Genomic DNA, 72089 nt, shown 5'->3' with positions numbered 1-72089 from the left:
ATTGCATTAAAGGTAAAATACTAAGCAAATTAATTTAACAAATGTAGAAATTGTGGAAAAATACCAACTGATGCTAATGCATGATTTTAAAGATATATATGTATTTTAAATGAAATAGCTTGGCTTGCAAAATAAGATTGTACCTGCAACCCCGGTGCTGAATGGTTTCAACATGGCAAGTGAAACAACAAAGGGAGAAATTATTTTGCCAGTAAACGTAGTCGGGACCATACAAGACACCAGGTTCTATGCCATCGAAGGTGACATGAGGTATAACACACTCATTGGAAGGGCATGGATACACAACATGAGGGCAATGCCATCGACCCTCCATCAGATGATGAAGTTCCCGACAAAGGAAGGAGTGAAAATAGTCCGGAGAACAGCATGCTGCAAAAGAGATGTTTGCAATCGAGGAAGTGGTGCCGATGTTGGAACCCTTGACCTCGGAGAAGTCGAGCTCCAAAGATAAACATGCGGCTAAGTAGCAATCACAGCTCCAAGTCTAAACGGAAGCAGGATAAACGGGTAACCGAAGGTGAAGAAGGGAACTCCCTAGCTCCTCGAGCATTCGTTTTCCCCGAGAAGCCCGATGCCACCAATTCAACCGCTCAAAGAAAGGTACACCTGAGAATGGTATCAACCCCCGAACTCAGGAAAAAACTCATTTAGTTTATTATTGATAATATGGATTGCATTGCTTGGCCCCGTTCAGATATGACAGGGATTCAGCCTTAAATCACCCTACATAGACTAAGCAACAGTCCTAGGTTTAAACCAGTAAAACAAAAAAGGAGGCCTCCAGTTCGAAAAACTTCGTATCAACATACAGGATGTACGAAGAACAAACAGGTAAAATAACGAAAGCCTATATTGATGATACGAATAGTTAGGTCCCTGTGCGCAGAGGACCATTATAATTCATTTGCAGGAAACAGTCAACGTTTTGGGGTGATGCATCATGAAGCTCAACCTAGAGAAACGTGCCTTCGGAGTTGGCACAAGTGAGTTTCTCGGCTTCATGGTGTCAAATCGAGGCATTAGAATCATCCCCAACTAGGTCGAGGCTCTCGAAGATACCATGATCACGGATAGCATGACCTCGAAGTCGTTGGTAAAGGATCTTTCAAGCTCGGCAAGATAGAAGCTTTCAAAGGCTCGCAATCTCGAAGACACCTCTTCCTACACGAAGGCCGTAGGTTTTAAAGCATGTGTTGCACTCTATTTCCCTTTGCTCGGATTTTGTCCCAAATGGGTTTTACCTGCAAGGTTTTTAACGAGGCAACAACTATGCGCTGCCTAATGAAAACTCAACAGTATCCAGGGTTTCTTTTTAATCAACCCCAAAAACTGGGGGACATCACCCTCGAAGGTCATATTTTCAAGGAAAATACTTCATGCCTAAGAGAATCTCGATAGGAAAACTTTATAATGGGCCAAACGGTCAGATGAACCGTGTCCATATAGTAGTCAAGCCCCGACAACAAATCATGTACATATGTACCAATTTTGTTAATATAAAAAACAGTTTGTATTTTAAAGAAGTCTACCACTACACGAACTCTACATCCTATGGGAACGACTTAAGAGCCAAAGCATAGAAGCACCCCAAATACTCGGGGACTATCATCGAAAATTCGGATTAATAAGACCTCAAAGAGGCACCCCCTCGAAACAAAGGCCAAAAGGCCAATATTTTCAGGGACTAACTTCTCAAAAAAGTTCGGAAATTTATCGGGAAACAAGTCCAAGTGACATACCCGAAGGCTACGACCATAGTAAAGACTACGGTCATATAAAGGCTACAGCCAGATAACGCGGCTCGGAGACATCCGACTTCCGCTATAAATTAAAGGCCTTCAAACACTTTGTAAAAATCGATTAAATCAGACTACCCTCGGCAAAAGCAAAATATAAAGGGCTTCGATAAATTCAGCTCTCAAAAAATCCAAGGGCTTCGATAACATCAGCCTTCGGAAATACCTCAAGAGGTATTCGATTATGTTTACACAAACAAATTATCAATAAGGCTCTGATATGTCAAATCTTCGAAAAACCTACGGGTACAAAAAATACATGCTAAAGCATAATTAAATTTTCACTAAGTCTTTTAAGCCGAAATGAGGGAAAAATTATGTAGCCATTATAAGAGCCCACGGGCCAACTTAAAGAGCCTAAGGGCCGATATATGAGAGCCTAAGGGCCGATATATAAGAGCCTAAGGGCCAACCTCAAAAGGCTTAAGGGCCAAACGTATTATACGAGACTCCATTCTCACTCGACCCGGACTCAAGAGTCACGGTATCTCGAGCTTGAGTTAGATTGATTTAAACTTGGCTCAAGGATTTCTATAAGCATCTAAGGGTTTACTATATCCCGAACTCAAGCCAATTCCAGAACTAATCATTCAAACAAAGTCTTCCATAAACAAAGGCAATGTTAAATCCAACGCAAACCAAAGACAAGATAAAAAGTTCTCCTCATATTTCCAAAAGATGATTACAGGAGATCTATACCCAAAGAAGGCTTACAAAGAAACAAAATAAAGTAACCTAAAACTACTTCGGAGTCACATCTTTGGCAGCCGCATCTTTAGTAGACGCATCTTCGAGAGCCTCATCCTCGGGGGCTTCATCCTTGTCACATCCACTCTCGAAGCCACTGGCTGAATCATCCTCATTGGAAAACAGAGTGGCAGCCTCTTTTTCCAAAATCTTTGCCGCTTCGATATAACTTAGCCTCCACCGCAGTAGAGATCTCCCTTGCCCGAGCATTAGCTGCTTCGGCATCGGCTCGATACGAAGTCATAATTGCCGCAACATCAGATTTGGCCTTGGCCAGTTCGGCAGCATATCTGACTTTAAGCTCCTCAATCTCAAGGCCCCGAGCTAGGCTCTCCTCCTTCATATCACGAAGCTAGAGTTCGAGTGAAGCTATCTGCTCTCTCAGAGTTTCCTTCTCATAAGCGAGATTGTCCATACCTTTTCTCCACCCTATAGTTTCGACCTCTTTCATCTTAAGCTCCTCCCGAAGCTGCGCCTCCAAGTCAGCCTTCTGATGAAACTGTGAAATTAAAAGTGTCAGTCGCAGTATAAATTAGTGCATAACCAACCCTCGAGAGCTGTGTAACCTTTTAAACATACTCGGCTCGACCTTGGCATACCTGCGTCAACTCAACTCGTACATCGTAGATCTCCATCTCTGTCTTAGCATATAGGGTTTTGATAACTGTCACACTTCCTTTTTCCGCCCCCGCGAGGGTACGTAGGGAGTTTTTTTCCAATTAAAGGACAATCGAAACGGGATTTGTTTATTTATTTCAGAGTCGCCACTTGGGAGATTTAGGGTGTCCCAAGTCACCAATTTTAATCCCGAATCGAGGAAAAGAATGACTCCATATTACAGTCTGCGTACCAGAAATCCGGATAAGGAATTCTGTTAACCCGGGAGAAGGTGTTAGGCATTCCCGAGTTCCGTGGTTCTAGCACGGTCGCTCAACTGTCATATTCGGCTTATTTATCTGATTTTAATACAAATATGAACTTATGTGCAAATTTTATCTTTTTACCGCTTTTATTATTTTTTAATTATTTTTACAAGAATGTGAACATTGTTTAAAAACATGTCTTTGGATTGCGTCACATAAAATGCACCCGCGAGCCGGAACGTATTTTTATTCAATTTTTTGGGATTTGGATTTGGGTCGCATAAATGCGCACCCGTGTTTAAGAATGTATTATTATTAAAATCATGCCTAAAGCGATTAGCGTGTTATTATTTATGGGTAAGACTGTGGAATTCACTAAACAATCCATCCCGAATTCTAAATACTCAATTAAACATTTATTGAGGGCCCCGCAGTTAGTGCATTTTATTGGGCGAGGCTCATCTCATTTTTATTTTTAAAAGGACAGTCCTAAAATGCCTACATTTTTTATTGAAATTTGTCTCTACAAAATAAAGAAGAAATATCTTAATTTATTTACATGTTATTACCTAGTTACATTATACTAGGCATGTTCTCAGTTTGTCAAATTAAAAAAAAACATAGCAATTCTAATTTTAATCCTAGACCATTTACATGCTGAAATTAACCAATATTATTTAACTAAACAATATTTCTACCAACTTCCTACTAGATGGCCTATTCGTTTGATTTTTGACTCGACGGAATTACTACACCATTTATTTATTTTTAGGCAATAGATGTAGATAGTTCATTTGTTAAGCTATCGTCGAATGTTCCACTATATGTATTAAATATCTACATGATTCTGATTTTTGCAAGCTAAATAATTTATACATACAAATAAAATTCAGAATATAATTAAATATAATTCAGAATTTCAACTCTTCATTTTTCGTATATTCATGCTTCATATTTCGGATTACAATAACCAGCGTGTCAGTTGTGTACCTGATATTGGAAGCAAAAGAAAATGAAGATGAGAATCAACAGCAGTAATAACAATACAGCACAGCAGCAACAATCCAGCAACAGTAACAACCCAGGAACAGAATTTGCAAACCGGTGAAGTATTAATCCCAAAACAAAAACTTCAAGCTTTGATGACACAACAACAATTAATGTTAATTTCAAACAATGAAAGAAAGCAGAATATTTTTTTGTTTTTTTTTATTTGAAAGTTTAAATATTTTTTTCGGAATTTTCTCTCTCTTAAATGTTCAGCCTTTTTTTCTCTCTCTTATTCTCTTTCTGTCAGATTTTTTCCTCTCTTTTTTCTCTATCTGTATATGTATATCTGTCTTAAATCTGATTTCCAGACTTCTACTTATATCCCATCCAAACCTTTTAATCAATTAAAATTAACCCATTTTCTCTACCAAACTCATTATCTTCTCACTCATCCCCATTACATTAAATAAGTATATCAACCCCACCCCATTATATTTTGTCCCCCATGCTTCATAAAAAATTACAAAATGTACAATTCCTAAACTATCCCTCCGACCTTATTGCAAATTACTATTTTACCCCCGAACACACTACAAATTGCCAAACTACCCCATCAGCTATAACAATCAATTAATCAAACTTAACCAAAATATAGACAATATGATCAATTTCTAACAATGTTCAAACAACAAATCAAATGAACATGATTTCTTCAATATTTCAACAACAAATCACATGAACACAAATTGAAAAACAAAGAACAACTAAAATTTGATTGAGCAATATTTTAGCAACAAACAATCCTATTTTTGGATTCAACAACAACAATCAAACAAGTATATTTAGATTTCTAAATTCAATAATATTGAACTTAAAATCAACTCTAACAACATTGCAACAAACAATTCTTATATTAAACTTTAAACAAGATTATGAGACCAATTCAAGAAATAATCATAAATGGTAAACAAGAAATCAAGCTATACAAATTTCGGATTCAAGAACAAACAAACAAAGTATGAACATGAATGAAATCTATTTTAAACAACAAACATGATGGATTCAAACGATTAAATCAACATATTTCCCTTAACACAACTAAATTCTTTTAGACAAATAACAAGATCGACGAAGAAACAATTATTAACTTAAACTTGAACTTAACAATATTAACAATTTCTAAAAATACATAAACACATGAAACAAATTGAAGAAATAACTAATTTAATTTCAATTTGAATCTAACAAACATTAAACTAACAAATTTTTACCTAAACAATAAAACAAACATGAAATAAACATGAAAAACAAATTAATTAATTTACCATTTGAATCTAAAAATTAAAATCAACAAAACACATGAACAAACTAAAAATTAATTCAAACGATAGACAAACAAAACAAGAATTGAATCATTTATTGATTCGGGATCCGAAAATAACGAACAAAAATTACGGACAATAAATGAGATTCAAAACCAACTAACCAGAAATGAAACGACAACAACGACCGATCGACGATGAACTCGTATGGACTGTTTTTACGACCCCATCCGAAACTCGAACAAACGAGATGGTTTGAATCTCGTTTTTGGACTGGATTGAAGCAGCTGCAATGGGGTTTGTTTGGATGACGAAGAAGAAAGCAGAAGCAGCTGGCCATAGCGAGCTGTAGCATCACGGCACGGCGGCAGCAGCAGCGGCATCGATGGAGCAGCAGTGATAGTAGCCATGGCGTCGTCTACGGGGAAGGAGAAGCAGCGTGAAGCAGAAGCTTGCAGCCAGCAGCAATGGCAACCATGGCAGCAGTAGTCCGCAACACGTTTGGACTGGAAGATGAAGCAACTCGATGAAGAACCAGTCGTTTGGACGGGAAGATAAAGCAGCTCGATGAAGCTTTGGTCACTTAGGTTCTTGGGGTCGTTACGAGGTCTGTTTGGACATAACAGAAGCCATCAAGAAACAGCAGCAGCTGCTCATCGAGGAAGGAGATGAAGCAGGCAGCGATGGAGGTTTTTTTTTTGAGGTCGTTCATGGTTTTTGAGGTCGTTCATGGGAAGGCAACTTGAAGACGACGTGTGTGTGTGCTTGCGTTGCTGTGTGTGTAGTAAGGAGGATGGAGGGGAAGCCATTGATGCTAGGGAGAAACTTGGAGAAGAAGAAGCAAAAGTGGGGGGGGGGCGGATGACTTAGGTCTTTTTTAGGGTTTTTTCTTCTTCTTTTTTTATTTTATTTTGTTTGTAAAATAATAGGGGTGTTGGGTTATGGACTGGGTCGACCCAATTCGAAATGGACTGGGTCGTTTGGGAAGATTGGCCTATTTTTGGGCCTGTGGCTTGAAATCGAAGAAGAGGCCTAATTCCGACTTTCTTTATATTTTCGCTCTCTTTTCTTCTTTTATTTTCTAAAACTAAATTATAAAAATACTTAAATTATTGTTAAGAACTAAATTAAGTTATAAAGTGCAAATTAACTCCAAATAACAATTAACGCACAATTAAGTAATAATTAAGCATAAAATTGTATATTTGGACATTAAATGCTAAAAATGCAAACGATGCCTATTTTTGTAAATTTTTATTTTTTGTAAACAAACTTAATTACTAACAAATTGTAGAATTAAATCCTACATGCAAAATGCGACATATTTTTGTATTTTTTATTAATTTAGCAAATAAACATGCACAGACAAAAACAAATAATTATTCAAAATATCACAAAATACCACAAAATTGCACACCAAGAAAAATTATTTTATTTTTGAATATTTTTGGTAGTAATTCTCATATAGGGCAAAAATCACGTGCTTACAGCTGCCCCTCTTTGCCCGAAGACACAAAGGGTTTTCGTGCAAAGATAAAGCGAGCGATTTTTGCCCATCCGAGTACTCCGTGTGAAGCATTTTTTTGAAAAAGATTTGACCGAACCTTTGCTTCAAAGGTTTCCTACATATCCTGGGCTAAACAGGAATCAGGTCAATGTAGTTCGGGAAGTTTTTGCTAGCTGGGACTACCGTGGGACTGCAATGTTACTGTTGTTGCATGTTATTACCACTGCTTACCGATCTCCTTGTTACACCGTGCTTAAAAGAAAACAAGAAGCTAGGCTAGACTGCAATTTGTTCTTGTTGCCTTGCTTTCTTGTCTGCTTGTATTTTTTCCGGTGCTTTTCTTCTTTTTGACACATGCACTTGAGTTTGTGCTGGGATTTCTTGTTGCAACCTTCTGCTTCCCGGTGCTGGGGATTTTATTGTTTCCTGCTGGGGATTCCTGTTGTAACCCTCTGTTTTATTGTCCTCTGACTTGATCTTGAAATGTATGCCTCTGTTGTATGGGCGGGCTCCCAACTTCAATACTTGAAAATTAATGCTGAATGTATTCCTCTATTATATGGGCGGACTCCTAACTTCAATGCTCGAAATATAAAGACTGAAATGTATGCCTCTGTTATCTGGGCGGGCTCCCAACTTCAATGCTCGAAATATAAAGACTGAAATATATGTCTCTGTTATCTGGGCGGGCTCCCAACTTCAACGCTTGAAAATTAATACTGAAATGTATGCCTCTGTTATCTGGGCGGGCTCCCAACTTCAACGCTTGAAATATAAAGACTGAAATGTATGCCTCTGTTCTATGGGCGGGATCCCAACTTCAATACTTGGAATAAAAAGACTGAAATGTATGCCTCTGTTCTATGGGCGGGCTCCCAACTTCAACACTTGGAATAAAAAGACTGAAATGTATGCCTCTGTTCTATGGGCGGGCTCCCAACTTCAACACTTGAAATGAAAAGACTGAAATGTATGCCTCTGTTCTATGGGCGGGCTCCCAATTTCAACACTTGAAATGAAAAGACTGAAATGTATGCCTCTGTTCTATGGGCGGGCTCCCAACTTCAACACTTGAAACGAAAAGACTGAAATGTATGCCTCTGTTATCTGGGCAGGCTCCCAACTTCAACTCTTGAAATATAAAGACTGAAATGTATGCCTCTGTTATCTGGGCAGGCTCCCAACTTCAACTCTTGAAATGTAAAGACTGAAATGTATGCCTCTGTTATCTGGGCGGGCTCCCAACTTCAATGCTTGAAATGTAAAGACTGAAATGTATGCCTCTGTTATCTGGGCGGGCTCCCAACTTCAATGCTTGAAATGTAAAGACTGAAATGTATGCCTCTGTTATCTGGGCGGGCTCCCAACTTCAATGCTTGAAATGTAAAGACTGAAATGTATGCCTCTGTTATCTGGGCGGGCTCCCAACTTCAATGCTTGAAATGTAAAGACTGAAATGTATGCCTCTGTTATCTGGGCGGGCTCCCAACTTCAATGCTTGAAATGTAAAGACTGAAATGTATGCCTCTGTTATCTGGGCGGGCTCCCAACTTCAATGCTTGAAATGTAAAGACTGAAATGTATGCCTCTGTTATCTGGGCGGGCTCCCAACTTCAATGCTTGAAATGTAAAGACTGAAATGTATGCCTCTGTTATCTGGGCGGGCTCCCAACTTCAATGCTTGAAATGTAAAGACTGAAATGTATGCCTCTGTTATCTGGGCGGGCTCCCAACTTCAATGCTTGAAATGTCTCTCCTATAAGTGAAACTAAACTTAGGAGGAAATGCATCTCCTATGAGTCAAAGTAAACTTAGGAGGAAATGCGTCTCCTATGGGTAAACTAAACTTAGGAGGAAATACCTCTCATATGAGTGAAACTAAACTTAGGAGGAAATGCCTCTCCTATGGGTGAAACTAAACTTAGGAGGAAATGCATCTCCTATGGGTAAAAGTAAACGTAGGAGGAAATGCATCTCCTATGGGTGAAACTAAACTTAGGAGGAAATGCCTCTCTCATGGGTAAAAACTAAACTTAGGAGGAAATGCCTCTCCTATGGGTGAAACTAAACTTAGGAGGAAATGCCTCTCCTATGGGTAAAAACAAACTTAGGAGGAAATGCATCTCCTATGGGTGAAATTAAACTTAGGAGGAAATGCCTCTCCTATGGGTAAAAACAAACTTAGGAGGAAATGCATCTCCTATGGGTGAAACTAAACTTAGGAGGAAATGCCTCTCCTATGGGTGAACCATTTCCTTCTTCCTGAATTATTTACTTACCTGTGTTGTCTTCCCTCGAAACTGCTGGGGATTATTTTGCTAGGGATGAATTTTCCTTTTCTTCCTTACCCACTCTGGGTTGTCCGACCCTCTTGAAACTTGGTCGAGGATGCTTCTACATCTCGATGATCCACTGGGATAACACTGTTGTGGATAACTCTGCTGAGTAAATATGTTATCTTACTCCTTCCAAAATTACTTCTTTTTGAGTAGGATGTTTCATTCCTCTGCAAACTACTTCCCCCTTTTTATTTTTTTTTATTTTTTTTTTAATGAAAAGACTAAATGTATTCCTCTGTTATATGGGCGGGGTCCCAACTTAAACCAACAAATCACCTATTCTGTTCTTCAGGGGGGCTCCTGACTTCAACCAATAATGTCAAAAATAAAACGCCATTCTGTTTTTCGGGGGGGGCTCCTGATTACTTAAGATTTGAATTGTATTCCCTTATTCTCCAGGTGGGCTCCTGATTGCTGATACTTCCATTGTATTCCCTTATTCTCCAGGTGGGCTCCTGATTGCTGATACTTCAACTGCTCTTCTTTGTTCTCCAGGTGGACGCCTGATTGCTAATACTCCAACTGCTCTTCATTGTTTTCCAGGTGGACGCCTGATTGTTAATACTCCAACTGCTCTTCCTTGTTCTCCATGTGGACGCCTGATTGCTGGGGATAATACTACTGGGGAAGTCTCCTTTCTTCCCCTCCTTCAAATTCAAAATTTTTTTTTTCCACACTGCTGGGGATAAAAGTGTTATCTTCTCGGGATAACGTTGTTGAGGATAACGCTGCTGGGGAATTTTATCCCTTCAAGTCGATGTTTCATTCTTCTGGAAGCTGCTGGGGATGATAATGGCTTTTTGCTTTTCTGAGCATAAGTGTCATCCCTTTATTCTGTCTGCTGGGGAATACTTCCTCCATTTAAACTTATTATGTTGGGGCAACACTGGTTCAAACACCACTTCCCTTGAGACTGGTGCTATCTTTATTCTTCCTCGAATGGGTACCTGACTTCCAGAAAATTTTCCAAATGAAAGGAAAATTTTCTGCCCCAGTTTGACAGTCTCCCTTATGGCATGCATTTCTGTCATCAATGCCATTTCCTTTACCTGTTTCAAATCAAACAAAATTTGTTAGTTTAAAACGTGGTGGTTGGTTGTGATACTCCTACTGGGATGGCTTTTCCTTTTCTCCTTCCTTGCTCTGCGCTCCACAACTTGTTGGGGATGATATTATTTGCTGGGGATAATCCCTTTCTGCTGGGGATATCCCTCTTCTTTTGTGGCATAGCTCGGAAACTGGCATTTCCCCGACCTTTTAGTCTAGTATGAATTTCCCCAAATCATGCTCACTGCTCTCCTTGCTTTGTTCAACGGGCCTTGGCCTTGAGGTTTATAACCTTTGATTTCGGCAAGGGTATCCCTCTTGACACTTGTCAATCCTTTTGTCAATTCCCTTTTGCTGGGGATATCTTTTTTTGACACTGGCCTCGCGTTTGTTCCTCGCTGACTATACCACTTGGATGTACTAGTCAGATCTTATCTTGCATAATTGGAAAGCTGATGGCATATTTTGAAGTCAATTCACACTTGTTTTGACCAGACAGACTCTATTGGGGAGTTTTTCTATGAAAGGAAAAAGATAAAAAGGGAACAGAATAAAAGACAAATGAAAAAGATGACTCTGTAACAAAAGAAACTATAAATAAAAACCTATCAAACGCAGACACCGACTCTAATGGTCATGGCATGCATTTGTGGCCTATCTTCCGTCGTCAATCGTCTTTCAAGACCTTCAATTGGCAATTCCCCATCTGATTCTCAATCTTATTCGACTTGTAGTGCCCGAAGGGTTTTCACTATCAAGTCTCTCTCATTTTGGTTTTTCTCTCAGCTTTCATCGCCTTATGGTGTCCGTGAAGATTTTCACCGATAAGACTCTCTCATTTGTATCACTTTCCAGCTGGGGATTTGGAGTGTTGCCGGTATGACTCTCTCTGCTGGAGATTAGAGTCCTTTCTGCTGTGGAACAGAATGTTATGTTCGCCGGTAAGACTCTCATTTGTCTGACTTGGCATCTTTTGCAGACTGGTCAGAAGGTCTTTCTTTGGACCGTAATGTGGGTTTTTGGACAGGCTAGAAAGAAAGGGTATTAAAGGCTCAAAAACAAATCAAATTTGGGGTTCAAAATTACAACCTTCGAAATCATATTTGTTTACAACAAGCGCAACCCTTGCCCCAGTTTCTTGCTTGGGGATTATTTATTATTATATTTTTTTATTACACCATGTACACTGTGACCATTGTGGCCATTATGCACCCTATGACCGAGCCGTGAAGCGCCTACGTATCATCTTTGAGGAATCAGGTCAAACGTAGTTCCCAATTCCTCTGTTTTCATTTGACTTTCTTTTGTTTTTTATTGTTATCATTTTTCTCTTCTTTTTTTTCGTTTTTTTTTTTTATTTTTTTTCTTTACCTTCCAGGCTCATATTTCCTAGTCGTTGCTATTGATTCCGAACGAGGGGTATGAAAGAAAATAAATAAGGCTCAAAGGGGGGTAACGAAGGATAAAGTGTTTAGATAGCAGAACAAAATGCCTTCGTCATTCCAGTCTTCAAAACATGCCAAATGCAAACAACACAATTGATCATAGATTTATAGTCTCTTCCGATGGTGCTGGACTTGACAATTATGTTAAACACTTGCTTTTTCATTTGTCATTTCTAAAGCACCGTTGGGCGACACTCTCACTCTTATGAACGATCCTCATGCCAATTTGGCGAATCTTGCATTTAACGATTTTGTTTATGTTTTACTTGCCCCAGTTCCACATGACTCGGGCTTCAAATAATCTCAAACCGTTCTTATTTCCTTTAAATGTTCTGATTGCCTTTCCGGGGTTTTATGATTAACTTTAAAGACTAGGCCCAAACTGTGTGCGCATGTCATGTCACTAGAATCGGCGCTGACCAAAATGATAAAAGGACTAAACAAAAGATGACTGGAAATAATAAAAGACCGGATTTTGCATTAGACCGGTGAAATGGTTTGAATAACAAAAACAAACCAGAATAAAATCCTAAAACAACCTGGACAAACTTAAACAAACCGCTATGACAAAACGGAAAGATAAGACAGTTTGACACGAGACAATATCCGAATTACAACCCTAATAATCCGAACAACAGAAATGACAACAAAATAAGCCACCACAAGCTTCTCTCTTGCTAACCAAGGAACGGAGCGTCCTCCCACTTTATCAAAATTGGCATCTTAGCCACTGAGCTTCGCATCAGTATTGTCCAGACCATTGCCAACTTCGATATCATCAACCTTAGTCAACAATTTCCCAATAGGATTCGAGTGCTTCTGTCATCAGGCCTGATCCCCGCAAAGTGTGTATCATGATGTGCAGGTAAAGGATTCCGCGCGATATTCTGGGTGTCATTGTCCGGCTTACCACAAACCAACCACCTTAACTTTCTTTGTGATTCAAAACAAAACAGGTTAAAATGGACTCAGTCGGTCCTCATTATTAACAACATCTTTTCTTTTTTTTTTCATTTTTCTTTTTTTTTCTTGATTTTTTTTCTTTTTCTTTTTTTCTTTTTTTTGTTGTGGTCGAATCTTATGGAGATTGCCTACGTATCATGACCCCGCATGAATCAGACCTTGCATAGTTCGGACCAATAAAGATAAACAATAATAAACATTTTTTCAATTTTCATATTAAAACAAACTGGGTTTCTAAGGTTTAAAGATGACCTACAAACTCGAAATCAAACAACTCACATATGATAATCAAAAGATTTACAAACTCCAAAAACAAATGGCCAGCTTCCTCTCTCCGTTTGACAAATGCAACCGAATGGTTATTTTTGCAAATGTAGCCCCTTCCAAATTTCACATGAATTTTGAGGCCGGGGAGGATTATTTTAAGACACTTTACAAACTTGTCCGTTCTTTTACGAAAATAGCCTTTCAACAGCTGAAAGATATTCTAAGGCTATTTCGGCAAGAACGGTTTAAGACGCGGCCGAAGCTGGCTTGGCTTTTGACAAAACCCAAAGGTATTCACCTGACCGCTAACTCTTTTTTTTCAAATTACAATAAAAACCTGGTGTTGCAAACACGGCCCTTCAGCGCCTCGGGGACGAAGGTTTTTTTAAGGCTGTGTGGGTCAATTGGACCAAATCTAAAATAATGACCCAAAGGTGGCTGTTTATATAAAGTCAGCCTTCCGGCGTCCCTTTCGGGAACATTCGGCTATTTATGACAAAACAACATCACCTGACTTATTCATGACTCTTTTTACCGTTTTCCAAATTAGAAAACTCAATATTGCAAACACGGCCTTTCAACGTCTCGGGGACGAAGATTTTTAAGGTTGTGTGGGTCAACTGGACCAAATCTTAAAAAATGACCCAAAGGTGGCTGTTTATGCAAAGTCAGCCTTCCGGCGTCCCTTTCGGGAACATTCGACTATTTTTGACAAAAACAGCATCACCCAACTTCTCTATGATTAAATTAAAATTTGACATATTTTTTTTTTATTATTTATTTGTTTTTGGCTTTTTAGCACAAGGTGGGGTTAGACCCGATGAGGGTTGCCTACGTATCTCACATCCGGTGAGAATCAAACCCGCGTAGTTCGGGCGAATTAACCGAACCATTTTAAAACAAGTCTCTTTTTGATTTTCATTTTTCATTGCAAGACAAACCATTTTCCTTTTCTATTTTTTGAAAACAAGACAAAATAACGACTCTTTTTTCATTTTCAACAAAAATAAAACAACCTATTTTTCCAAACTAAAATAAAGACTCTTTTTCATTTTCTTTTCAACAAACGACTTTCCAAAAATAAAAGACTTCTTTTTTTTCTATTTTTTTTCATTTTCTAAAATAATCAATTAACGCCTTAACTGTTATTTCTCTTTTTGTTTTCTCTTTTCTCTTTTTTTCAACATTCCCGAGATTCAGAAACCGGTCAACATGCAGGTTCGAAACAAATATATGTACATAGCAAGTAGGATGCATCAGGATGGTCTTTTCATATCAGGTTGCTAGTCCTAGACGGACCCAACCCCTGTGTTGAGTCCCCTAAGTCAAATGCAACGTGATGCAAATAAGCGTTCCTACTAGGGATCCGGCATGAAGTCACGTTATTCTATGTTCAAAACCTGGGTCGGTGTTCTAGACAGTGTACCCGAGCGGACAACTCGAGTTGAGGAGGGAGCAACTTTCCGGGAACCAAAAGGCCATCCGGCTTAGTAACTTATCCGAGCCTCTTTCTTATTTCAAGGTATGACACTAACAGAATAGGGAGTCTCAACCAGTAAGCACATCCCCGGAGGTGAAGAGAGAAGGGTTCGGCACAGTTTATATATACAGTCAAATAATATCAAAGCGGTAAAAGCAGCATTTAGCACATTAGGCTCAAACATGTAAAAATCAGATAAAGCCAAATATAACAATTTATCTAAGCTCGAATTTCTAACCCTGAACCAGTGGTTCTGGGCACTCTAATCCCCAGCAGAGTCGCCAGAGCTGTCACACCTCCTTTTTCCGCCCCCGCGAGGGTACGTAGGGAGTTTTTTCCAATTAAAGGACAATCGAAACGGGATTTGTTTATTTATTTCAGAGTCGCCACTTGGGAGATTTAGGGTGTCCCAAGTCACCAATTTTAATCCCGAATCGAGGAAAAGAATGACTCCATATTACAGTCTGCGTACCAGAAATCCGGATAAGGAATTCTGTTAACCCGGGAGAAGGTGTTAGGCATTCCCGAGTTCCGTGGTTCTAGCACGGTCGCTCAACTGTCATATTCGGCTTATTTATCTGATTTTAATACAAATATGAACTTATGTGCAAATTTTATCTTTTTACCGCTTTTATTATTTTTTAATTATTTTTACAAGAATGTGAACATTGTTTAAAAACATGTCTTTGGATTGCGTCACATAAAATGCACCCGCGAGCCGGAACGTATTTTTATTCAATGTTTTGGGATTTGGATTTGGGTCGCATAAATGCGCAACTGTGTTTAAGAATGTATTATTATTAAAATCATGCCTAAAGCGATTAGCGTGTTATTATTTATGGGTAAGACTGTGGAATTCACTAAACAATCCATCCTGAATTCTAAATACTCAATTAAACATTTATTGAGGGCCCCGCAGTTAGTGCATTTTATTGGGCGAGGCTCATCTCATTTTTATTTTTAAAAGGACAGTCCTAAAATGCCTACATTTTTTATTGAAATTTGTCTCTACAAAATAAAGGAGAAATATCTTAATTTATTTACATGTTATTACCTAGTTACATTATACTAGGCATGTTCTCAGTTTGTCAAATTAAAAAAAACATAGCAATTCTAATTTTAATCCTAGACCATTTACATGCTGAAATTAACCAATATTATTTAACTAAACAATATTTCTACCAACTTCCTACTAGATGGCCTATTCGTTTGATTTTTGACTCGACGGAATTACTACACCATTTATTTATTTTTAGGCAATAGATGTAGATAGTTCATTTGTTAAGCTATCGTCGAATGTTCCACTATATGTATTAAATATCTACATGATTCTGATTTTTGCAAGCTAAATAATTTATACATACAAATAAAATTCAGAATATAATTAAATATAATTTAGAATTTCAACTCTTCACTTTTTCGTATTCATGCTTCATATTTCGGATTACAATAACCAGCGTGTCAGTTGTGTACCTGATATTGGAAGCAAAAGAAAATGAAGATGAGAATCAACAGCAGTAATAACAATACAGCACAGCAGCAACAATCCAGCAACAGTAACAACTCAGGAACAGAGTTTGCAAACCGGTGGAGTATTAATCCCAAAACAAAAACTTCAAGTTTTGATGACACAACAACAATTAATGTTAATTTCAAACAATGAAAGAAAGCAGAATATTTTTTTGGTTTTTTTTTTATTTGAAAGTTTAAATATTTTTTCGGAATTTTCTCTCTCTTAAATGTTCAGCCTTTCTTTTTCTCTCTTATTCTCTTTCTGTCAGATTTTTTCCTCTCTTTTTTCTCTATCTGTATGTGTATATCTGTCTTAAATCTGATTTTCAGACTTCTACTTATATCCCATCCAAACCTTTTAATCAATTAAAATTAACCCATTTTCTCTACCAAACTCATTATCTTCCCACTCATCCCCATCACATTAAATAAGTATATCAACCCCACCCCATTATATTTTGTCCCCCATGCTTCATAAAAAATTACAAAATGTACAATTCCTAAACTATCCCTCCGACCTTATTGCAAATTACTATTTTACCCCCGAACGTACTACAAATTACCAAACTACCCCATCAGCTATAACAATCAATTAATCAAACTTAACCAAAATATAGACAATATGATCAATTTCTAACAATGTTCAAACAACAAATCACATGAACATGATTTCTTCAATATTTCAACAACAAATCACATGAACACAAATTGAACAACAAAGAACAACTAAAATTTGATTGAACAATATTTTAGCAACAAACAATCCTATTTTTGGATTCAACAACAACAATCAAACAAGTATATTTAGATTTCTAAATTCAATAATATTGAACTTAAAATCAACTCTAACAACATTGCAACAAACAATTCTTATATTAAACTTTAAACAAGATTATGAGACCAATTCAAGAAATAATCATAAATGGTAAACAAGAAATCAAGCTATACAAATTTCGGATTCAAGAACAAACAAACAAAGTATGAACATGAATGAAATCTATTTTAAACAACAAACATGATGGATTCAAACGATTAAATCAACATATTTCCCTTAACACAACTAAATTCTTTTAGACAAATAACAAGATCGACGAAGAAACAATTATTAACTTAAACTTGAACTTAACAATATTAACAATTTCTAAAAATACATAAACACATGAAACAAATTGAAGAAATAACTAATTTAATTTCAATTTGAATCTAACAAACATTAAACTAACAAATTTTTACCTAAACAATAAAACAAACATGAAATAAACATGAAAAACAAATTAATTAATTTACCATTTGAATCTAAAAATTAAAATAAACAAAACACATGAACAAACTAAAAATTAATTCAAACGATAGACAAACAAAACAAGAATTGAATCATTTATTGATTCTGGATCCGAAAATAACGAACAAAAATTACGGACAATAAATGAGATTCAAAACCAACTAACCGGAAATGAAACGACAACAACGACCGATCGACGATGAACTCGTATGGACTGTTTTTACGACCCCATCCGAAACTCGAACAAACGAGATGGTTTGAATCTTATTTTTGGACTGGATTGAAGCAGCTGCAATGGGGTTTGTTTGGATGACGAAGAAGAAAGAAGAAGCAGCTGGCCATGGCGAGCGGTAGCATCGCGGCACGGCGGCAGCAGCAGCGGCATCGATGGAGCAGCAGTGACAGTAGCCATGGCGTCGTCTGCGGGGAAGGAGAAGCAGCGTGAAGCAGAAGCTTGCAGCCAGCAGCAATGGCGACCATGGCAGCAGCAGTCCGCAGCACGTTTGGACTGGAAGATGAAGCAACTCGATGAAGAACCAGTCGTTTGGACTGGAAGATGAAGCAGCTCGATGAAGCTTTGGTCGCTTAGGTTCTTGGGGTCGTTACGAGGTCTGTTTGGACATAACAGAAGCCATCAAGAAACAGCAGCAGCTGCTCATCGAGGAAGGAGATGAAGCAGGCAGCGATGGAGGTTTTTTTTTTGAGGTCGTTCATGGGAAGACAACTTGAAGACGACGTGTGTGTGTGCTTGCGTTGCTGTGTATGTAGTGAGGAGGATGGAGGGGAAGCCATTGATGCTAGGGAGAAACTCTGAGAAGAAGAAGCAAAAGTGGGGGGGGGGGCGGATGACTTAGGTCTTTTTTTAGGGTTTTTTCTTCTTCTTTTTTTATTTTATTTTGTTTGTAAAATAATAGGGGTGTTGGGTTATGGACTGGGTCGACCCAGTTTGAAATGGACTGGGTCGTTTGGGAAGATTGGGCCTGTGGCTTGAAATCGAAGAAGAGGCCCAATTCCGACTTGCTTTATATTTTCGCTCTCTTTTCTTCTTTTATTTTCTAAAACTAAATTATAAAAATACTTAAATTATTGTTAAGAATTAAATTAAGTTATAAAAGCGCAAATTAACTCCAAATAACAATTAACGCATAATTAAGTAATAATTAAGCATAAAATTGTATATTTGGACATTAAATGCTAAAAATGCAAACGATGCCTATTTTTGTAAATTTTTATTTTTTGTAAACAAAATTAATTACTAACAAATTGTAGAATTAAATCCTATATGCAAAATGCGACATATTTTTGTATTTTTAATTAATTTAGCAAATAAACATGCACATACAAAAACAAATAATTATTCAAAATATCACAAAATACCACAAAATTGCACACCAAGAAAAATTATTTTATTTTTGAATTTTTTTGGGAGTAATTCTCATATAGGGCAAAAATCACGTGCTTACAACAATGTCCCTCTCCTCCAAAGTCTTCTTAATCTCAGCCTCGCATCGAGCAAGATCGGCTTGGGACTTGGAAAATGCCCTTTTATGGAGCACCACAGCCTTCATGAAAAACGAGAAAAGATAGATTCACAACAGCTAAAACAATCAGACATGAAAAAAAAATAGGAAACTCACTTGTTTAAAGAGACTACGAGCCTCATCAAAAATGAAAGAAGCATTGGGGTCGGGGCCATCTTCAAGCCCTGCGAGACATTCTCGAAAGATGTCATGCCCTTCATGGCTTGCTTCCACTTTGGAAGACCTCATATTATGAGCATCTCGGATTTTTCCCTCAGAGAACTCGGGGCCAGGAGGTGAATCATCCACGTTGACTACCCCAAGTGATCCGCTCGTGGCACTCTCTTTTATTTGAAGAGGCTCGGGATCAGATCGGTCGGCCTCTCCCTCCAAATGGTCTCCTAGGCGAGGCGCCTTCTTTCTGGATGATGGTTTGGGGACTTTGTTTGAACTCCCTTCGAAGATTTCTTGAGCTCTGGAATGAGTCATATCAACCGCCACCAGCTCAATAGGCTTCGAAGCATCGACATTTTTTTTCACGGGTTACCAGCAGGCAGTCGTCATCTTCTTCTTCTTCCTCCTGATCCCGGAGGCGCTGGGCCGTTTTCGAAGATAATGCCGATATATTGGCCTTTGGCCTTTGAGCCACACTCTTCTTCAGCTTCCGGGGATTTTCAGATGACTCTCTTCTTCTTTTTGTTTCTTTTGAAGGCTTCGGAACTTCCACTTTATCAGACGGGGACGGCCGTAAATCGACGGCATCTCCAAGGCCTACATGAAACTGAGGTGTATAAAGCTAAAATCGGAGAGCCTGAGTTTATGATGATTAGTACATCCCATAGCCTGTCTGTAGAAAGGACGAGTCCCAGTTCGAGGCTCAACCCCGAGGGTTCCCTATGTTCGACCTCGGGGCAGAGCAAATCAGCGGCTATGATGAACGAGTGGAAGATTCCCGAGGCACGTAATTAAAGCTGACAAAGTCTATTGGGCTAGCACAAGCCCGTACCATGGCATTAAATGGTTGTACCAACCGCATACCTTTGTAATAAATGCATATGTACTGTGTTGGGACTCCCCCTCCTATATAAAGAGGACCCTTGTTATTTTTTGCACACACGATATTCAATACAAGAACAGGAACATTCTCTGCTCTCTAACTTAAACACTCTCTATTGTCTTTCCTCAGATTTATTACTCACATTTATTGTGTTTCATTTATTGTTCTTCATTTACTACTCATCATTGATCATAAAGAGCCCCCGTTAAAGCTCTTAGAACTGCTAGTCCTTCATCGGCCATCTCTAGTCGAGCTCATTAGCTTAACCCCGAGGCTCAGTATAGGCCAGCTCGAGGCCCCGATCCTCGACCACTCGGTTTGCATAGCGTTCTATTTTCAAGCTCTTATCTTATTTTCTAGTCTCACACTTAGCATCTACTGCCTAACAACTAGCATAAAAATAAATCATATATTTTTAGAACCACAAAATCAAATCTAATTATTATTACCATTTTTTAGGTAAACAGTTTGGCGTCCATCGTGGAGCTAAAAATAATAGCGATTGTTTTTGTGCTAGTTTACCGAAAATACAAGTTATTCTTTACACTTTTTCTTGCCCAAGAATCTTTGATTTCAGGTCAAAATGTCTAACTCAATGAATGCACATGAAAACAACGGTCTTGAAGACCATGGAGAGAATGGTGTAGTTGTTCCAGGCATCGGTGTACCACCACGAAACCCTGAGGACGAACCGGAACCAATTCATGTGGTTGTGATTTCACACAATGCCCAACATGTCGATATAATCTCCCATACTAACAGGAGTATACGCCAAGAAAACCAACAAGAAGCTCAGAAAACCCCAGCTCAGGAGGAACAAGAGGTTAGCCTTCACATTATTTTTGAGATGTTACAGGCACAACAGCTGGCAATTGCTCAGCTGCAAAGCCACCAAAAAACTCCAAGCACAATAGCACTAGAAATGGCTCCTCAAGCCGAACAGGTACCTGGAAGATCGAGTAACAATGGTTCAGCAGCCGACCCTACTATTATGAAGATGCTCGAGGACCTCATGAAGAGGATTGAATCGGGCGAAAAGATGATAGAAGCTAATGACAAAAAGGTGGAGACTTACAATTCAAGGGTCGACCAGATTCCGAGCGCACCCCTCGATCCTGAAGGGTACTGATTTAAAGAAATTCGTATAAAAACCATTCCCATCAAGTGCGGCTCTGAAGCCCACCCCGAAGAAATTCAGAATGCCCTATCTCTCGAAGTACAATGGAACCTCGGATCCGAACGAGCACGTCACTGCTTACACTTGTGCAGTAAAAGGCAATGACCTGAAGGACGACAAAATTGAATCCGTCCTGTTGAAGAAATTTAGAGAAACACTTTCAAAAGGGGCCATGATGTGGTATCACAACCTATCCCCAAACTCGATAGACTCATTCTCCATGCTGGTAGATTCTTTTATAATGGCACATGTCGTTGCCATCAAGGTTGCTACAAGGAAATCCGACATCTTCAAAATCAATTAGAGAGAAAACGAGATATTGCGGGAGTTTGTATCTCGCTTTCAAATGGAGAGAATGGAATTACCGCCAGTCTCCGATGACTGGAAGTGCAGGCCTTCACCCAAGGTTTGAACGAACGAAGCTCGGTGGCTTCGAAGCAGCTGAAGATGAACTTGGTTGAATATCCCGTCGTGACTTGGTCGGATGTCCACAACCGATATCAATCAAAGATCAGGGTCGAGGACGACTAACTGGGAGCCCCCTCGGGCTCAGTATATCCTAGAAGTCTCTTGACAAAGGATCCAAAGTCAAACAAGGAAAGGTACCAACCATACACTAAAGATCGAAGAAACGCCCCAAGGCGTGACATACCCCGAAACGAACGAAGGATAGATCGAGGCCAGAATCCTCGGGGACTCGTAAACAAAGCCAGATTCGACAGATACACAGGGACGACTAAGGCACCCCGGTTATCTGAGTACAATTTCAACATCGATGTCTCGTACAATGTATCAGCCATAGGTAAAATCAAAGACATCAGGTGGTGTGCGAATTCCACGGCATACACGGTCATAGAGCCGAAGACTGTAGACAACTCTAAGAGGAAGTAGCCCGACAAATCAAGAAAGGGCACCTCCGAGAGTTCCTTAGTGACCGAGCCAAAAATCAATTTCAGGAAAGAGAGGCGAACAGGAAAAATGAGATAGAAGAACCACAACATGTCATCCCCATGATTGTTGGGGGAGATGACATCCCACAGGAACCCACTATCAAAAGAACAAAATATCCATCACCAGGGAAAAGCGAACTCGAGGTTACATACCCGAGGACGTTCGGACATCGAGACCCTGTCTCAGCCTTATAACGATGCATTGATAATTTCTTTTCTTGTGAATACATTTCAAATTAAACGTGTACTTGTGGATCTAGGTAGCTCAGCCAACATTATCAAGTCGAGGGTGGTGGAGTAGCTCGAACTGCTCGACCAGATCATGTCCGCCTCTCGAGTCCTCAACGGATTCAACATGGCGAGCGAAACAACTAAAGGGGGAATCACCCTCTCGGTCAACGTGGCCAGAACAACCTAAAATGCCAAGTTTCATGTCATCTAAGGGGACATGAGATACAATGCCTTGCTCGGAAGGCCATGGATACACTGCATGAGAGTAGTACCATCAACCCTTCATCAAATGATGAAGTTTCCAACAAAGGACGGAATAAAAACGGTATACGGGGAGAAACATGCTGCAAGAGAGATGTTCACGGTGCACGATATGGCACCGACATTGACACCTTCAATATCAAAGGAGCCAAAGGATAAGCAAATAGCGAAGTAGAAATCACAAGCCACATCCTCAGTTGCACCCGAGTGAAATAACAAGGGACCATACCGCATCCCTAGAGCAAGCAGTGGAAGCATATCGAGGCTCGAAACACCATCACAACTAAGGTATAACCACTTCCCTTTTTATTTACATATTATAATAACCTGTGTGCAGGCGTCTAGTTAGAAGAATCGAAGTACCTTCTAGCTTGAAGACCTTAGGTTTTAAATCATGCGTTGCACTCTTTTCCTTCAATCGGATTTTATCCCAAGAAGGGTTTTACCGGCAAGATTTTTAACAAGGCAACATCTATATGCTACCTAAGGAGAACTTAACAAGTATTCAAGGCTTCTCTTCGACCAACCTCTAATATTGGGGGGCATCCCCCCGGGAGGTCATCTCCCTAGAGAAATCAAGACGAGCCAAAGAGGGTCTCAATAGAAAAATGATGTATCAGGCCAAACGGTTGAAAGAACCGTGTCTGCATAGAACAATCGAACCCTCAGCGGCGAAGACCATGTATACTTGTACCAAGTAATCGAGGAATATTTTTTGATTTTTTACCATCAAAACATTTTGCGCTCCGAGAAAAGATTGCTATTTTTACAAGCAACGGCCTCAGGGCCAGAAAATTCCTAGACTCTCGGGGACCGACATCAAAACTTTGAAGCCGTAAGACCTCCAGGCCGGAAACTTCGAGCTCATAAGCCCTCAATGAGGCAACATAAAAAAACTATCCAGAGCCAAGAACTCTCGATGTCTCGGGGACTGCCACCCCATCGAACTCGAGCCCAACTTCCTCCACAAAGAACCTCATCATCAATACTATCCTCCAGAACGATAGGTGAACATGTGCCAAGGTAGCCTGATATCTTCGATAGAAGTCAAGCACGACTCTATCGAGAGGGCCCAGCGTGAAGGGGTATGTGTATACGTTCAACACCCCTCTACATGAGCCATGATGTTCTCTTCCAAGAAAGGTACCTGCAGTACCACCTTTTCTCCCCATCCGCAGTTTCTTCTTACTGCCTCGAGGTGTCCCTCTCCTATTGATGAAGTGAACCTCAATGCAAATGGCCCTCAACATTGGGAGGTCTCTCTAATGAAAGGTCCCTCCTCGAGACAAAGCATATCGAGGTTAGCTTGCTAGACGTCGGCGATGTACCACCGATCGAGCGGGAAGTAGAGACGAAACCCTCCTCTTCTTGGTGAACAGATTTGGGCATAGCAGACATAACTATGGTAAAACACGAAAAGGGAAATGAAAACTCAGGAGAAAACTTTGAATTAAAATGATGAAAAGATTGACGCAAGGAAGGAGAAATCTATAAAAAGGATGGCTGCTCAAAGTAGCAGAACCCTCAAATAAGGGGAGATCGAACTCATATATAGAGCAAGCGGCACTTGTCCGCCTACTTTCAGGGCCAATTAATTCTAACTAGGCCATTATCACTTTTGGGGAGGTGTACCGGCGGGTCCATCTCGGTCGCTTCATGACCGCGCCATACGAATGACGCTGTCATACAAAGTTCTAGGGGTCAAAAATTCCCATGTCAACCTAGCCTCATGATGGTGCCCGATCTGGAGGATCTCTACTACCATAACAATGAGCTCTAAGGAGCCATCTATGCCAATCTAGTCTCGAGGTGGTGCTCGATCTCGAGGATCTCTATCAATGCAAAATTGGGCTCTAAGAAGCTATCCACATAAACATAACCTCGAGATGGTACCATATCTCGAGGATCTCTACTATTACAAGTGCGGGTTGGTCACCCAATCCTTTGGCCCTCGGGCTACCTGAGCTCGAGCCATTTCTCACTCGAGAATTATTAATAAAGCCTCAGGGATACCTTCGCCTTCAGATCAATTTAAATGCTCTCTCGGTTACTTTGGCCCAGGCCATCAAAGTTCAAGGGTATCCTCGCTCAGGGGCCATCTATAATGCCTTAGGGCTATCTTCATGTTAAGTTCAAACTGAGTTTCCGAGGCCACCCGAGTTCAAGCAGACTCTCACTCGGGGACTAATTGTGAAAACCTAAATGTTATCTTTATTTTTAGATGATCGAGCAAACTTTCACTCGAGGATTAGCGACAAGGCCTAAAAGGGGCTCACCCCTATATCAAAGAAAATCAGGACCCTATTCTCGCTCAACTTGAACCCAGAAGTCCCGGCGGCCTAAGTATGTACCAGATCAATCCAAACTTGGTCCGAGGAGTGACAAAGAGTTTCAAGAAATATCATATTAACTAATCAAGAACCAGATGGATTACAATGTCCGGCCCCAGTGTTCGGGCCAATCAAAAGCAAAATAAAAGTCCAGCACAAGCCAAAGGCAAATCAAAGCAGCTTTTATATTGATAGAAGATGATTACAAAAGCCCACGGGGGGTCCTTACATAGAAACAAAGAAGCAGAAAACAACAATCTAAAATCCTAGTCTACTTTCGGAGGTACAACCTCGGGAGCGACATCTGCGAGAACCGTTTCCTCGGGGACCCCATTTCGATCTTCCAAATGACGTCTTCGAGAATCTCCTCCGAAGCAGAAAAAGATGAGGAAGAGGTTGTAGCCTATTAAAGAGCAAAAGCTTTCAATAGGCAGGACAAATTGTAGGTTGGTGAAAATTTGGCCAGTATGGGTCTCGCTAGCACTACTATTGGGAAGCCACTTCTTGAGACATTGCACCGGTGTGGGATGCAAAAGTTAGTAGATGGTACTACCTCACTCCATGGAAAGCAAAAGGAGTGAAGCGCCACACCAGATTGAAGTTAAGGGAGATGAGCAGTAGTTCATAGTTCACATATCCTCTAATACGGGGATAATTCGAAGCCCCCCCTCTCATTATTTCAGGCCAACAACAACAACAATAAACTAGTACGATCCTACTCAGTGGGGAAAAGCTTTGAAAAGGAGCCATGGCAATACTGGCAAAACCGATGCCATATGACCTTACGGTCATGGGCTCGAACCATGGAAGTTAGAGTTTGGATGAGGATGAAGAGAATAAAAGGGTTAAAAACTATTGAAGAATGGTTGGGTGGAATTTTGGTTCAAGAAACCTTCCATTTATAGAAAGGCAGTACTGTAACCGACAGTGTAATTAGTGCCTTTGGGAAACGTATACGCAATCAATGCTTTCTAGGAAACGGATCGGCGACGACATTATTGCTTTTGGTAAAATAAATCGGCGCTACATTGAATGCTTCTGGAAAGATGAACCGATTGGACATTTCAATTATCAAAAAACCTTACGTCAAAAGCATGATATCATCATGAGAGGCTCGAGGAGTTCAATGTCAAAATTATTTCTTATCATTTTACTCTAAGAAATGCGGGGACTATCTGTATACGACTAAAATCGGAGAGCCCAATTTTATGATCATTAGTACATCCCATAGCCCATTTGCAGAAGGCCCGAGGCCTAGTTCGAGGCTCGATCCTGAGGGTTCCCTATGTTCGACCTCAGGGTAGAGCAAATCGGCGGCTATGATGAACGAGTGGGAGATTCCAAGAGGCACGTGATTAAAGCTGACCAAGTCTATTGGGCTAGCACAAGCCCGTACCGTGGCATTAAATGGTTGTACCCGCTGCATACCTTTGTAATAAATGCATATGTACTGTGTTGGGATTCTCTCTCCTATATAAAAGGGACCCTTGTTATTTTTTGCACACATGATATTCAATACAAGAACAAGAACATTCTCTGCTCTCTAAACACTATCTATTGTCTTTCCTCAGATTTATTACTTACATTTATTGTATTTCATTTATTGTTCTTCATTTAATACTCATCATTGATCATAAAGAGCCCTCATTAAAGCTCTTAGAACTGTTAGTCCTTCATCGGCCATCTCTAGTCGAGCTCATTAGCTTAACCCCGAGGCCCAGTATAGGCCAGCTCGAGGCCCCGATCCTCGACCACTCGGTTTGCATAGCGTTCTATTTTCAAGATCTTATCTTATTTTCTAGTCTCACACTTAGCATCTACTGCCTAACAACTAGCATAAAAATAAATCACGTATTTTTAGAACCACAAAATCAAATCTAATTGTTGTTACCATTTTCGAGGTAAACATGAGGTAAGTACCCCCCCCCCATAATAGAAGCACAAGAAAACAAGCAAGAGAACTCACCATGGTTTTTGGCCTCCCATCGACCATTGGCCAGATCTCGCCAGCAACGCTCCGAGTAAGAGGAGGCGGAGGCCAACTTTCGGACCCAGCCCTCAAGGTCCGAGACCCCACCAGGAAACCAAGCAGCGGCTATATCATCGTGAAGGGGTTAGACCAATGAAAAATATAAAGCCGGGGAAAAGAAAAGAAAGCAGGGTATAAACATGTTGCATTCTCACGTTTCATGTTCCACTCCTCGGGGAACGACATCCAATCAGCAGGAATCAGATCGGAGGTTCTGACTCGGACAAACCAGCTCATCCACCCACAGTCTTTGTCCTTATCGATACTAGAGAAGAGAGTAAGGATCAGCGTTGCAATTTTATCAAACCACCACGATAAAGTCGGGGATTGTATATCCTGATCAGACGATTTGGCTAACAAAAAGAACCAGATTAAGTAGACAATTCGCTAGAAGGAGGGGTAGATCTGGCCGAGCGTCACTCAGTATCATTGGCAAAAGTCAAGAATAACTGGATCTATGGGACCCTGAGCCGGAATTGCAGGACCAAATGTAAAAGGGTAGGTATATATGCTCAAGTATCCCGCTTTATACGTAGTGATGTCCTCTCCGGAGGATGGAATCACTATTTCTTTGTTATCCCACTTGCAATCCTCCTTTACCTGCCTGAGCTCGGCCTTGGCCGCCAAACAAACATATCGATACATGGGCTCGCATCAGCCTGGTGTCGATACACGTTTCTCAATTTTGAAATCGGATGTTATTTCACACGGTGGGGGGATGCACTCCTCAATACGACGAGGCACTACCGTTTTTCTCTTGGTCGATCGAGAAGACGAAAAAGCTTTTTCTTTCTGGGAAATCGGTTTAGAGCTTTTAGCCATCGTAATGCGGAAGCTCCAAAAAAATGAAAAGCGTTGATAGTAGAGAGAAGGGAGAGTTAAGGGAAATTGAAAAAGGCTAATGAGACTATGAGAACAATATGAGAATAAAGTTTGTAAGGTTGTGAAATCTGTCTATTTATAGGGGCCTTTTAAGCGTGCTGAGGAAGCCAAAAGGCTGACCGTCAGCCGCCTCCAATTAATGATTCTGGGAATCACACAAAAAGCAACTTTTCAGTTGCTTCAACCATTGATGTTACGATATTGGCGTCAGGATCATGGCATCAAGGATTAATTCGTCAAAAATCATAAAGGGCAACCTACAAGTCAAGTTTGATCAGGGTATCCACTCGATTACTAAGCCCAAGGGCTATCCGAGTTTGAGGAATTACTCACTAGAAGACTGTGAAAAGGCCTAAGGGCTATCCTTATTACAAGATCGAGCAAATGCTCGATCGATTGTAAAAGCCTAAGGGCTACCCGAGGTGGATAAGTTTCCCACCCGGGGACTGCAAGGAAATCTAAGGATTTACTTCATCTCAAGATCTTGCTCTCACCTAACTCGGGCTCGAGAATCCCGACGTTTAGAGTTCACATTTAAGCTCAGCTCGAGGATTAACAAAAACCTCGAGGTTTATTGTATTGATCAATTAAAAACCTAAGGGTTTGTTATGTCCTAAGCTCGATATTTGGGCGGGTCATTAAAATCATAAAATCGAGTCTTTTACGAATAAAGATAGAATAAAATTCAGCATGGGCCGAAAGGGATACAAAAGGATCCTTTTATACTTCCCAGAAATGATTACAAAGTATAACTATGGCACCCACGAAGGATACTTACACAGGGACAGAGAAGCAAAAAATAAAAGCCAAAGATCCTAATATTTTAAGGCCACAACCTCGAGAGCAGTGTCTCCTGAAATCCTCTTCTCGGGGGCACCATTTCCGATATTTAGAAACATTTGGCAAAAGGACCTCGGTAATTGTAATTATATCCCCAGTAGCCGAGATTGAGCATTCCGTTGAAATTTTGGGCCATAATATATTAAGAAAGAACAAGCAAAAGGAAAAAACCAAAAGGGGTTGCAAGATACACGAGCAACAATCCAAGAGTGTTCATCCTTGGAACTCTGTTCCGGTGTGGGATTCAAATGTTAGTAGATAATAGTGCCACCTTATTCCATGTAAAGTAAAAGGAATGAAGCGTCACACCAGGTTGAAGTTAATAGAGATGAGCAGTAGTGTAAAGTTCGCATATCTTCTTATACGGGAAGGATTCGGTGCCCTTCTCTTGTTGTCTCGAGCCAAAACTTTGAAAAGGGAAGCTTTGGCATAACTGGTAAAGCTGCTGCCATGAGACCTTGTGGTAACAGACTTGAACCATAGAAATAGGTGATTAGAGGAAGAGATAAAGTAGGGAAAAGGCTAAAAGTAGATGAAGAAGGAACAAGTGTAGTTTTTGTTCAGCCAAATACCCCCGTATTTATAGAAAGTCGACGACGGAACCGACGGTGCAAGTGGCCGACAAAAGTTGAAATGTATTTGATGTTTTTGGGGAAGCATGCTGACATGACATTTCCGATCACTTCAAGCGCCTATGTCAAGAGCATGACGTCATCCCGAGAGGCTCGGGAAGATCGAGGTTCAAGTCGTTTCTTATCATCTTATTCTATGAAATACAGGGACTATCTGTATACATTCAAAATCAAGGAGCCCGATTTCGATGTCTTAAATTAGGCTATGAGTTCGAATCCGGGCGACTCGAAGTAGGAGTCGGACCCGACTAAAGGACACACACCTCGAAGAAGCTGATCGAAGGCCTGGCACGACCTACATCGAGAGAAATACAATCTCGAACACTCAAGAAAAAGCGGGAATTTCTCAAGGACATGTGGGTCAGGGCATAAATTAAAGGATAAGATTTGTACGAAATGGTACAGGTCCATACTAGGTTATTGTACACATGTACCAATAGAATTCTTTGCTACAATTAGGGGTGTACTATATTGGGTTTTTCTCCTCATATATAACGGGGACCCCAATCATTTTGTAAGGATCATCACACATTATTCACTGCAATAGAATATTCTATTCTGCTTTTCTTGTTTACCGTGCTCAACAATTGTTCTTTAGCTTTACTGATTTTACCTTATTGTTCATATTTCATTGCTCTTAGCTCACCTCGAGGTCCCCAAGAAAATTGAGCTCGAGGTCCTTATTGCTCTAACAATACTGGTTTGGTTCATTAATTCTTCTTACTTAAACTTAATATTACTTGTACATTTACTGGTATTAGAATAAATCATATGTCTTTAAAACCACAAATTATCTTTAATTGTTACTCACATTTTTCAAGGTAAACAGAATTAATGTTACTTCCATTTTCGGTTACAGTCGCAATTTTTCGGATAGAGGAAGTGTAAGAAAATCAAAGCTTCAACTTGCCCACATGTTGTTGAACAAAATCACTCAGGCCCCCCAGTGTACAAAGTATTACGCATTCACGGGTCGAGGAAAGAGCCGCACCCTAAGGGTATGACGTGGATAGCATACCCTAATGCAAGCATTAATGACTGCTTCCACGGCTTGAACAAAGATAACTTTACTGTTACTCCAAATCTCCCCTACAAAACCACTTGAAGTCCAAATATTTGGAAACATAATTCGGTTTAGCTGCCTCAACTAGTCAAAGATATTTAGAATTTGGACGTTGGGGAAAGGGCGAGGTTTATGCCTCTTCATAATTATCTCTTTGAAGAAGAAACAGCTCTACCTTATATACACAATGGCCTATGAAATTTGGAAAGAATTTGAGCTATCAAACTATACATAAGGGAAATACGACTTATGAAGGCAATCCTCATAATGAAGTATACTCCTAACTAATGATGTCTTTCAACACTTTCCAATAGGGGTGTCAATGGTTCGGTTCGGTTCGGTCGGTTATTTTATAAAAATTTGTACCATACTAATTTTTTGGTTATTCTATTATGTATAATTAAAATTAAAGTTTTCGAAACCGTCTCAATCATGTCGGTTTCTCTTCGGTATCAGTACAGTTCGGTTAATATTCAGTAATTTTTTTGAATGTCATGTAAAAGTCATTAGTAGAATGCCATAACATACGTACTTTTATAGGATTTAGCAAAGCTCTTTAGACTTTTCTACAATTTAAAAGACAAATTAAGAAAACATGAAAGATGGCTAGTGTATAGATCTATCAACTATTCTACAACTATGTAAAAGAAACTAATCAAATACAATAAAAATATAAATTACACGAGTAGAAAGATATTAACCAAGCTAGCTCTGAAGAATAAAGTCTATAGAAGATTAAATATTCAAAAAGAAAAATCTAAATCATACGAAATGTAACATATTCAATACGTTGTAGTTTGCTGCTCATAATCGCTACAATACCTTGTGTCTTGCTAGTGAATATGCTGGAAATAATTTAGTTTTAATAAGAGTAGCATAATATGTTTGGGAATTAGGATTTTGAGTTTAATTACTTGTTGGTTTATAATTATTTCATAATTTCAAGGCCCAAGAAAAAATTCAGTGTTTTATTATTTTTAAACTTATTATATAAATATATTTTTCACATTTTAAATTTACTCAGTACGGTTCGGTATTTTTTCGATTTATTTTCATAAAATAAAAAACATACCCTAATTATCGGTACGGTTATAAATTTAGATAAAAACCTACTATTTTATTTTAAAAAATCTAAAAATCAATTCGGTACGATACGATTGGGTCGGTTTAGTCGGTTTTTAAATATCCATTTGCACTCCGACTTTCCACCTCAACCTATAAAAGGAAAATTAACTGAATGGCAGTAGTTTAATACTCCAAAAGAATATTCCAGATCTTCCAATGAACCATGACCACGTGTACGTTTTTGTTTTATTTTGTCTTTTGACTTCAATTGAAGAAATATTCCTTAGTCCTCCTCCGCGGGAAACTCTTTTACTTCGCCGGTAAAACAAGAATCCCATTTTTCTTCTGGTCAAGGTCAACATCATTTTCTTCTTTATCTGTAAGAAATTTCCTGGATAGATAACATTCCCTATGTTGACAGCCATATGTTCTCACATTCTAGTGGTTAGTAGTAGTATAATTTCTGCTTTATCACGTACCCCACCCCCTACCCCCCTACTCACCATCCCAAACAAAGGGGCCCACTAGAAGGGATATGTTCACTTCCTTAACTACCTAACCTGTGAGTTGTGACCCTTTCTGAGGCATTGGAGTAGAGAGGTAGTGGGGTGGTTTGACGGGGGTGGGGGTGGGAGGAGGGGGGAGGAACCCCCGTGCCCTTTTACTTTTCTTTACATGTGTTCCTCCTGGAAGATGCTTTGCACAAAAAAATTAAAAAAGGTGAGCCCATTATTCCTTTTAAACATCTCTAATGGTACAACTGTTCTCACTTTTATTTATAACCCTATTCCATCTCTCTACTGATTGTCACTTTCAGTGAGTGAATCAGTATGTGTGAAACAAGGAGAAGACCAAGAATATAGAAGATGTGAAAGCAATTAATGAAAATACATGGGCTGCAGTAAGCTTATAGTAAATGCAAGGTATGCCAATATTATTTATGAGAACAACATGATAATATTTTAAATCAAAATGCCAGATGGGATTTGCCAAGATGGAATAAGTTCTTTAAACTTTTTCTTTTATGAAAGATTGAAACTTTCTTATACCCCCAATATATATTTTCATGTATGATTAGTATAAGAAGAGTACAAGTTGGTCGTAGAAGAATACTAGTAGATTCTTGGTCAAGAAGTTGTGAACATACATATTGCCAAGTCTACCATTGCTACAGTAGCTCCAATTGGAGGTAAGGTGATACCTTTCCTTCTATAAATACTCATCTTTATCCCTTCATTTTAACTCAAAGAGAATTTCTGTTTCTTGCTTTCTAATTTTGCTCAATGGGGATCTTTCCACCATGTTCTGCAGAGATGCTGGACAAATTACTTCAAGTGGTTTGTGGCAAGAACCATGACCCTACAATAGAAGATAATAATCATACTAATGGGAAGAAGGTCAGAGGGACAGTTGTATTGATGAAAAAGAATGTCTTGGACTTGAAGGATGTTGGTGCTTCTTTCCTTGATAGAGTTCATGAAGTCTTTGGCAAAGGTGTCTCTTTGCAGCTCATCAGTGCTGACCATGCAGAACCTGGTATCTCCTTTTACTTGTGCTCTAGTTTTCTGTCAACGAGAGGTTTAGCCATGGTTCTGATATAAGAACATGGAAGCTAATTAATAACTAAACACAAATTATTCTTTAAGCAAACCTCAGTGTCCCTTTTCAATTATGAAACCAAGCAGCAGAATATAGAGAGAGCTTTGGACTTTTCATGTGCTTTAAATAGCAAAAATATTGATGATTCAAGTTAAGTTGATCCTGGGAGGGCTTGACCTGTTGTTTCCTGATATTTCCTTCCACTTTAGTAGTTGTTGAACTGTGTAACCACTTCATCTAAAACTTTAAAAAACAACTCGAGAGGGTGCACTTTAATTTATTCCTTTATGCCTACAACACACATTTCTCATGTGTGAGTCTTTTCCTTAGGATGCTCTGATACCATATTGAATGGTGTGACCACCTCATCTCAATACTTAAGTAATTAGAGGGATATGTAACTTCAATTAGTTAATTAATTAATATTTAACCAGTAGCAAAACCACCCAAAAAGTTCTATCTTCTTCCTCTTGTTAATTGAATCTTTCTATGCAGCCCCTTCGTATGATAATCAAAGCATCAAAATTCATCAAAACACAATTTCCTATCCATGAAAAGGATAGAAAAGGGAACTTCCACTGGTTCCGATGTTTTCTTCTGTTTGAATAGATAAAAAAAGAGTTAAACTCAAGTTAATATTCAATTTGGTAGCTAAAAGAAAAAAAGTATTGTAGTTTGTAAGTTTAATACAGACACCTTTAAGCATACTTCTGTGTTTGACATTTGTAGGAAATGGATGTAAAGGGAAGTTGGGAAAACCAGCATTCTTGGAGAAATGGATGTCCACCTTGACTTCAATATCAGCGGGAGATGCTACGTTTAATGTGACATTTGACTGGGATGAGTCCATGGGAGTTCCTGGAGCTTTCATAATCAAAAACTATCACCACAGCCAGTTTTACCTCAGGACAGTCATTTTAGAAGATGTCCCTGGACATGGTCAACTTCATTTTGTGTGTAATTCATGGGTGTATCCAGCACATCGCTACAAATACAACCGAGTATTTTTTTCAAACAAGGTATCTCTAACATTAGATTAACAATACTAGTGTGAGTTAAGTAAGAAAAGTAAGCTGGCGAGGCAAACTAGAGCAATAACCAGACACATACTGATGAAGCTTCGTGAATTTTTATGCATGTAAAACTTTTTAGGGCATTCTCTTTGGATCCTCTTTGAGAGCCTAAAAAGTTCATTCTTGTTCTAAATAGACAAAAGCTATGAAAATTCTTTCTCAAACTAGATTAGGATAAGTGAACAACCATGGCAACCTTGATAGGATAGCTACATATTGACTTCCTGATACTCGTACTTTTTCTAGAAATGATAACTAAACAGTTGTATAGAGTTGATAAGTTCAAAATATGATACGATATGCTGAAATCAAAATTGCTGGTTTTCCAGACATACCTGCCAAGCAACACACCGGAACCCCTCCGACCATACAGGGAAGAGGAGCTTCTTAATCTTCATGGAAGCGGTTCAGGCATGCTCAAGGAGTGGGACAGAGTGTATGATTATGCATTCTACAATGATCTAGGATTTCCAGATAAGGGGCCAGAATCTGCTCGTCCTGTGCTCGGTGGGTCGAAGGAATACCCATATCCTCGTAGAGGCAGGACAAGCCGTCGACCAACTAAAACAGGTAGATCACAAATAAATCAAAGACGTAACATTAAAATGATATGATTTACATTGTTGTAGAAACTTAATAGAATAAAGTGAATTAAAAACTAATTAAGTACTATGGATAATAAGCAGCTGATGTTCCTTTTGTCTTGGCAGATCCTAACTCAGAGAGCCGGTTGCCACCTTTAGGTTTGAACATATATGTTCCACGGGATGAACGTTTCACTCATGTGAAGCTTTCAGATTTCCTTGCATATGCTGTTAAATCTCTGGGTCAGGTCCTCATTCCTGAGATTGTTGCTTTATTTGACAAAACCTTCAACGAGTTTGATAGCTTTGAAGACGTACTCAAGCTCTATGAAGGCGGGATTAAGCTGCCTGACCATCATTTAAACAAACTCAGGCAATGCATCCCATGGGAGATGCTCAAAGAACTAGTCCGCTCCGATGGTGAACCATTTCTCAAATTTCCGATGCCTGATGTAATCAAAGGTACCTAAGGGCTCTTCCAACTATTTAGATAGCAGATACTTCCCGAGGTGAAAGACATTGCGTCACAATGTGAACACTGATAGAGCTTCGTTTAAAATTACTGCAGTGGATAGGTCTGCTTGGAGGACAGATGAAGAGTTTGGACGGGAAATGTTAGCTGGAGTCAACCCTGTTATCATTCGACGTCTTCAGGTATCAAACAATATTCAAAGCGCTAGTTGGTTTAATGATCTTTTCTTTCATTCATATTTCTAATCCATTAAATTCTTTTCAGGAGTTTCCCCCAGCTAGCAAGTTGGATCCTATAGTATATGGTAATCAGACAAGTTCAATCACAAGGGAGGACATAGAGAAAAACATGGATGAACTAACTGTAGATGAAGTAAATTCCTGACCTGTTCTTGTACTTTAACATACCGATGAAAAACAAGCAAAAAACTAAACAAAGGCTTGCTTTATTTCCTGGAAAAACTGGATTTTTGTCTAAGAATATGGTAAAGATTAAAACGTGCCTTCTGTACTTGTGGTTGCAGGCAATTGAGTATAATAAGCTATTCATTTTGGACCATCATGATGCGTTGATGCCTTATCTCAGACGGATTAATACAACAAATACAAAGACTTATGCCAGTCGGACTCTCCTTTTTCTTCAAGATAATGGAACATTGAGGCCACTTGCAATTGAGTTGAGCTTATCTCATCCACAAGGAGATAAACATGGTGCCACCAGCCTTGTATTTACACCAGCGGACGAAGGTGTTGAAGGCTCTGTCTGGCAGCTGGCCAAAGCTTATGCCGCCGTAAATGACTCTGGCTATCATCAGCTCATCAGTCATTGGTAAGCTGCTTCTTAGCAAAGTAGATGGAAGGATGACAATTTTTGGCAGCATTTTTAAAAGTCTAGTTTACTAACTTCACCTCGGATTGCAGGTTAAATACTCATGCAGTAATAGAGCCATTTGTGATTGCTACAAATAGACGTTTGAGCGTACTTCATCCAGTATTCAAGCTTTTACAACCTCATTTCCGCGATACCATGTATATTAATGCTTTGGCTCGGCAGATACTCATTAATGCAGGTGGAGTACTTGAGCTGACAGTTTTTCCGGGGAAATATGCCATGGAGATGTCTTCTATTGTCTATAAGAACTGGGTGTTCACCGAGCAAGGACTCCCTGCTGATCTGCTTAAGAGGTATGTCCAAAACTTGATGTTAAAAGCTCTATCTCAGTATCAGTGTTGACCAGAATCTAACACTCCCACTTTCTTTATCGCAGAGGAGTAGCAGTGCCAGACTCAAGCCAGCCCTATGGCCTTAGTCTTCTAATAGAGGATTATCCTTTTGCTGTAGATGGGCTTGAGATCTGGTCAGCAATTGAAGCCTGGGTAAACGAGTACTGTTCATTCTATTACCCAACAGACGACATGATCCGAGATGATACTGAGCTCCAGTCATGGTGGACAGAAGTTCGCAATGAAGGTCATGGTGACTTGAAAGATGAACCATGGTGGCCTCAGATGCAGACCCGAGCTGAACTCGCCGAAGCATGCACAATTATCATATGGGTGGCTTCTGCTCTTCACGCAGCTGTCAACTTCGGGCAGTATCCTTATGCTGGTTACCTCCCTAATCGCCCAACTGTAAGCCGCCGATTCATGCCTGAGCCGGGCACCCCTGAATATGCTGAGCTTGAGTCAAACCCTGACCTTGCCTTCCTGAAGACAATCACAGCCCAGTTCCAAACTCTGCTAGGTGTTTCTTTAATTGAAATATTGTCACGACATTCTTCAGATGAGATATATCTGGGACAGAGAGATACTCCAGAGTGGACCTCAGATATTCAACCGCGACAGGCATTTCAAAGATTCCATGACAGATTAGTCGAAGTGGAGAACAGAATAGTGGAAAGGAACAATGACAGCAGATGGATGAATCGCAACGGACCAGTGAAGGTGCCATATATGTTGCTATACCCCAATGCCTCAGGTGACAACAGTGAAAGCGGACTTACTGGAAAAGGAATTCCCAATAGTGTCTCAATTTGAGGTTCTACAGCACGAATAGCTGATATATAGCTTTTGCAGCCCTCGTCAACCTGCAGAAATCATCCGCAACTTAAGCAGGAATGGCAACAGATGTGTGAATATCTATTTTTTATGTCAATATTTGTTTAGCCAAATTCCAATATTGTTAGTGTGTGTTTTTGCAATAAAATCAATGAGCAAATCCCCTCATTATTTCCCCACCTTGTAATCTCTGCTCAAATGTAAGGAGGTGGAATTCAACAGCTACATGACTAGGAGCCCAAGAATCCTTGTTTATGTAAAACACGTTACAATAGTATTTTTTATTCTTCTATAACTATAACATGCTTTATTGTTTTTGGACCATGATCCTATGTATGTACTGTAGCTAAAAGCACATTGCTAAATAGCAACACTGAGAAAAAAGGGAAGAAACACATCAAAGAGATGAATGCCAAACCCATATGGGATGGATCAATAGAGATTTTCGCATTCCTTCAAATTCTATAAATAGAGGCATATCTGTTAACACAAGATTCATGCACATTAGACGTCTTAGCACAAAAATGTCCGGTCTTTTTAACTGGTGGAATAGATCATCTTCTGAAAACATGCGCTATTTCTTGTGGAATTAGCATATACAACCTTTTTCACTATTCTACTGCTTTTAGGACAAATTTACTGGTGCATCCTATAAATTTCAATTTATGAAGGTAACGAGACAGCATAAAAGTCAACGTCTACTAACATAATTCAAGAAAATGATCATGCCTTACTTTTCAAGTACCACCTTCTACTAACTGGCTTTCTTATCAATTCAAACGTATATTATTATGCATTCTCGTTTCTCAAACAATGACCAACTTTATTTATCCCGTAATAACCCACAAGTGAATAAATTATTGAAAATATATCCTATCAAGAGAAGTCAAAGGGTGATGTTTAGGTATAGAGCAAGTAGTTTACATAACGGCCTTCATTTTTTTGTCAACCGTATTGATTGTGTAAAAGTTGTTTTGTCACTGTATATAACTTAAATCTCTCTCCAACTTCTAATAGAGAATTTTACACAATGACCTAAAAGATCATTCATAAAAGATGGGATTACAAACATGTAAGCATTCCTTATAAGCTTATTTGGGCATTTAATGATCAGATTTATCTTCCTGATTAAAGTCCTGCGCCGGTTGGAACGAAATCGCAAAGAACATAAGAAAAGGGTAACGACTGAACGAATGCAGCAAAATGTGAGAGACGACTTATAACAATAGTAGGGGACTAAAATTGACAAGAGATGTGGCAAATTCACTCACCCCATGAGGTTGAAGCAGTAGAAAATGATAGACTATATTCTTCTGAGATAACCATATATAGCAAATTGGGTTAGTTCGCTTTCATCACGGATTGCTTGTCAAGTTTTGGCACTTTTGAGTTTTGACTAAACGCCATAAGCAACTGCCACTTAAAATATTTTCTGCAGAAATGGCGAGCGTGCCGTTTTCCGTCTGTCGTCATTGTATTAACCGTGTCATCACTTGATCAAGATATGATAGCCAAACATTATTGCCAGGAATGCGAATGAGTACTGAAACTCATTTCCCAATTAGTTCTCACAGTCAACGGGCTATTTTCAGATCACTAACCGAAAAAGGGCTTTTATGTTAGAACCCGAATCTTATAAAATTATGATCTAATATATATATTATTTTAATAAATTTTATTATTTAATATCGTGTGCAGATATATAATAAAACCTATAAAAAATCAAAGAATACAAGTCATATAGTAATCAAATAAATTGTTTGTTTGTTCCTTTTTATTAACTTGTCAATTGGCTTAATAGTTTAATATTCATAGATATATATTTTCTTACTCTAAAAATATTTTTATTTTTTTAAAATTTATGTTATACTGTTCAAAATTCTTCACTGGTCTAAATTTATCAATAATATTTTGAGTGCTATTTATTTATCTTTTATTTTTTAATTAAATCAAAATATAAATATTATAAAAGTTTCTTATCCCCCTCTTTTCGTCCATTCTTTTTTACTGTAATATTTGATTGGTTTTCTCATTCGCAGTTTACTGAAAATTTTAACAATGGAATTTTTTTTCAAAATTATGATTTTGAATTCAAAAGTATAAAGAGATAAGCCTTTTATAATTTTTATAAAAAAAAACTACAAATATTTTTAATAGTTATTAATTTGTGTTATATATATATTATTGTTTTATTATGCATAATATCCTAATAGTATCTTTATATTGTTTTTATATTTTTATTATAAAATTATGAGTTCTATTTATTAACTAAAATTTTCTTACATGAAAAATTTAATTTGTTTATGCAGTTTTACGCTATCATTTGAATTTTTTATGTTTTTAGTATTCTTCCTTTAGAATATCTTGAAATATATATATATAATTTAAAACTAATTATTAAATAAGCTAACTAATTTTGTCCAAAAATTTGACACTTATCGAATTTTTATTGTGACACTTGGAATCATTATTGCCTCTCATATTCTATAGATTTGGCAGATAAAAAATTATTACAACCATCAGCTAAATATTTAAAAAAATACTTAATTATGTATAGAATATATATATATATATATATATATATATATATATATATATATATATATATATATATATATATTTAGCTATTATTTGAACACAATGTAAAAAATTTATTTCGTACTAGCTTTGTAAACTCTAAATCTTAGAAGTTCATGATTTGTACTACCAATCCTTGGCTTTTTTATATAAAAGTTCAGTTATTTCATCATTTATTTTCTCAGTAGATCTCCTTGAGTTGGATTATTGATAAATGGGCTTACCTAGCGGGTTGGGTTAGGTGTCATCACGACTGGTTGAATTTTGGGTCATGACAAAACATGCAAAGTAGAACATGAAACTAACAAAACTGAACTGCTAATAGTGGAGGATGAAGCAGAGACTGAATCCTTTAAACATCTTAAGCAGAAAAAGTATAGTCCATCTTTGATCTTACTAATCTCCAAAGGCCTCTTCATCTGTAGAAGATATGAAGAATCAGTGAGAGCAATCAAATTTTTAAGTTTGATGTTAGGGAATGAATTAATATGTGCAAGTGTTAATAGTCCCAATTTCCGTTACTTTCGGTCGATAACTATTTGGCAAGGTAGTTAACAAAGGATTTGACAATTTCTAGTGTGGGATGGTAAGAATTTGCTAAAGGTCATGTGATTAGACACTTCTGAGTCTAGAATCTAGCGGTCAACACTTGATGTAAAACATTTACATGAGAGTATATCAAACTCAATCGATAGAATAAAGGCAGAACAAAGAATAATACCTACAATGTTTGTAGCTCCACCAATCAAATTAGAAGTGCATATGCTCTCTCCTCCACCACCAGTGTAAAAATATTGTAGCAGGTTAACGAGCTACCCATATTCTTTCTTAGATAGGTTGAGAGAGGAATTACAATCCTGAGAAATCATTTCATCATCCTTAAATGACATGGATTCAGCGGGTGCGCTATACACGTAAGCCACAGTCCTTTTGCCTGAATTGAACCAGGATTAGAATTGGAGTTTTGACGGTATCTATGCAGCTTAAACCACCTATCTTTGGTATGTTCTGGACATTTTCAATAATCATAGTATGGACGAGACATGCTGTTTAGAGGATAGTTGTTAGGTGAGTAATTGGTCTTGAAGTTTTTGTTCCTATGTATGTTAACATTCATAGAAGCAAACTCCATTACAAGTAGATTATTTGGTATGACCTCCCGTTGTTGTTCCTCTTGAATTAGTAAGGAAAAAACTTGATTCATCATAAGGATTCTACCCTGCACAATTGTTTATAGTTTATTTAGGCCCATTAGGAACTGAATCAAACGCTTACCCTGCTCGACTTTGTGCATCGACTCTTTGGCCCCATAAGTGCATTGATAACTACTCTGGGACTTGTCACTCAAATTATTTAGCTCTTCCCATAATTTCTTCATCTTCGTATAGTAACCGGTGATATCGAGGACTCTTTGAGAAAGATCGTTGATTTTATTTTGAATTTGATATATTTAGTCTCATCGATTTAATCATAGCGATCCTCCAATTCGGTCCACAATTTGACTACTTCATTAACATACTCTACGATATCTGTAAAGTCTTTAGCGAGAGAATTTAAAATCCACGAGGTAACCATGTTGTCATAACACATCCACTAACAGAGAAGTGGAGAATCTGGTTCTAGACGTTTACTCTTGCCATTGGTAAAACTGAACTTATTCTTCACCAAGAATGCACAAAAACACTCCTTCTCTAGGAGCGATAAACAATACTGTAAAAGAAATTATCACTAGCATCGTACTAGTGTTGTCTAACAGGTGCATGTAAAGGGGACAGTGTGGATCGATCCCGGGTTTGATGCTAGGAGCAAAAATATAGACACTTGAGGCAACTTCAGATTTGTCATTTTGATCGAGAATCGCCATGGTAGAATTCATTTAATGAAGAAATGAACTTGAAATCGAATTAGGAGAAGCAAAGCAAATCAATGCGGATCAAAGCAAGCAAAAACCGCAAATAATAACATATGATTTTAGGGCAGAGTTCAAGATTGAATAAAGAATTGGGAAGAGAAATCACAGGAGCAAAGAGCCTTTCTCTGATACCACATAAAATGGTAAAAAACGGTGGATGATTTGAGCTCAAGCTCTAATGGTGGAACCTGGAAGCAAAGAGAGAGGGCCGGGGGGGGGGGGGGGAGAAAAGATATTTCAAAAATAAACTGTGTAATTGTATTATCTCAGCATGTGGTTGCATATATACAAGTGGATCCTCCACTAACTTATTGACAACCAATTTGACAACTAAGGGATAACTGGTGCTGACAAAATGAGCCCATATTTTGTCAACTCGCCCAATCCACCCATATGTTAGTAGGTTGAATGAATGACATTTAAGTTGGGTAAAATTTGGACTTCAACCCATATTCAACCCATAGAAATATTTATAGGTATTCATGTGTAAGATGTGCGTAAAATGTGGGTTAGCCTAATGGGTTATCTTCTAACTTTTGCTCACTCAAAACACATGATACCATTTTTCAAACCAAAAATGCTATAAAGGTATTTCAAACTCATCATTCCTTTGTATGTTTCTTCTCACTATAGTTGACTGTGTGATTATTTTTATATTTTTTCTTCTAAACATTGTAAGTATTGTTTAGCTTTTTTTTAATAGAAAATATCTTATTTTTTCTAGATGCGTACTTGAATACTAAAAATAGTTTAAGAAGCACGAGAAAATTTGAATAGTTTTTCATTTGTTCTTGAAGAATACATGTTAAAAAAGAGAATATGTTTCCCACTTGTACTACATCATTTTAGATAAAAAGGTACTCAAGAGTGTATTAAGAATTTGTATGTTTTCTCATTTTTCTTTTTTTTATTACTATTACTACTATTATTATTATTATTATTATTATTGTTGTTGTTGTTGTTATATATTTTTTGAATTTATTTAATTTTATATTGGATTGCAGACATATATGAACAAAGTAATAAATGCACAAAGTCATATATTATAAGTGATATTGCTTGAAGTGCGTTAAGCACATTTTCTTTCTAAAACGAAAATTATCATATTTTGTGGAAGTGTAAATTTAAGTTTATAATATGAGAGTTAAATTTGAATAGATTTAATGATGAAGAGTATATATTATTCCAATTAAGCTTGTCACCAAATAATCTGAGCAAAAGAAAAATGGGATTTTTACCTATCTATACCATATATCAAACATTATTACCAACATTGTTTAAGGATTGTGTTAATTACATTTAAGCATACCAAATTACCTTTTATATACCATAATTCAAATTAAGGATATAATTATTCCTTCTTTTAGGCGTGATTTTAGGATTGTATTTTCACGTTATTTGGTTTACCCGCCTCTCTCTCCTCCCACCCCCCCCCCCACCCCCTACGATTTACCTTCAGTTAATTCCCCCCACCCCCACGATTTACCTTCAGTTTTTCCTCCATTCTCGTACAATCTCTTCTCACCCACAATTACCATCACTTTCTTCTCCACTTAATTACCTCCAGTTGATAGTATCCCCCACGATTTGAATTCACTTTCATCTTTGTCTTCAACTCCTAAATCATGAAAAAAACCAACACTCCCCAAAAAAATCATCAAAAGCTATATTAGCTGATATTCCAACCTTTGATTTGGGTGTTTTAACACCAAAATCACCACAAAAAAACCCACAATCGACGCATGCAAGTGAACAAACTACTGGTATTTCATCTCCTAGACAAATTCGTGCAGAAATGAGAAGCAAGCATTTGCACGATGTTGATGTTGGTGGAGTTGATAAACTAGTCGAGAATCAACTGAAACGCAAGGGGAAAGAGTTGAGTGTAGATGACGATTTTGTAGATGATTCTCCCAAAGTTCCATCTGTGAAAAAACACAAGGTCTCTCCTTCTTCATCAAAACCAAAAAGAAGAAACCCTCAAAAAAAGTACCAAAATTGGTTAAGGAAAAAATTTCAATAAAGGTAAACACTATTTATGTTTCCTCACTATTTTGTAGTTTGATTTTGGTTGTAAAAATCTGTTGTTCAGGTGTTAATTTAGTGTTCAAGTGTTTTTTGGCCAAATGTGGTATTGTCCTAATTTTCTAGATTATTTGTCGCAATTTTGTAGGTTTAATGGAACTGTGATTATTAGACAGTGTATAACTGTAGTTAGTTTGTAGTTGATTTGTAGTCTGATCGTTAAATTGTAGAGATGGTATTTTTCATTGCAACCTGTATTGCTGCTACATTTAACTTCATTCTAAATACAATTAATCTACATTTTGTGAGTTACTTGAAGTAACTGTTACATTCTGTAGATAATGTTTACACGTGCATTGTTCTTCTTTGATTGTTCAAGTGTATTTTGGTAAAATGTGGTGTTGTCCTAATTTTGTAGATTCTTTGTCTCAATTTTGTAGTTTAATTGGAACTGTGACTCTTAGACAGTGTATAAATGTAGTTAGTTTGTAGTTGATGTGTAGTCTGATGGTTAAATTGTAGATATGATATTTTTTATTGTAGCCTGTATAGCTCATATATTTAACTTCATTCTAACTACAGTTAATCTACATTTATGTGAGATACTTGAAGTAACTGTTTTGTAGATTCTTTGTCTCAATTTTGTAGTTTAATTGGAACTGTGACTCTTAGACAGTGTATAAATGTAGTTAGTTTGTAGTTGATGTGTAGTCTGATGGTTAAATTGTAGATATGTTATTTTTTATTGTAGCCTGTATAGCTCATATATTTAACTTCATTCTAACTACAGTTAATCTACATTTATGTGAGATACTTGAAGTAACTGTTTTGTAGATTCTTTGTCTCAATTTTGTAGTTTAATTGGAACTGTGACTCTTAGACAGTGTATAAATGTAGTTAGTTTGTAGTTGATGTGTAGTCTGATGGTTAAATTGTAGATATGTTATTTTTTATTGTAGCCTGTATAGCTCATATATTTAACTTCATTCTAACTACAGTTAATCTACATTTATGTGAGATACTTGAAGTAACTGTTACATCCTGTAGATAATGTTTACACGTGCATTGTTCTTCTGTTATTGTTTTGTAGTTATAGGTGTGGGTAGGCTATTCTTCTTCTAGTTATATTTTGTATTTGTCATGTAGTTATATGTAGATTACTGTTTCCTTTTTATGCAAACTACTAATGTTCATTAATTTTATATTTTCTACAGAATGGACCTTACTTTGTACAACAAAATGTTGATTATGGTGTGCTTAGATTCCACAGTTTGTGTGATCCTAGCATACCTAGCCAGATACAAGCTTTACTCTCTCCGAATGCTTTAAGGGTTTTCAGAAAAACTTGTTTTGGTTACTTATTAGGTCTCCCCACAATCTGTATGCAAAACCAATCACTTCATCTTCTGATGAAGTATGAATTGACAAAGTCTACTGACTCATATTTTTCAGTACTATTTAAGGGTGAAAAATTGAATTTTTCCTTGAGAGAATTTGGGTTGATAACTGGTCTTAATTGTGTGAATAAGTTTTCAGACTATGGTTACACTTCCACCTATGTTAGCCCTTTAATGAATACATATTTTCCGAACAAAGAAAGGGTTGAGAAATGGCATTTGAAAAATGTAGTGACTAATAAAGCATGGGCAAACGATGTGGATGCGGTGAAGTTGTGCATTCTTTATATGTTGGAATTTTTTGTTTGTCCTTCTGATAAAGACCATGTGACTTTCATAGACAAGTTTATGTTCTTTCTAATAGAGTCTGGTAATTTTGAGTCATACCCATGGGGTATCAAATCCTTCAAGCAGGTTATTGAATCTGTCCGACATCGTCTTAATCCCCATGTACATTCTTATCTGATACGGGGATGCTCATTAGCCTTGCAAGTGTGGCTATATGAGTGTTGCTCGTCCGTCAGCACCGAGCTTGCTACGAGATGTTCTGAATCTATACCTCGCATTTTAAGATGGTCAGCTACAAAGGGGCAGATTTGGTTAACTGCAATTGAAGAGAAGATGATCAAGCCTGAGTGGATCAAGGTATTTTTTTCCACTTTTGTATGATGCTACAATTACATTCATAATAACTACATTGAATCTACATTTTTTTTGTCACTTGAATTAACTGTTATTTTCATCATTCAGTTCACAAACATGATTGAATATGTAGAAGAGCTTGGAGTGCTTAATCTGCCAGACAAGATTCAATATGAAGATGAACATGGTGCTCAACCATCACATGTTCCAACTGCTGCTTCTCCATCATTTGAACCCAAATATACATATTGTCAAGAGGACATTGAATCTGTCAGTATCAAGCTCATGAAGTTGGAAAAGGGGATTGTGCAGGTATTATGAATAACTACAATATATTGACATAATTTGCTATATTTTGACTTCATTACATAACAATTATAGTATGTTATACATTGTAGTTAATTTGTGGTATAAATCTATAACAATTATAGTTTGTTGAATTGTAGTGTAACTGTAGCAGTTAGAATAAGATTACCAACTAATTATATATTTAATTTTTAGGTTGATGGAAAGTTAGATGCCTATAGGAAGGCTGTTTTTGAGGAACTCTCAAGCCTTCGAGAGTTCATAGATCAATCTTTGAAGGGTGTTATGAATGTGATAAACAAGAGGTTTGATTTGGACGAGTCAAAGGTAAGAATTTACATATAATTTTGTACTAAGACTAATTAAGACATATGAATAAAGTAGTCTCAAATATTCCCCAAAATTGTAGTTTGCTGGTAGTTCAACAAAAAATAATTACCAACATCAAGGAGAGAACAACCAGCAATTCCAGTTCAATGCTGGTGATCAACTGCATGGAAGCACAAGCAATACAGGTATCTACAAAATTCCTACATACATATCTACAAATTTCAAGACAGCATTATTTAATTATAATAATCATTTTTTTACTATGTGTTGCAGCTACAATTTCTTCAGAACATTTTCAACCACATGTTGACTTATATCCTGACTTCCAAGAAGCAGCTGAGGCATATAAAGCAGGTACAGAACCATTCCTTCATTACAATAAGGTTTTTATGCAAAATTTTAATAATTTACACCTTAACTACATATTCCTACATATATCTACAATTCTCATTCCCAATTATTCATTCAAGCTAAAGTTTCAGCAGAACATCTACAAGGAAATATTGAGGAAGAACCAGTAATTGATGAAGTAGCTGAGGCACAACAAGCAGGTAATATATTCTCTATATTCTCTATAACTCCATAATACTGTTCATATCTACATAGATCTACACTTATCTACAGAAAGTGAAGTTCCACAGCCGCCAATTCACGGTGTGACTGTGACTGAAGTTGTTCCTGAAGGCATTGATAAAAAAGTTGTTCCTGAAGGCATTGAAAACAAAGGTTTGACATTGGATGACTTTGAGCTGCCAGAAAACTTATCACAGTTGGTCATGTATGGCGAGCCCATACGAGATGAATCAACCCCTGTTCATCCCGGTAGAACCAGGCAACCGGGAAAACATGCACGATCACCTTTCACATCTTTGTATAGTTCTGGAGGCAGCACATCTGTTGGACCTAAATTTTTTTACCTCAAGCACCCCTTCACAAGTGTCATAGGTGAAAATGTAGATCCTGAATTGACAGAAAGGTTCACCAACTGGTTATACATTCGTAGTGATAAAGTATCTAGGAGGTATGAATGCTTCATTTTACACTGTCTGTTCACCATTTTTATACTTTAAAATTGTAATTCATTTTGTAAATTTTTTGTATTTGATCATCTTTTTTTTGTTATTACAGGAGGAAATATTACTTTTCCAAGAAGGATAACCAAATCAAGCCTTGGTTGGATTTTGGTTGTGAAAAGATTGATAAGAAGGACTGGTTTTATGACCTTGCTCACCCCGGACAAGTCATCAATAACACAGTAAGTATAAAGAACATAATCATTCACAATATCTATTTTGTCTTCAGCTGTGTAGTGTAATTGTAGTTTATTTTTCAGCTATGATGTGTAATTGTAGTAATATTGTAGACAACATATATATGTTACTATATTTATGTCTCAGCTGTGAAATTTTGCTTTTTATGGACCTTATGTATCATATGTGATGATGATTGTATGTACAAACTGGAATTTTGGTACTTTTGACTGACTTGGAATCTCCGTGTACCACAACTGTAGTTACCTTGTAGTAATATTGTAGAGCTTGTGATTGTGCCTATTAATATTAACTGTAGGTTGAACTTGCTGATTATTGGGACCTTAAGTTAGGTGGTATGTTTCATTTGTTCCTCTGTATAGTGAATAAATGTAGACAGTGCATAAATATAGTTAATGTGTAGTTGTTTTGTAGTTTGATGGGTCAATTGTACATATAGTACTTGTTCACTATGGTTCATACAAACTACAATTAAATTAAATTTTGTGAGGTTCTTGGACTAACTGTTATATTTCTGTAGTTATAGTGTAGCTAATTTGCAGCAATCTGTTAGAGTTTTTAATAAATTCAAATTGTAGTTAATCTGTAGCTGTCTTGTAGACAAGTGTGGTTACACCGTACCTTATTGTATATGTTTATTCTATTTTGGCAGCACATTGATGTTATTATGTATTATCTGCGAAAAAGAGGCAAATATGGCCCCAACAATAATACTAGGTTCACAACCACGGATTGCTTGTTCAAGACAAAGATTGAAAGAATCTATGACAAGTTCATAAGTTCTCCACCGGAACAAAGGTATTCGGTTGTTAAACCCGAGGATGATGTTGGAGAATATATTCTTGGGTACAGAATTCTTGCTAATGTTGCCTGGGATCTTGTTGACTATGTGCTCATACCTGTGAACCTTGTAGAGAACTTCCATTGGTTGTTGCTAGTTTTTGACATAAAGGACAGACAACTTTATGTTTATGATTCCATGGTGAGAGCAAACCGTCATAAAACAGTTGAGACATTGGTTGACAAGTTTTCAATCATTATCCCTCTGTATTTGTCATGCACTGGTTTCTATGGTAAACGTAAAGACATTAACTTCAAGAGCACAAAGGCATACATCGAGAAACCAGTTACGGACCCTCTCGACATACAATGGATGGTTGCTGAGATTCCACAACAAAAGGAAGGCTCAGTGTAAAAAAATAATCTCCCTTTCTATATGTTTAATTTTTTTATTTTAATCACTTGTTATATAATGAAAAATTCTCATCTTATACAGCGATTGTGGTGTATTTGTGGCTGCATTTGCGGAGTATGTTAGCCTTGGAGATTTGGCAATCCCAAAGGAAGATCTTTCTGATATTGACCAACACCGTAGACGCTATGGAGCTCTACTGTGGGACTATGCAACAAAGAAGCAAGAAGATGGGTCAATCAGTGAGAGTGAGGTTACTGGCAGGCTAGCAAGGAGGAAGGGTGCTCCGGCAAAAAACGAGAGGACTAGAGTGCAACGAAAGAAGAAATAGACTATTGTGTTCCTAGTTTGGTCTGTGAAATTTGGTAGTTGAATTGGAAAACAATGTAGGAAATATGTCGTTTTGGTTTTCTACAACACTTTTTGTTGATTACATTATACTCGAGTACTCTGATTACATTTTTACAGCAACAGCTTTGTCTTACAATTTGACTTTAATCTTCAAGTTATTTTTATAAATACCTTCAAGTGCCAAGTAATATCTGTATATAACTGTCATTTGTTACACAGCAGAAAGATAAAATAAATACAGGAATCATATAAATAATTTAGCCATCTTTTATCAACAAGGTTTATCAAAAAAATTCAATTTATCTACATTTAAACTACGTCAAACTACATTTTAACTACAACTCCTCTACATATGAATAACAGGACTACAGTTCTAACACAGTTAAACTACATATTCACTACAATCTGGATACAATTTACGTTGAATGCATTCTTTATTAATATCAGTTTTTTTGTATACAGTAAATATTAAAGTTTAACTATTCTATAAAAAAAAGACAACTTTAGATGCTTGACAGAATACATAAAAACATAAATAGTGCAGATACACAAATTGATGTTTATACTTCTTATTCATCTTCAAAAACTTAAACAATTACACAAGAAAATCCGATAATTTGAGCTCACTAACATTTATTTTGAATAACTATTCTAACTACATGATATTCATTTCTTTTTCGGCGCATTCTTGCAAGTTCTTTTGTTATGCCCTTCACCTCCACAATTGCCACATGACACCTTGTATTTCTTTGACTTTATTTCATCAAATGTTTTATATCTTTCCTTGTGAGGTCTCCCTGGCTGCCTTTTATCTCCCGCCGGTGGCTTTACTACCTCATCCAAAATATGTTGTGGCACATCCCATTTGCCTTCATCAGGAAGAGGATTTACTGGCATTTCATAGGTAAGCAGAAGGCTCTTCCTTGTGTAATACGGAGAGCAATAGTTTTCGTATGTTTCATTCCTATGCCTTAATGCTGCCAAAGCATGCGCACATGGAAGTTCATCAAGTTGGAATTGTCCACAGCTACATTTCTTGTTTTCTAGACACACAATGTACCGCTTCACACCATCTAACACAGTATGTATATGATCTGTTGAAGCCCTCACCTACAATTGAAGACCAAACAGAAATAATAATACATCAATCATTAAAATGGATTATCAACAATTTACCTACAAATCAGCAACAAATATATTACAGCTCATCTACAAACTATTATTACCGACAATTTGACTACAGTTTAACTACAATCTGGAAACACTGCAGCTAGTACTTTTTTGATTCTACTGCACCAAAAAAAAATATCTTACCCTTAGTTTCTGAGATAATGTATTTTTGTGACCAAGGTATGTGAAAGTACCCTTTGCCTTCGATAACTTTTCTTTTGTCCAACGTTCAAGAAGAGTCCTCATATACTCAAATAGATCAAATATTGGAAGCTCTCTTGCATCTTTTGTTACAGCATTCAACGACTCGGCAATGTTTGACGTCATAGTAAAAGTTCTATTCACCGTTGCATGTACTCTTGACCATCTATGATAGCCAATATCATATAGGTAAGACTTTACACGCAGGTCTACCTCTTCAATCTTCAACATCCTTTCATTAAATTCATCCATAGTGTATGACCGTGCTGTAGCAAAGTACAATTCATGTAATTGTAGATGTCCCTTCTTGAATTTTGACCTTATATTTGTCCATATATGCCACATGCAAGAGTAGTGTGCCAATCCCGGATAGACAACTGATGTTGCCTTCAGTATACTCTCATGCCTATCTGAAACAACACACATTGAAGGTCTTTCACCATATGCCTCCTTGAATTGCTCAAAGAACCACTTCCAAGACGCGTCGTTTTCAGAATCAACCACAGCATATGCCAAGGGAAAAATAGTACCTACATTTTTAAGACATAAAATATGATTAAATAACAACTACAATATATATTGAGAAATATAGACATGTTAACTACATTCTTTTATATAACTACAACATAACTACAATTTAACTACATTTTAAAGACTGTCTACAAAATAAGTACAAAATTATTCCATTATTTACCTGTTGCATCCATGGTGCTTGCTGTCAGCATAATCCCCCTATAGGCTGACTTTAAGAATGTCCCATCAACCACTACTACCGGCCTACAATGTTGCCAACCATTTATTGATGTACAAAGAGCAACAAATGCGTATAAGAAGCAATTATCTACTGCCTTTTTCAATTTAACAACAGAACAAGGATAATTCTTCTCAAGAATATAAAAATATTTGGGTAATTTGTTGTAGGAGTCACACGGATTCCCTCTCAAAAACTGTAAAGCTTTTTCCTTTGCTCTCCATGCTTGCATGTAGCTTAGGTTCAGTCCATGTTCGGATAACATGTCAGTTTGTATGTCCTTTGGTGTGTAAACAGTCTTAGGATCACAATACTTTGGAACGACCATGCTACCAAGTACTGCTGCAGTACGTTTGCGCTGTATGAATGTTTCGTCCATTAGGCAGCATGTGTGTTGACGGCTGAAACTTCTTATCTTGAACATTGCCGAATCATTAATTGACGTTGCCTTGAAATGCCATTTACAGCTTTCAGCAACACATATAAGCCAGTAGCTACAAAAGAAATACAATATTTACACAAATTTATGAAAAAACTACAATTAACTACAAACTGACTACAATTTAACTACAATTTATAAAACCCACCTATCTTCAATCATACACTGATTTTGCTGATATATTATCCACAAATAACTACATACCTTCTATGACTAGATCTTTTTACTCTGAACTGGAACTTGTGCATCACTGAATAATTCTTCATTGCAGCAGCTACTGTTTGCTTGTCCTGATAAACTTGTCCTTCTTCAATATATGTTTGCGTAGATTCAGTTATTATTTCACTTTGATATTCCTCTATAGCTGGTGAGGATGGAAATTCAAGTAAGTTTAGGGATCCAGACGAACCTGCAAACAATAAATTCATAAATGTAGTTTCTATGTAGATAATTTTGAAAGCAACATTGCTTTATCCTTTTCAGTACTATGTGAGCTTTGTAGTTTAATTGTAGGTAATTGTAGTAATATTGTAGATAACATAGTAACACCATAACTCTCTGCAATGTCGAATCAAACATACCTGCACTGGTGCTTTCATTGTTGATTGCCAATTCCATATTGAAATCTCTTACGCTTATACATAAAGGATACGAACCTAAGTTTTTATTCTCCTTTTTGGTTTCCATGTAAGCACGAACCCCCATATCATTCCTAATCTCCATTGGAGGACAATTCTCGTTCACAATGTATTTGATTTCTATAATTTTATCCGATGTATCAATCGATAATTGTTCTGCAATTGTAGAACTGAGAATTCCGTAGTTTGCATTATCATCTACCACAATGGCATCAACTTCAAAACCTCTAAATCTGCCATAGTTATCCCAATTACCATTCGATTTCAGCATTATTGGGATTTTTGACATGATTTCGTGAAGTTGATAGGAAAAAAAGATGAAGAACAGATATAGTTTCTACAATTTGAGTACTGATATCGACGAAGAGCAATTTTGTACAATTTGAGACGAAGAACAAATATAGTCTCTCTTCAGTAATTGTACAATTTGATTGCGTTTTTTGTTGTAGCTGATATCAACAGAGATCTCTTTCTGTTGAGGAAGGAGAGAATTACGCAACTGGTACCTTCATCAGGAAGAGAGATCTCCTTCAGTTTCAAAATTTGAATAAAATCCTTGACAGAATCACATCAGATCTGGTGCCTTCATTTTAGGGCTTTTTTAATGGCAAAATCTACCTATTTTTGAATTGGTATATAATTTGTAGTAAAAGTGTGGACTACATGGGTAAATAACAAATTATGAACATTTTTGGTAATAAGATTTGATATATGGTATAAATAGGTAAAAATCCCAAGAAAAATTATAAATTGCACTTGATACTTACATAATATGGATTAGCCCATATTCAACCGGCCCATTTGACACCCATCCCATTTGTGACCCGTGTAAAATATGGGGGGAGGGTTGAGACTCAACCCATTTTTGCTCAACCCATTTTCATCAAATTCGATCCTACCCACTCATTTGCCACCGCTAGGGATAACTAAGCTAAACTAATAAGCTAGGTTAATTCTCTGATACAAGAGTAATATAAAATATATATCTGAATACGATATGAGGCTATATCTTATTGTAAGTTTACATAGTTGTTAGATAAATTATAAAACTACGCATAATTCTTTTGAATTTTTATAGAAATTAAATATAAATTGCAAAATTGGTTTGACATTACAATCGCACTATAGTCCTTACCATGTCAAGTTCAAATTTTAAAGTCCCCTTTTTTGATAAAAATAATCCTTCACCTAAACAAAATATATACTTTTCTTTTTATTTTGAGACATTAATTATCCGTTATATTTTTTTTAAAAATAATTAAAAGAAAAGTAACAGTCTTGAATCTTACTATGCCCAATAAAAAGTTACTTCTCTGAATAACATAAGAACTACTGACACGAGAAGTAAATTAATTAAGATAGACATTACACTCCTTGTATTTTTATTATACTAATTTTTCGGTACGTGTTTTGCATTGTACGATTGCTGATTTGTCCAGCTTAATTAGATGATTGGATATCTTTTTCCTCTAGAAAGATAGGAACAATCAAAGTTTAGTTATATTTATTTAATGTCTTAACCTATTTGAATTATTAATACCTTTATTACCCAGCCAAATGAATATTTTTGTATTTTGCTAATAAGTATACATTAATTGTTTTGTAATTTTACAGTTGTTACCATATTGACTGAATATGAGATGCCTAGGTGAGCAAAGCAAAATATAGTACTCCCATCATAGTAATAGTATATAGTTTATGTACTTTCTATTTGATTAACATTCTTATTTGTAATAGACAATAATTAAAATTTTAAATAACTTTAACATCTTGCATTGGCAATAAGTATTATTTAGTTAGTATATTAAAATAGTTTTAATTGGTGAAAAAGAAAAGTATAAAAGAACTAAATTTAATGAAATTTTAAATTTGTAACAAAAAGAATAACAATTTCAAATTAAAGCTTGTTACAAAATACAAACAAACACTATATTTTAAAAAGTCCGTCCTAAACAAGCACTAAACTATAAACAGACAATTCACTTAAATCAAACAGCAATATGTAATATGTAGGGATAATGCATAAAATCCTCTCCCACTTACGATCATATTATCAATTACATATTTTTTTTTTCGGGGATCCTATTATCCCCTGAACTATTTTAAAGTAAAATTATTTATCCCTTAAAAAGTTACAACCAGATGTCTGCGAAGTGGTGAAATACACGCGCCTAAAATGTGTATTTCTTACTTAAAAACTTTTTTCACCGTTTTCTCCTTCTTCCTTATTTTCCTATTTGCATACCTTCATTACCATATCCGGCCAAAAGGCAAAAGCCTAATTTGATGGATTTTATATAATATTTGTTTGATATTGTCAGATCTGGCCGGAGAACGAAACTCCGACGAAGACTCTTGCTCCGCCGAAACTCCATTGTTGTTGACCGTTTTGACTGTTCGTAGGTTCTTACTGAATCATGGTCGTTGCTCCCTCTAGTTGTAGCTCTGTTTCTGTTATTAAATATATCTGATTTTTATTTCTGGATTGATTTTGCATTGTATTGGATTTTCGCTCCGGCATTTCACCGTTGAAACGATGTCCCCCTTGTTCGTGCGAGAAGAGGTTTAGAAGACGAAGGAGACTAATTAATTAGATGTAATTAATTATGTAATTTCCAATCAAAAGATGACATTTGTACATGTTAATCAATTGTAAAATTATTTTTGTAACTTTCACTTGCCTTAAAAAGAGTATGCACACTCTGTATGTCACGTCAGCATCTAGGGTGATATTTATTATACTTTAAAATAGTTAGGGGAAGGACCTCCAAAAAAGAAAATGTGTGTAATTGGCAATATGATCATAGGTCGGGAAGAATTTTATGCATATTATCCCTAATACGTAAATGTGGTTCACTAGCTAAACAAACATGAAACATAAGCTCATTGCTAATGTCCTCATAGCAATAAAGTGTACGAAACAAAACCTATTATGTCGGTAATTTTATCTTTCCCGAAAAATTTTATAATATTAATTAAAAGAATTATAAATTTGAAATATCGTACTCGGTAATTAATGTTAAATACCTTATTTTGAGATTATTTTTAAAAGATGTCTTCTTTCCTTTCTTTTGACGTTAAAGTGTTAAATTCATGGAATTTTTACATTCTATGCCATATAGGAAACTATATTACCATCAATGTTTAAGGTTTGATATAATTACATTTAGTATACCTAATTATCAATTATATATCATTAGTGGTTTTTAAGGGTATTAATTATACTCCTAATTTAATGGTACCGTATATTCCTTCTAATACCACTCCCCCCACGTTTCTCTCTCCAATTCCCACACCTTCACCCACGTTTCCCTCCCACACCCACGATTTCTGTATCAAAATCCCATTATTTCTTCCATAGCCAAGGTTTTGAATTCGAATTTGGGTTTTCAAAAGACATTATTTGTTTGGATTGGATGTTGCAAAGAATTGAGAATTCTCTCTATGTCTCTCTCTATCTCGCAATACCAAATTTCAGCAATATAAGAGGAAAAGAAAAGAGAGCAACAATTCCACCATTAACAGACATTAAAAAGCTTTGAAGCTTTGAATTCTAATTTGGGTTTTCAAAAATTATTATTTGTTTGGATTGGGTGTTGTTGTAAATAATTGGTGTAGACATGTAATTTTTGACCCACGCATTAGAATCACCTCTAATAGTCCTAATATTTTTAGGATATTTATTTAAGTTTATTTCTATAGGATTTTACTTTATTATTAATTTTAATTCTATTTTTAAGGCACAAATACTATATATATATATATATATATATATATATATATATAGTTTCATGTTTTACTTTATTTCTATTTATTTTATAGCCATATCTTTTGTTTTTACTATGATTTTTACATTTATTTTTAATTTATATAAAACATGAAATATTTAAAAAAAATATACAGTTTCATATTATCATATAGTTTATTTAATTAATCGGAATTACTTTAGTTTTAATTTAAAAGATTGAGTTTGTTATTTAATAGACTTTAAAAATTGAAGAAGTACAAATTTGAAGCCCTATTTCTACACAAAAGGAAGCCCAAAATCGGACAACCCAAACCAACCCAATACCCGACCGGATCCAACCCATGACCCATTCCATAACCCGTGTGACCCATCTCCCTCTTTGGTTTAATCATAGCCTTTCATCTATTTTCCATCCAATGGCCAAGATATATCCTCACTTTAATATAAAAACCTAATATTTCCAAACCCTACCCAAATGTAACACCACCCAAACGGCGCCCCTTCTTCACCCCATCCCAATCGCGCTTCAGCCATGGTAAGACCACCAAAACCTCACTCATGAGTTAACTCATGGTCCCCCCCCCTCTCCTTTCCTTCTTCCATGTCATCAAGACCATAACGACCTCTGACAAGAAGATTCCATCTCTTTCACGCGTTCTTTGCTCACACGATCCGTTTAAGGCGAGGGAGGATGAATGGTGAGCGTAGGATTGAGTTTTAGCTCAATCTACTCCCTCCATTTGTCCCTTACTTGCTTCAACAAACGGATTTAGAAATTTTAAAGGATTTTTTTTTTTGGAATTTCTTGGAGGAGAAGAAAAAAAAGCTTCTAGGATCCCTATATATTTGGGATTTTCGGACAGAAAAGAGGGAGGAGAAAATCAGAGAAGAGAGAGTTCGGAAAACGAGAGGGCTAGGGTTTTTCTGAATTTTTTACTTTCTTCCTTCCAATTTTCAGTCGATTGAGCATAACATTTTAGAGTTCTCTTTGAGTCTTTCTTTCATATTCGAAACAGAAAATAAAAAAAAATATACAATAGCTTCTGATTTGTTTAACAAGAATGGAGTTTAGCTGATGTCCGTTGACTGCTCGTGAGGTTCTTGTTCGTGGTTCCAAATCCATTTTTGTTGTTGTTTTATCCTGCTACTAGTCGCGATATTGCTGTTATTTTGCTGGAATTTGGAGTAAAAGCTTTGTATACCCTGAATCTTCTGTTCTATCGAAAGCTTAAGCTTCAACAGGTTCATTTTTGTCTCCCCTGTCATGTGTGATTTTAGTTAGATTGGATCTTACTCTGTTACTTGTGTTCTGTTTCATTTTCATGCTTTAATGTCTGTGTTTTCCAGTCTGTTCTGTTTGGACATGTTGGATGAATTCTCTTAGCGTGCGATTCTGTTCTGCTCGTACTACTCGTATGCTGCTCTGTTCTGTTTAGTAGATTGTTGTGTTCCGTTGTCCTGCTCGTATGTTGGTTTGGATGCTAGAAATAGGAATATAGTTCGTTCTTCGCTATTTCATTGGAATTCTTTGTTCTCACTATTGATTTTGGTTCTAAAAACTGTTGATTTCTTCATGATTCGATCAAGCATTTTTTTTAGTGTTTTAACATCACTCACCGCATATGAGCTTCTTGTAGTGTCGTGTTGCTTATATATATGTTGTTGTCTGTTGCGTGACAAACGTTGCTCCTCCTAAGGTGTTATATTCTTGGCAAATCACCATAGCATCCATCAAGGTATTTTAATGAAACTTAGCTACCAGATCTCAACTAAACTCAGTGTCCTCTTGGTTTGCAATAGTAATGATCGAGTCTGCTAGATTTCATTAGAGCTCAAACATCAGATGCTTTCATTCGTAGGCCATTTCTACTTATAAAAGTTTTAATTTGCTTATTAGGTTCTAGTTCTAAGAAGTTCTTATTTGTTTGGTTGAGTTTGAATACAAAAAATAATTTTTGAAGCCTCTCTGATGGTTGTTCATTTGTTGTCGACCCAATCTGTTGGTATACGTATTATATACGATGCTGCTTGACTGTTAGCCCATACCTTGGATTTATTTGTGAATGGGTAATTAGCATGAGATTATGAGATGTTAGTTCCTTTCCGCCATGCTTAATGTTCGAGAGTTGGCCGCTCAAATGCTTTCTATTGAGGCCCGTGTAGGATTTTGCAAGATCAAATAGTCGCATAAAAAGCTTTAGTTAATAACTAATTTGTTGTCCTCATGGTTGTTCAAAATTCTGTTTAAGGTGGCTCTTGCTATACAATCTTCTCATTTGGTTGGAGTCCCAAGCTGTAGGTTAGTGAAGTATGCCCGTTCTAAAATTAGTTCGTTATCCGAATTCCTCTATTCATTAAGTTCGGCGTGAGTTGTTTCTCATAAGCTGTTCTTCTGATCTTAAAGAAGTTGTTACTAATAATAATAGAGTTTATATGTCTATATTGGTTCGGTTGCCAGTGGGCTTGAACTTCTGTTGAGTGTCATGCGTTTCCTTGTTAGAATGCAAAATTGATAGGAGCATGCTTAGGCCGACCACCTTTGGGTAGGCAAGCTTTAAGACTTCCGTTAATTTTGAGGCAAGAGGTCGTTCCCTTAGTTAAATTTAACCGGGGAATGCCCCGAAAGATTTGTATATATTTTATCCGGGGTATGCCCCATAGTACATGTAAATGAAGATTAGAGATTGGATGACGTGAGGAAGCGTAGAATAGAATTTTAATATTTTCTTTTATTTATTTTTATCTTTTTAGGCGGGGACGACCTCTAGCCTATTGTGTGTTTATTTTTTTTTTTGTGTTTTTACCTCAATTGAATATTTTAAAAGTAAATTAGATCAAGTAAGCAACCGTACTAATTACGGGACTTGGGGAGTGCCTAACACCTTCTTCCCAGGTCAAACAAACCCCTTTTCCCGAATCACTGGTGCGGACTTGGTTTTAGAGTCTAAAATGTTTAAAAAGGAATTTTTTTTTTAAAAACGGTGACCTGGTACACCGAAATCAAAGTCAGGTGGCGAATCTGAGCTATTTCCTTTTGAACACAATTTTGTCACTTTTTAATTAAAAACCCTTGTTTGAGCTTTACTAAATCACTTTTATTATTTTTAAGAGGGTTAAGTGACGTTTAAAAAAGGGGGTGTGACATCTCTGGCGACTCTACTGGGGAGTTGCAGGTTCGAGCTAGTACTTGATTTTGTTGGCTTTTTAGAATATTCGATTGAGGTTTTTTTTATGTTTTCTTTATTTGATTTATTTTTGCTTATATTGCTTTATTTGCTAGTTGTTTTATGTGTTTATAGTTTTTCCTTTATGTATTACTGCTTTATAACTGTCATCATATGCATTACCTGGTCAATTCTTTCTGCAATAAGTCTCGGAGTACGCATCACGTACACGAACTCTTCGACCATACGCTCCCCCGAATTGCCTTGTTAGTGAACTCCAAACTTAGGTCAGCCTTTAGGTCATTCTTATTTGCATCATGTCATTTAAACCTAGCAGGGCTCGTCCCAGGTATCGTGTCCCATTGTAGGAGGCCTATCCAAATTATGTAAAAAATGGGCCCGTGGCCCAAAATGACATTTAATCATCCTATGTGCTAAATATTGCATCTGTGAGGGTAGAAAGGTCATTTGGCGGACCGACGTTTTGGAAAGAAGGGTGAAAAATGAAGCAAGTAGGGCCCGATTATATTTTCTTTCACAACTTTTTCGAGAAAAAAAACAAAAGAAAAAAATGAAAAAGAAAATCCAAAAAGATTTTACATTTTTCCATTATTTTCCAAAAATCCAAAAAATGAGAAAAAGAAAATCCAAAAAGATTTTACATTTTTCATCATTTTTCAAAAGACAAAAAAATATATTTTCCAAATTAGTGTCATTTTTAAGCTTTCTCACATATCCAATCTTCCCGAACTACGTGAACCTGATTCTCGTCTTCCGGGGTAAGATACGTAGGCAACCCACGTAGGGTCCGGTCTTCCTAGTAGGTCCTAGGTTCTTGGTCGTAGCCAAATCTTGCATGTATAGTCATATTTGGCCACATCGGTCGTTTTTGCAAAAATAGGAGTATTTTCTCAAAGTAGTTTGTTATCTCCTGTCTTAGAGCCCTGAGTCTACAATAAAGTTTCCTCTCGATTCTAAGGTCTATTCCTGTTAAATTTGCGTGTCTAGCCACTTTTGGCAACATCGGTCATCTTACAAAATAGGGTATTTTTGCAAAAGTGGTTCAATTATCCATGTTTTAGGATCTTGAGTTTACAACTCGGTGTCATATCACTTTAAGATCCATCCATGTCATGTTTGCGTCCCTAGCCACATTTGGCCATATCGGCCATTTTTGCAAAATGGGCCATTTCCGCAAAGTATTTTTTAAGGCCATGATAGTTGGGATGTTGGAGTCATGTAAGCTTTAAATGGAGTATTTTTCATGCATTAGGGGTCAACTTTGTCAAGTTTGCACTAATAGCCACTTTCAGCCACTTAGACCATTTTGCAAAATATAGCCAAATCGTGTCTTGCATTTGTCCACTAGGAAACGTTGTGGTGTAACGTAGTGTCCCAAGTCGCTAACCATGTTTTCTTCATTCAGGTATGGACCCGCTGATTCGATCCAAAGTGTTGATGGTAGTAAAGATTCCTAGGAAATTAATCAAGTGGTGGAAAACGTTTTCGTTGTTAGAGCAGCATAAGTTAATGCAGAAATTGGGCACCCTCACTTCCCTTCTTGATATCACACCTCGCCCAGACTTAGTGGAGGCGGTGCTGACTTATTGGGATCCGCAAAATTTGATTTTCAGATTTGGAGAGTGTGAGATGACCCCTACCTTGGCAGAAATGTCTGGTCTCACTCGTTTAAACTATATAGGCAAGGACATGATACTTCTCCGAGACCATTCTAGGACAAGATTCCTCAGTGACCTGGGACTGAAAGATAACAAGCATTTAAAATGCCTCGAGCAGTCCTGGATATCCTTGGATTATTTGTTTGCTAGATTTGGACCACATGATAGTTTTGACGTCTTTTGGGATGAGTTCTGCACAACCAAGGCAAAGTGGCAAAGACGTCGCCTCGAAGCTTTCAGCCTTGCTTTGTTGGGATTATTGGTTTTTCCATTAGATGAGAGGCACATTAGCACCCGTCTGCATATCAGTGGTAATGGCACTATTTCATGAGAAGCAACAAAAAACCGTTACCGTTGTGCCGATGATCTTAGCAGAGTTGTATCGAGCAAAAAGGCGGCTGACGAAATCAAGTACGTGCAATACTGGAACAATGCAAAGAGGATGAAGAAAAATACATTAGTAGAGGACGTTGACAGGCCCGAGTGTACTCAGGAGTACCTGATTTGGTTACAGTCCGTCCCACCAAGGGTCAGCACCCCATTGCCAGCACAACTTAGGGGTTAAGCAGTTCAGACAGATGATTTGAGGAGGCATCAGACCAAGATCCTTGGGATAAGCTTGAGTTGATAAAGTCTCAGTTAGCGGGATTGGCAGCAAACGTGGAGCAGCATGGCCAGTATTTGTTTAAGGTTGGCCTTCAGGATGCGGGGGCACACGCCAAGGCCTTTATTCCCAGCATCGGTGTTTCTTTACAAGGCATGTTACAGGGTTTGAACATGACGGACAGCCCAGGACCATCCTAGCCAGGACCGTCGCATTCAGGAGCAGCTTGAGGGGTCATTCTATTTAGGTGTTTTGACATTGTCTTATGTTGTCTTTTACTTTCGTGTCTTGTCTAGAAATACTGAGTCCTTTAGGTAGTTTCAAAGTCTGTCGTAGTATAGTTGAGTCTGTCATGTCTTGCATTATCGTACTTCCTAATGTATTTTAATATCGAAAAGTTTTTAAATGAAAAATCCCAAAAATATTTTATTTTTAGTTTATTTTCCATCACTTTTCCAGAACTACGCTCGGTTTGATTCATGAGGGACATGATACGTAAGCAACCTACATCTGGTTCGATCAAATCATTTTGCAAAAAAAAAAAGAAAAAAAAGAGAAAAAAAGAAATAAAAAAGAGAAAAGAGTGATAGGAGGTGTTGGAAAAGAAAGAGAAGGAAGGATGGATGGAACTGAGCAAATTGGGATGATACCATATGATCTTGCGACCCTCAAAGCCATTTTAGAACCGCTAATTGTTGCTAGGTGCATTGCACGTAATGTGATATTATTATTTGATAAATTCCCTAATGCTAACATGGTGGTTTTGTGTTGTTGTCCTTTGTCATCTTTATTTAATAACATGAAGGTGGTTAGTTTGTTGGCATCCTGGCAAGTCATCCATACAACACCTGATCAAAGCATCAAACAGTCATGGCTAGCAACGAAACAGACACTAGAGTTGTAGACCCACCAAGGGAGATTGTTGAGTCGGAATCAGAACTGCAAGAGGATGTCTGAAGGCTGAAACATCAGATGGCGGAAATGTATTAGGCCTGGATTAAGGGACACCCTCCACCCTCGTTCCCCACCAACTACACAGAAAACCCTGCTTCCATTCCACTACTCTCTCAATCCCAGATGCCCAATACCATTGATCTTTCCCCATAAAACGCACATGGATTTACCCCTTACCACAACTACCCCGGCACTTCGGCCCAAACTTTTCATGCTCCACCAGCCAAAACAACCTCGTACCTTGCTCCGACATCTGCTCCTATTTTTGTACCCCATCCACCAGCTACCCTCCACCGATCCTCTAGTGAGCCCGCATTCCCCGCTCCCGATGCCCACTACTATGCATTGGAGACCACATTCAAAGTCCCAGATCCTTACTCTTACACCCCCCAATTTGAGCCTCATGTTGAAACTGACAAACCACCCAAGAACGTAGAGCAAGAGGAGATGTTTAGGAAGGTAAAGAGTCTAGAGCAATCATTGAGAAATATGCAAGGGTTGGTAAACCAGGTGAGTGTGGCCTATAAGGATTTGTGTTTGTTCCCTGATGTCTAACTGCCTGTCGGGTTCAAGATGCCCAAGTTTGACTTGTACGACGAACATGGGGATCATGTAGCTCATCTAAGGGGTTATTGAAGTAAAATGAGAGGCGCCGGGGGAAAATATGAATTACTGATGGCATACTTCAGCCAAAGTCTGAGTGGGGCAGCTTTAGAATGGTACACCCGCCAGGACACTAGCAGGTGGTACATCTGGGACGATATGGCTCAAGCCTTCGCCCGGCACTTTCAGTACAATATAGACATTGTTCTAGACCGCCTATCTTTGACCAAGGTGGAACCCGGTGAAAGATTTAGAGAATATGGGTTCCGATGGAGGGAGCAAGCTGCACGAGTCAATCCTCCGATGGAAGAAGACGAGATGGTTGAATACTTTCTTTAAGCCTTGGAGCCCACTTACTATGGCCATTTGATCTCAGCCATTGGTAAGTCTTTCAATGATGTGGTAAAGATGGGAGAAATGGTGGAAGAGGGGCTCAAGTCGAGCAAGATCATGAGCTATTCTGCTATAAAAGCAACCACCCAGGCAATCCAGAGTGGTACCGGGAGTTTGTTAGGCAAGAAGAAGAAGGACGATGTTGCCATGGTTGTCTTTAGACCATGGCATGGCCAAAGGGGTTCACCTCATCAGTACACCCATCCTCGACCCCGACCTCAAACCTATGCCCAAGCTCCATATAATCTACCACAATATTACTTTTCCCCGCAAAACCCCCAATACTCAGCTAGGCCATCCCAATACCTTGTTCATCATGCATAGTCATATGCTCAACCCCCTCCTTACCCACAATGGCGTGCCCCAGCCCCACAGAATATCTACCCAGCTCTACAAAATACCTATCCACCTTCGCAACCCTACCAAAATCCCAATGGTTCAAATTTTCAACCAAGGCCAGAGTATAGAAGAGAGAGGCAACAACGGAAACAAACTTTTACCCCGCTTGGGGAGTCCTATGCTAGTCTGTTTCAAGGTTAAGGCAGTTGGATGTCCTGAGGCCGATTGAGTCAAAGATATCAAATCCCCCTCCAAAGAACCTCGATTATTCCCTAAGATGTGTCTATTGTTCTGATGCTCCAGGGCATGACATAGAGAAGTGCAGGTGTTTGAAAACGGCAATCCAGGATCTCATTGATACAAACCAAATCGTAGTCCAAAGCCCAGACACGCCAAATATCAACCAAAACCCTTTGCCAGCCCATGCAGAGACGCATATGATTGAAATAGTTCACAAGGATGGGGAGCCCAAGAAGCCTTCTAAGTCCGTCATGATGATTCGGGCCAGTGAAAGTAATTTGGTTAAAGCTCCAGACTCTACCAAAGTAAAGCCTTTGATAGTTGAAGGGGCGACAGAAAAGCCGAGCTCGCTCAATTTGAAACCGCCGGTGTTGGTCGTGAAAGGGCTGTCGAAGGATATTGGGGAAAGTCTAGAAAGCTCAAAAGTGGTAGTGCCAGGGATTCCAAGTAAGCCTGTCATAGTTGTGAAAGAGGCTCGTATTACCCCTATCATCATTAAACCAGTGACCCAGTTGCCAATGGTTGATGCCAAGGCTGTTCCGTGGAATTACAAATGACTGATGGTGACATACAAAGGAAAGAAATAGAGGAAGAAGTTAATGAAGCTGGAATATTGACTCGTTCTGGGATATGTTTCACCCTAGAAGAAGATTAAGGAAAGCCAAGCCATTCAAGGATAGCCAAATGCCAGTAAAGAAATCGGTCGCCGAAGAAGAGGCTGAGATGTTCCTTAAAAAGATGAAAGTGCAGGATTATTCCATTGTGGAGTAGTTAAGGAAAACACCATCTTAGATTTCTCTTTTGTCATTGCTGATACATTCAGACGAACATCGCAGGGTCCTGATGAAGATTTTGAATGAGGCACATGTTCCTGATAAGATCACATTAAATCACCTGGAAAGATAGCTGGCAAGATCTTCGAAGTAAACATGATCACTTTCTCAAATGATGAACTTCCTATGGAGGGTACAGAACACAACCGAGCTCTTTATCTCACGGTGAAGTGTGAAGATTCTGTCGTCTCAAGGGTTTTGGTTGACAATGGCTCTAGTGTGAATATTTGTCCCCTGTTTACTCTGCAAAAATTGAAGATTGGCACTGAAAGAATCCACATGAACATTATGTGTGTTCGAGGCTTTGATGGGGGAGGTAAAGATTCTGTTGGAGATATAGTGCTCGAATTGTCGATAGGGCTAGTTGAGTTCACCATGGAATTCCAAGTGTTAGATGTGGCTGTCTCCTACAATTTGTTGTTGGGCAGGCCCTGGATACATGCTGCTAACTGTCACACCTCCTTTTTACGCACCCGCGAGGGTGCAAGGGAGTTTTTTCCAATTAAAGGACAATCGAAACGGAATTTATTTATTTATTTCAGAGTCGCCACTTGGGAAATTTAGGGTGTCCCAAGTCACCAATTTTAATCCCGAATCGAGGAAAAGAATGACTCCATATTACAGTCTGCGTACCAGAAATCTGGATAAGGAATTCTGTTAACCCGGGAAAAGGTGTTAGGCATTCCCGAGTTCCGTGGTTCTAGCACGGTCGCTCAACTGTTATATTCGGCTTGATTATCTGATTTTATACAAATATGAACTTATGTGCAAATTTTAACTTTTTACCGCTTTCATAATTATTATTATTTAGAATGTGAACATCGCTTAAAACATGTCATTGGACTGCGTCACATGAAATGCACCCATAATCCGGAACATATTTTATTTGATGTTTTGGGATTTGGATTTGGGTCGCATGAAATGCACACCCGAGTTTAAGAAAATAGATTATTAAACACGCGCCTAAAGAGACTATCGTGTTATTATTCTGGGAAGGCCGTGAAATTTGCTAAACGGCTCTCCCGAATTCTAGGTATTTTAATATATATATTTTGTGAGGGCCCCGCAATTGGTATTTTTATTCGACGAGGCTCATCTCCTTCTTATTTTTTTTAAGGAATTTGCAACGTCGTGGACATGCATCTCGAACCACGTTACAATCAATGTACCCGCGATTTAGAGACACATTTCAACTCCGCTGAGATTTGGATTTGGGTCACATACATGTGCACCCGAGTTAGGGAGGATAAATTATTAAAGGCGCGCCTAAAGCAACTAGCGCATTATTATATTGGGTAGGGCCGTGAATTTTGCTAAACGGCCCATCCCGGAATCTAAGTATTTAATACATATATTTTGTGAGGGCCCCGCAATCTATGTATTTTATTTGGCGAGGCTCATCTCATTTTATTATTTAAGGGCAAACTTAAAACAACTACGATTTTCTACTAGTGAAGTCGTCCGAGATTAAACAAAAAACAACAATTCTAATAAGTAATAATATCCATGGTAAAAAATGGTAATAATATCCATGGTAAAAATGAAGAGCAATTCAACCAAGCCGATACACAAACAATGCATAGGTAATCCATATCATTTCATTCCATTTAAGCAAATATCACAAGTTTAGAAATGCGTATGCACCTGTTTGAACTTTGAAGCACGAACGACAACCAACTGGACCGACAACTGTCGGAAACCTCTCCAACGACGGAACCTCGATGTCAAGCTCAACGATATCAGACCGGAAGCCACGAGCACATACCAACGACGACCTCAGACGGACTACGCGACGACAGCAAAGAAACAGCGGTCACTGGGCACGCGAGTGACGACTGGATAATCGCCTGTTTGCGATGGAGATTGGAGGAGAAGGGGTGGTTGTTCGGAGAGTGGTCGATGGGTGTGATGAACACGAACAACAGCAGCAATGGCTGCTGCTCGAACGGCGCAACAATGGTGACAGCGGTAGGGTCGACGGGCAGCAGGGCTTGTTGGCTGGGGGGTAGGTTATTTGACGATGAGGGAGTGAAGCTGGGGGCAGTGACGACGAAGGCGAAGCAGCAGTGCTCGTCGGATTTAATGGAGGAAGAAGGCGATGGTCGTTCGGACGTGAGGGGGGCGTCGCGGCTGGTTTTTGGGTTGCGACGGGGGTGATGGAGCTGGGCTGGTAGTTTGGATAGGTGTTTGGGTGGTTGTGTTTGGACGATGCAGCAGTAGCTGCTGCTTGATAGCAGCTGAGGCGTGGGGGGTCGTTTGGCTTGAGGAAGGAGCAACTATGGTGGTTTCACGGAGGTGGGGAAGTTCGGAGGGGTGACGACGATGGTGAATGTTCGGAGGAGCTGGGCGTCGTTTGTGGTGTGTCGATGGAGGTGGTGCTTGGGTGGTTTGCTGGTAGCGGGTAGTGTCGAGGGAGTAGGGGCTGGTAGGTTTTTTTGCAGTAGGGTTTTTGTTTTGGTTTTCTTCTTATTTTTGAAGAAGAAAGATGAACAGTGCCTCTTTTTCCAAATTTTTCAAGTCCGTTCGTTGGTCCCTTTGAAAATGTCCAAGTCCGTGCATTTGTAGCTTTGGCCAAGAAAAGTGGACCCCACGTGTGTAGGGGTCCAAGGTTTGTGTCCCCCATGGGCGGTGGGGTTCCCCGTGTACGGTGTTCCGTCCGTGTTCCCCACGCATGTCCCCCACGTGTGGTGGACCCAGATTATTATGGGTTAGGTCCGAAAATTAGGCCTAAAACCGGGTAGTTTGAACCCGAATATTATTCTTTTGCCCGGATCCGAGAAATAGGAACACGACGTTGCTCAACTGATTATGTAAGCAAAGTATCTACTAAAATAAGACTAATTATTTAAAATAAAACTATATTATTATTTTTTAATATTTTTTCGAGATTAAAATAACTACAAAACATTAATAAAACTATTTTTTGTAATTTTCGTTTTTTAATATAAAGATAAAATATTAAGTAATATTTTTTGTATTTTTCAAAATTAAAATGACTACAAAACATTAATAGAACTGTATTTTTTTGGTAATTTTCGAAATTATATAAAGTACAAAAAATAAAGTGCAATTTTTGTATTTTTTTCAAGTTTATGAGAAATACATAAACCAAAATTTATATATATTTTTGTAATTTTATATATATATATATATATTTGTCATTTTTCCTTTTGCGAAGAAATAAAGTAAAAATAGTCAAAATAGCTATATTAGATCTAAATTAAATATTTAAGCTAAAAATGTAAAAATTCCCGGGGAGGGTCAAAAATCAGGTGTCTACACTAACGCAGTCTCATCTTCTCTCCACCAAATGGTAAAGTTCAAATGGGACAGGCAGGAAATAGTTATGCACGGTGATGAGGACCTGTTAGCTTGTAATGACACAATTGTTTCGTTTATCGAAGCTGAAGATGATAAGGGACCCTGGGTCTATCAAGCTTTCGAAACAATGTCCGTTGAGAAGATTCCTGAAGGAAAATACATTCCGGGTCCTAAGCTATCCTCCGCATCTGTTATGGTAGTGAATGAAATGTTGAAGAATGGTTTTGTGCCGGGCAAGGGTCTGGGCTCATCTCTGTAGGGTATAGTGCATCCAGTGCGCCCCAGTGGGAATCCTGGTACGTTTGGTTTGGGATTCATGCCCACAGAGAAGAACGTAAAAAGGGTTAAAAATCTGAAATAGAAGGTATGGTCACTCTCTAAACCCGTCTCGCACATCTCCAAGTCTTTTGTCAAGCCAGGGGCCGAAAAACCTCCAACCTCCTCAATCCCAAAACCTATGGTCGATGTTGATGAAGAGCTAATCAAGAGGTTCCAGAGTCTGTTCGATGATGTCAATATGGTAGAAGTTGGTGAAGGTTCTAGTAAAGCAGATGTGCATCTCGTTGGCCCAAACGTGAAGCTTAGCAATTGGGAAGCTACTCCTCTCCCCACTAGGAAGGAGTTTTGGTAGTTTACTTTGTTTTCCTTTCTGTTGTCTGGGTTATTCCAGAGTTGTAATCAAGATTTTTATTTTTTGCTTGTTTTGATGTTCAAATCCTTCTATCCTTTTATTTTCAATGAAATGCAATTTTCCATTTTCCGTTATTCCTAATAGTGTTTTATTTTATTCTTTTTTCTTTTGTACAGTTCTTTTTATGCTGGTTGCAATGACATGACATGCACGAAGAATTTTCAACCGAGTCTTAAAAAGCCAATCAAATTCTAAAAAATAATCCAAGAAGTAGAATATGATGATGAAATAGAATATGATGAAGAAGCAGAATTTGAGGAAATTAGTAAAGAGCTAAAACAATTTGAAGAAAAACCAAAGCCTAATTTGAGTGAAACTGAAGCAATCAATTTAGGGGACCAGATGATGTTAGGGAAATCAAGATAAGTGTGCATTTGGAGCTTCAAGTTAAGGATGAAATAATCAAAACATTGTTTGAGTACAAAGATGTCTTTGCATGGTCATATGACGATATGCCGGGCCTGAACACTGATCTGGTAGTTCATAAATTGCCCACGAATCCATCATTCCCTCATGTCAAGCAAAAGTTGCGAAAGTTCAAGACTGATATGAGTGTGAAGATCAAAGAAGAAATCACAAAGCAGCTTACTGCAAAGGTCATTCGGGTCACTCGATATCCCACTTGGTTAGCTAATGTTGTGCCAGTATCAAAGAAGGATGGTAGGACCAGGGTATGTGTTGATTACCGTGATCTTAACAAAGCAAGCCCAAAGGATAATTTTCCATTGCCAAACATTCACATTCTGATCGATAATTGTGCCAAACATGAAATTGGGTCTTTTGTGGATTATTACGCGGGATATCACCAGATCTTGATGGATGAGGAAGATGCAGAAAAGACAGTATTCATCACGCCATGGGGAACATATTGTCATCAGGTAATGCCATTTGTTTTGAAAAATGCTTAGGCAACTTACATGAGGGCGATGACCACCATATTTCATGACATGATACACAGGGAGATCGAGGTTTATGTAGATGATGTGATCATAAAGTCAAAGAAGCAGTCTGACCATGTCAAGGACTTGAGGAAGTTTTTCCAAAGGCTCCGCAGGTACAACCTCAAGCTCAATCCAGCGAAGTGTGCATTTGGTGTCCCGTCGGGGAAGCTACTGGGATTCGTGGTTAGTAGATGCGACATTGAGTTAGATGCATCGAAGATCAAAGCCATTCAAGAGTTACCACCGCCAAAGAACAAAACAGAGGTGATGAGCCTGCTTGGAAGGTTAAATTACATTAGCAGGTTTATTGCTCAGCTCACGACAACCTGTGAGCCTATCTTTAAGCTGCTGAAGAAGAATGTTGCAATCAAGTGGGCTGACGAGTGTCAAGAAGCTTTTGATAAGATTAAGAGGTACCTGTCAAACCCACCTGTACTGGTCCCACCAGAGCCTAAAAGACCTTTGATTCTCTATTTGACAGTCTTGGATAATTCTTTTGGCTGTGTATTAGGTCAACATGACATCATGGGAAAGAAGGACCAAGCAATCTATTATCTCAGTAAGAAGTTCACTCCCTATGAGGTTAAGTACACTCTGCTTGAGAGGACATATTGCGCCCTGATTTGGGTGACACAAAAGTTGAAGCATTATATGTTGTCCTACACGACTTATCTCATTTCTCGCATGGATCCTCTAAAGTATATCTTTCAGAAGTCTATGCCCACGGGAAGACTTGCAAAGTGGCAGATTTTACTTACAAAGTTTGACATCATCTATGTGACTCGGACCGTGATGAAAGCCCAAGCCTTGGCCGACCACTTGGCCGAGAATCCGGTGGATGATGAATATGAGCCACTGAAGACTTATTTTCCTGATGAAGAGGTCATGTGTGTTGACGAGGTTGACCGTGATGAAAAGCCAGGTTGGAAACTCTTCTTTAATGGAGTTGCTAACATGAAAGATGTCGAAATAGGGGCTGTACTTATCTCTAAAACAGGGCAACACTACCCTATAACAGCCCAGCTTCGATTTCATTGAACCAACAATATGGCCAAGTACGAAGCATGCATTCTGGGTTTGAGGTTAGTTTTAGACATGGGAGTCTAGGAAATACTAGTTCTGGGAGATTCAGATTTGTTGGTTCATCAAATTCAAGGAGAATGGGTGACGCGAGACCTGAAGCTTATACCGTATCGACAGTCTCTGCATGATCTTTGTCAATGATTCAGGTCGGTAAAATTCAGATATATTCCCAGGATTCATAATGAGATTGTTGATGCCTTGGCTACTTTGGCATCAATGTTACATCATCCGGACAAGGCTTATATCGACCCCGTGCATATTTGTGATAAACATGCTTATTGTAATATGGTGGAAGAGGAAATCGATGGCGAACCTTGGTTCCATGATATCAAGGAATACATCAGGTTGGGGGTATATCCAATACATGCTACAAGTGACCAAAAGAGAACCATTCGACGCCTGGCTAGTGGATTTTTCTTGAGTGGAGGAATCTTATACAAGAGGACTCCAGATTTAGGACTCCTGAGGTGTATAGATGCTAAAGAAGCTTCAACTATCATGGCCGAAGTGTATTTTGGAGTTTGCGGGCCGCATATGAATGGGTACGTATTGGCAAAGAAGATGCTTCGAGCAGGTTATTATTGGCTCACCATGGAACGGGATTGTATCAGTTTTGTTCGCAAATGTCATCAATGCTAGGTACACGGTGATTTGATTCATTCTCCCCCATTTGAGTTACATACAATGTCTGCACCTTGGCCCTTTGTTGCTTGGGGCATGGATGTCATTGGACCAATTGAGCCGGCAACATCGAACGGGCATAGGTTTATTCTGGTGGCCATTGATTACTTTACCTAGTGGGTCGAAGCTGCAACTTTCAAGTCTGTGACCAAGAAGGCAGTGGTGGATTTTGTTCATGCAAATATCCTTTGTCGGTTCGGAATTCCTAAG

The 72089-nt window shown here is 38.0% G+C and overlaps 3 protein-coding genes across 6 annotated transcripts; 2 read left to right on the top strand and 1 right to left on the bottom strand.

The window, feature by feature from the left end:
- The first annotated feature begins 32272 nt into the window (after window positions 1-32272).
- Window positions 32273-37727, top strand: LOC104215707 (probable linoleate 9S-lipoxygenase 5). 4 transcript variants are annotated; one of them, XM_070159297.1, is made up of 12 exons: window positions 32273-32338; window positions 32436-32541; window positions 32697-32807; window positions 32930-33154; window positions 33947-34236; window positions 34620-34860; window positions 35001-35336; window positions 35443-35528; window positions 35611-35718; window positions 35870-36174; window positions 36267-36530; window positions 36614-37727. In XM_070159297.1, exons 4-12 carry the CDS (start codon window positions 32932-32934, stop codon window positions 37380-37382), a joined length of 2622 nt encoding a protein of 873 aa, XP_070015398.1. In that variant the 5' UTR covers window positions 32273-32338; window positions 32436-32541; window positions 32697-32807; window positions 32930-32931; the 3' UTR covers window positions 37383-37727. The 4 variants fall into 4 exon arrangements, with proteins under 4 accessions (XP_070015398.1, XP_009763875.1, XP_070015434.1 ...); XM_009765573.2 differs by lacking the exon at window positions 32273-32338 and having other exon boundaries at window positions 32382-32541; XM_070159333.1 differs by lacking the exon at window positions 32273-32338 and having other exon boundaries at window positions 32382-32541; window positions 32697-32812.
- Window positions 37728-47246: 9519 nt separating this feature from the next.
- On the top strand, window positions 47247-49386 carry LOC138871105 (uncharacterized). The gene is made up of 4 exons (XM_070148962.1): window positions 47247-47613; window positions 47721-47851; window positions 48516-49054; window positions 49140-49386. The coding sequence occupies exons 3-4, from the start codon at window positions 48531-48533 to the stop codon at window positions 49384-49386; spliced, it is 771 nt and encodes a 256-aa protein (XP_070005063.1). The 5' UTR covers window positions 47247-47613; window positions 47721-47851; window positions 48516-48530.
- Window positions 49387-50072: 686 nt separating this feature from the next.
- Window positions 50073-52894, bottom strand: LOC138871101 (uncharacterized). The gene is made up of 5 exons (XM_070148957.1): window positions 52549-52894; window positions 52172-52376; window positions 51472-52022; window positions 50721-51307; window positions 50073-50516 (listed from the first exon to the last, which is right to left on the bottom strand). Exons 1-5 carry the CDS (start codon window positions 52892-52894, stop codon window positions 50073-50075), a joined length of 2133 nt encoding a protein of 710 aa, XP_070005058.1.
- Window positions 52895-72089: the final 19195 nt, after the last annotated feature.

The sequence above is a fragment of the Nicotiana sylvestris genome, chromosome 1 (assembly GCF_000393655.2).
Source record: "Nicotiana sylvestris chromosome 1, ASM39365v2, whole genome shotgun sequence".
Classification (NCBI taxonomy): domain Eukaryota; kingdom Viridiplantae; phylum Streptophyta; class Magnoliopsida; order Solanales; family Solanaceae; genus Nicotiana; species Nicotiana sylvestris.
The sequence above is the reverse complement of the archived record's forward strand: the minus strand, read 5'-3'. Positions and strand labels throughout refer to the sequence as shown.

Coding starts and splice junctions, on each gene's coding strand:
- LOC104215707 (XM_009765568.2), top strand. CDS start 32,902: ATGGGGATCTTTCCACCATGTTCTGCAGAGATGCTGGACAAATTACTT. Junction 33,155..33,946: donor TGCTGACCATGCAGAACCTG/GTATCTCCTTTT, acceptor TGACATTTGTAG/GAAATGGATGTAAAGGGAAG. Junction 35,719..35,869: donor ATGAACTAACTGTAGATGAA/GTAAATTCCTGA, acceptor TTGTGGTTGCAG/GCAATTGAGTATAATAAGCT.
- LOC138871101 (XM_070148957.1), bottom strand. CDS start 52,894: ATGTCAAAAATCCCAATAATGCTGAAATCGAATGGTAATTGGGATAAC. Junction 52,023..52,171: donor AAAAGATCTAGTCATAGAAG/GTATGTAGTTAT, acceptor TTTCTTTTGTAG/CTACTGGCTTATATGTGTTG. Junction 51,308..51,471: donor AAGCACCATGGATGCAACAG/GTAAATAATGGA, acceptor TTAAAAATGTAG/GTACTATTTTTCCCTTGGCA.
- LOC138871105 (XM_070148962.1), top strand. CDS start 48,531: ATGTATTATCTGCGAAAAAGAGGCAAATATGGCCCCAACAATAATACT. Junction 49,055..49,139: donor CAACAAAAGGAAGGCTCAGT/GTAAAAAAATAA, acceptor CATCTTATACAG/CGATTGTGGTGTATTTGTGG.